Here is a 72089-nt window from a genome sequence, read left to right as displayed (position 1 = left end):
TGTTGATGGAGAAGCCTTCCGTGTCCGAATCCCCCCTCCGGCAGGGCACCAGGACGTGCCCCAGATGGGATCTTGCGGAGACAGAAGCTTGCGGCGGCAGAAAAGTGATTACGACGATCCCCTGATTTTTTGGGAATATTTGGAAATTTATAGGCGCAAGATCTAGTTCAGGGGACCTCCAGGGGGGCCACAAGCCTGCATGGCGCGGCCCCCCTGGCCACGGGGTGGGGGCTTGTCGGGCCCCTGGGGCTCTTCTGGCTTGGCCCCCAAGCTCTCCGATCTTCTTCCGTTCCAGAAAAAATCTTTTCGGGGATTTTCTTCCGTTTGGACTCCGTTTCAAAATCTCCTCTGAAAGGGGTCAAAAACATGAAAAAAAACAGGAACTGGCACTTGGCAATGATTAATAAGTTAGTCCCAAAAAATAAATAAAAGGCATGCAAAACATCCAAAGTTTGACAAGATAATAGCATGAAACCATCAAAAATTATAGATACGTTGGAGACATATCAAGCATCCCCAAGCTTAACTCCTGCTCGTCCTCGAGTAGGGAAGTGATAAATAATGATTTTTTGATGTGGAATGCTACATAGCATAGTTGTCCTTTGTAACTTCTTTCACGTGGCATGAATGTTCAGATCTGTATGATTCAAAACAATAGTTTGCTATTGACATGAAAACATTAATACTTCAAGCAAACTAGCAAAGTAATCATGAACTTTCAAAATAACAAGGCCAAAGAAAGTTATCCCTACAAAATCATATAATGTGGCTATGCTCCATCATCCTCACACAACTAATGTAAATCATGCACAACCCCGGAATTGGCCAAGTAATTGTTTTCGCACTCTTACTTTCTCAAACCTTTTATAACTATCACGCAATACATGAGCGCGAGCCATGGATATAGCACTATCGGTGGAATAGAGTGTGGTGGTGGTTGTGAGACCAAAAAGGAGGAGATGGTCACATTGACTCGGCGTGTCAATAGGCTATGGAGATGCCCATTAATAGATATCAATGTGAATGAGTAGGGATTGTCATACAAGAGATGCACTAGAGCTATAAGTATGTGAAATCTCAAAAGGAAAACTAGTGGGTGTGCATCCAACTTGCTTGCTCACGAAGACCTAGGGCAATTTTGAGGAAGCCCATCATTGGAATATACAAGCCAAGTTATATAAAAGATTCCCACTAGCATATGGTAGTGACAAAAGCAAGGAGCTCTCAATCATGAAGAACATGGTGCTAATAAGAAGCACAAGTGTGGAAAAACATAGTAGCATTGTCCCTTCTCTCTTTTTCTCTCATTTCTCTTTTTTTGGGGCTCTTAGGCCTCTCTTTTTTTCTTTTATCTTTTTTTTTGTTTTGGGGCTCTTTGGCCTCTCTTTTTTTGTTTCCTCACATGGGACAATGCTATAATAATGATGATCATCACACTTTTAGTTACTCAAACCTCAAAGATCACAATGATGATGACTCCATAGGAAATGCCTCCGGTAGTGTACCGGGATGTGCAACGATCTAGTATGATCATGCAATGGCAATATGAGAGTGACGGCACAAGTCATGAGACGGAACGGTGGTAGTTGCATGGCAATATATCTCGGAACGGCTATGAAAATGCCATAGTAGGTAGGTATGGTGGCTGTTTTGAGGAAGGAAATTGGTGGGTTTGTGCACCGGCGATAATTGCGTGACACTAGAGAAGCTAGCAATGGTGGAAGGTGAAAGTGCATCTATACCATGGACTCAACATTAGTCATAAAGAACTCACATACTTGTTGTGAAAGTTTTTATTAGTAATCGAATCAAAGTGCTAAACGCATACTCCGAGGGGAAGAGTTGGTAGGTGTAAACCATCACGTGATCCTGACCTCAACACAAAGGATGACAAGCAATAGATCAATTATGCTCCAACTTCCTAACATAGCGGTTCACCATATGTGCATGCTACGGGAATCACTAACTTCAACACAAGTATTTCTAGATTCACAACACCCTACTAACATAGCTTTTAATATTCCCGAATCCATGTCTCAAAACTAATTGAGAGGAATCGAAACTTTTCTTTATACTCAATGCACATGAAGATGGAGGTTTTTGCATCCTCTTTGGGTACCTAGCACATGGTAATACTTTCATAGCATAAGCCAACTACCAAATCACACACCGCCGTGCTCTAAAGATATAAGTGAAGCACAGAGCAAAAGTATCTAGCTCAAAATATATAAGTGAAGCATAAGAGCAAAAGTATCTAGCTCAAAAGATATAAGTGAAGCACAAGAGCAAAAGTATCTAGCTCAAAAGATATAAGTGAAGCACAAGAGCAAAAGTATCTAGCTCAAAAGATATAAGTGAAGCACTATGAGCATTCTAGCGAAATCATGATGAGTGCATGTCTCTCTCTCTCTCAAAAAGGTGTGCAACAAGGATGATTGTGACACAACAAAAAGAAAAGACTCCTAAAATACAAGACTCTCCAAGCAAAACACATATCATGTGGTGAATAAAAATATAGCTCCAAGTAATGTTACCGATGGATTGAAGACGAAAGAGGGGATGCCTTCCCGGGGCATCCCCAAGCTTAGGCTTTTTGGTGTCCTTGAATTTGGCTTGGGGTGCCTTGGGCATCCCCAAGCTTGAGCTCTTTCCACTCCTTATCTCTTTGTCCATGAGAACATCACCCAAAACTTGAAAACTTCACAACACAAAACTTAAACAGAAACTTGTGATAACATTAGTACAAGAAAACAAACTACCACTTCTTTGGGTACTGTAGAAAACTTGAATTCCATCTATATTGATAATGGGCTACTGTATTCTCACTTTTCCATGGCTAGTACCCCCCGATACTAACCATAGTTTCATCAAAACAAGCAACCAACCCAGCAAAAACAGAATCTGACAAAAACAGGTCAGTCTGTAGCAATCTGTATACTTCGTATACTTATGGTACCTAAAAAAATCTGATAACTTACGACGGTCTGGGGAAAAGGCATATCAATCAGTAGAAAAAAGAATCAACTCAAAATCTCTTTCTGAATAAAAATGAAAAATTATCTCGTGAGCGAAAATTTTCTGTCTTTTTCCAGCAGGATCAAACAACCATTACCAAGACTGATCATAAAGGCTTTGCTTGGCTCAAATACAAAAAGAAACACAAAAAACACAATCACAACAGAATTATGAAAGTGTGGATGCAACAAAACAGAAAGAAAAATATAAATTCATTGGTTTGCCTCCCAACAAGCGCTATTGTTTAACGCCCTTAGCTAGGCATAGAAGCGATAGAATCACGTATCGTCGTCTTTGGTGCTCAAACCATAAATGGCCCTCATCATGGATTCACTAGGCAATCTTATTTTCTTTCTAGGAAAGTGTTCCATGCCCTTCCTTAAAGGAAATTGAAATCTAATATTCCCTTCCTTCATATCGATGATAGCACTGATAGTCCTTAGGAAAGGTCTACCAAGAATAATAGGGCATGTAGGATTGCAATCAATGTCAAGCACAATGAAATCCACGGGTACATAGTTCCTATTTGCAATAATAAGAACATCATTGATCCTTCCCATGGGTTTCTTGATAGTAGAATCAGCAAGATGCAAATTAAGAGAACACTCTTCAATCTCATTAAAACCCAGAACATCACATAAAGACTTTGGAATCGCAGAAACACTAGCACCCAAATCACACAAGGCATTGCACTCATAGTTTTTTATTTTGATTTTGATGGTAGGTTCCCACTCATCATGAAGCTTTCTAGGGATAGAGACTTCCAATTCAAGTTTCTCTTCAAGAGCTTTTATCATAGCTTCGACGATATGATCGGTAAAGGCTTTGTTTTGGCTATAAGCGTGTGGAGAGTTCAACATGGATTGCATCAAAGAAATGCATTAAATCAAGGAGCGACTATCATAATTGAATTCCTTGAAATCCATGGTAGTAATTTCATTACTACTCAAAGTTTTAACGTCTTCTACTCCACTTTTAATGCTTTTAGCATCAAGATAGGTGGACTCCGAATCATTGGGGCACTTTTCAACAAAAGTGGATTCATATCCAGCCCCATAATCATTAGGTTTGACACAAGAAAACAAAGATTCAATAGGAGTCACACCAAGCACTTCAAGATCTTCGTGATTCTCATCACGAGAACACGCCTTTTTAAGCCATTCATGTCTAGCACGAATTTGGGCGGTTCTTTCTTGGCTCTCAATCATGGAAACACACATAGCTTTCAAAGTTTCATCCATGTTGATTTTGGGAGGACCACATCTAACTTTCAAAGCATCAACATCACAAGAAATCCTATCAATGCTCTTAGCCAAATCGTCAATTTTGAGTAGTTTTTCCTCTATGGGCGCATTGAAAATCTTTTGAGAGTTGATGAACTATTTGATATTACTCTCTAGATCAGAGGGTAATCTATTGTAATTTCCATGAGTATTGTTGTAGGAGTTGCCAAAATTATTAGAGGAGTTACTAGGAAAAGGCCTAGGAACATAGTTTCCTCTAAAAGCATTGTTGTTGCCAAAGTTATTCCTACCAACAAAATTAACGTCCAAGCTAGCGTTGCTACTCTCAATCAAATAAGAAAAAGGCATATCATTAGGATCCAAAGGAGCACTTCTAATTGCAACCAAATTCATTAACTCATCCATCTTAGCACTCAACAAGTTAATTTCTTCTACCGCATGTATCTTCTTACTAGTAGGTGACCTTTCAGTGTGCCATTTAGAATAGTTTGTCATGATGTTGTCTAACAGCTTTGTGGCTTCTCCTAACGTGATTTCCATGAACGTTCCACCTGAGGCGGAGTCCAAGATATTTCTAGAAGCGAAATTCAAGCCAGCGTAAAAGATTTGAATAATCATCCAAAGGCTCAAGCCATGAGCGGGACAATTTCTAATCATTAATTTCATTCTCTCCCAAGCTTGTGCAACATGCTCATGATCATGTTGCTTCGAATTCATGATATCATTACGGAGAGAGATGATCTTAGCCCGTGGAAAATACTTGGATATATAAGCATCTTTGCACTTATCCCAAGAATTGATACTATTTTTGGGGAAAGAAGAAAACCAAGTTTTTGCGCGATCTCGCAACGAGAAAGGAAAAGGCTTCAATTTAATCACGTCATTATACACATATTTTTCCTTTTGCATATCGCAAAGCTCAATGAAGGTATTGAGATGGGATGCGGCATCTTCACTAGGAAGGCCAGAGAATTTCTCTTTCATAACAAGATTCAGCAAAGCGGCGTTGATTTCGTATGACTCCGCACTAGTGGCGGGAGCAATCGGAGTACTAATAAAATCATTATTATTAGTATTCGAGAAGTCACAAAGTTTGGTATTTTTGTTCATGGTGACTTCAGCAAGCAAGCAAGCACACAAGCAAACAAAAAGCGGGCGAGTAAAAGGGAGAACGAAAAAGGCAAATTGGTGAAGTGGGGGAGAGGAAAACGAGAGGCAACTGGCAAACAAAGTAAATGCAAGAGATAAGTTTGCGACACTTACTTGGATGAGTTCTTGACTTGATCTTCCTCCCTGGCAACGGCGCCAGAAATCCTTCTGCTACTTCTCAAACAACAGCGCCAGAAATTGACACGTTGACGGAGATTGGGCTTGCGTTGGTTTTTCCCTTGAAGAGGGAAGGGTGATGCAGCACAGGAGCAGTAAGTATTTCCCTCAGTTTGAGAACCAAGGTATCGATCCAGAAGGAGGGTCTCGTCAAGTCCAGAGTACCTGCGCAAACACAAACAAGCTTGCACCCAACGCTTCAAAGGGGTTGTCAATCCCTTCAAGATTGTTTGCAAAGTGAGATCTGAAGGCGGAAAGTGCAACGAAGTGAAAAGTGTAGGACTGAAAATATGGTGTGGAGTAGACCCTGGGGGCCATAGTGTTCACTAGAGGCTTCTCTCAAAATAGCAAGTATTACGGTGGGTGAACAAATTACTGTCGAGCAATTGATAGAACCGCGCAAAGTCATGACGATATCTAAGGCAATGATCTAGCATATAGGCATCACGTTCAAGACAAGTAGACCGATACTTTCTGCATCTACTACTATTACTCCACACATCGACCGCTATCCAGCATGCATCTAGTGTATTGAGTTCATGACGAACAAAGTAACGCTTTAAGCAAGATGACATGATGTAGAGGGATAATCTCAAACCAATGATGAAAACCCCATCTTTTTACCCTTGATGGCAACAACACGATACATGCCTCGCTACCCCTTCTGTCACTGGGTGAGGTCACCGCATGGTATGAACCCAAAACCAAGCACTTCTCGCGTGGCAAGAATCATAGATCTAGTTGGCCAGACAAAACCCACAACTCGAAGAGAATTACAAGGATATGAAATCATGCATAAGAGAGATCATAAGAAACTCAAATAAGATTCGTAGATAATCCGATCATAAATCCACAATTCATCGGATCTCGACAAACACACCGCAAAAGAAGATTACATCAGATAGATCTCCATGAAGATCATGGTGAACTTTGTATTGAAGATCCAAGAGAGAGAAGAAGCCATCTAGTTACTAGCTATGGACCCGTAGGTCTATGGTGAACTACTCACGCATCATCGGAGAGGTCATGGTGTTGATGGAGAAGCCTTCCGTGTCCGAATCCCCCTCGGACGTGCCCCAGATGGGATCTTACGGAGACAGAAGCTTGCGGTGGTGGAAAAGTGATTACGATGCTCCCCTGATTTTTTTGGGAATATTTGGGAATTTATAGGCGCAAGATCTAGGTCACGGGACCTCCAGGGGGCACAAGCCTGCATGGCGCGGCCCCCCTGGCCGCGGAGTGGGGGCTTGTGGGTCCCCTGGGGCTCTTCTGGCTTGGCCCCCAAGCTCTCCGATCTTCTTCCGTTCCAGAAAAAATCTTTTCGGGGATTTTCTTCTGTTTGGACTCTGTTTCAAAATCTCCTCTAAAAGGGGTCAAAAACATGAAAAAAACACGAACTGGCACTTGGCACTGGATTAATAAGTTAGTCCCAAAAAATAAATAAAAGGCATGCAAAACATCCAAAGTTTGACAAGATAATAGCATGAAACCATCAAAAATTATAGATACGTTGGAGACGTATCACATAGCGCCCAGACATCGAAGTCCTCGCCGAAGTAGCGAGGACCATCGTTGAGACGCAGGTTGCTAAAGATAATGCTGAGGTTCTCCATAGCAGCGACGACGACGCTGGGAGGCACCTCGTCATCGGAATCTTCGTCTGAATCCGCATGGCGGACAGGGACATCGATCATCATCGGTGTTGCCTCATCGAAAGCGGGCTCCACGGGCATGCAGAAAGATCCGGACGCGATGCATTTGGTGGTGTAGGTGCGGGGCCCCGCCCAGTGCGTAAAGCCACACAATGCCATGATCGGCCCCATGGTGGGCGCCAAATGTCGGTGAATACTCACAACATATGCCATGGGTAGGCTAAAGTCGGTGATAACCGAAGGGATAACGGAGGGCGCTGGCGGCGAGGTTGGTACAAGCATGGGACGCACGATGTACCCAGGTTCACGGCTCTCCGGAGAGATAATACCCCTAGTCCTGTCGGAGTGTATGATGTATATGGATGGATTACAAGGTTGCTCCTGGAGATGTGTTGAGGAGGAGGAAGAGGGGAGCAGCCGGCTCATCTCTGCCTCGCTCTATGTGGTTGGTGAGTGTGTGCGTGTGATCTGTTGTTCGACCGACCGACCCTCTGCATGGAGGGGAACCGGGGGGTTTTATAGATGAAACCTCCGGCCTACAATATGGATAAAGGGTACAAGAGTGGGGCCCGGCTGGCAGCCTCGCCGGCTGACCAGGGGGCCCACGAGGGTCTTGTCATGTCGCTTGAGGGGCCCGCCGGCTGCGAGGTCCCGTCTGGCTGTGGGACCTTGATAAACCACAGGTGTAGGGGATCGCAACAGTTTTCGAGGGTAGAGTATTCAACCCAAATTTGTTGGTTCGGACGAGGGAAGCGAAAGAATATTCTCAAGTATTAGCACCTGAGTGTGTCAGATTCAACCACACCTGAAAGATTAGTGTCTGCAAGCAAAGTATTAGTAGCAAAGTAGTATGATAACAACGGTGCTAGAAACGATCTCTTGACAAGGTAGACTATTCCTAACTGTTGTATCAATGGCACGAGTAGGTTGCACGTGAGCGAGTAACTATTCTTCCCCGACAACAGTGTCGGAAAAGATCTTGCAACAAGTAACAGCGAAGTAGCAAGGAACAGCAGTAGCAGCAGCAGAGTAACAGCAGTAGCAACAGTAGTAGCAAAGTGACAGCAGCAGCAACAGAGTGGCCCAATCCCTTTTGTATCAAGGTACAAGCCTAAACAAAGTAACGTAGCAAGGACCAGTAGTAAAAGACTCGTGGGCAGTGGATCACTGATGGATGAGTGTGACGGATGTGATTCATCATGTAACAGCTATAACACAGAGAGATATGTAACTAGCTCTCGTTCATCAATCTAATGTAGGCATGTATTCCGTATATAGTCATACGTGCTTAGGGAAAAGAACTTGCATGACATCTATTGTCCATCCCTCCCGTGGCAGCGGGGTCCTAATGGAAACTACGAGATATTAAGGTTCTCCTTTTAATAAAGAACCAGACCAACGCATTAACACGCGGTGAATACATGAACTCCACATACTATAGTCATCTCCGGGAGTGGTTCCGGCTAGTCACTCCGGGGTTGCCGGGTCATAAAACATAGTAGGTGGCTACAACTTGCAAGATAGGATCTAAAACACACATATATTGGCGACAACATAACAGGTTCAGTTCTGAAATCATGGCACTCGGGCCCTAGTGACAAGCATTAAGCATAGCCAAGTAGTAGCAACATCAATCTAGAACATAGTGGATACTAGGGATCAATCCCCGTCAAGAACTAACTCGATTACATGATAGATCTCATCCAACTCATCACCGTCCAGCAAGCCTACGATGAGATTACTCACGAACGATGAAGAGCATCATGGAATTGTCGACGGAGAAAGGTTGATGATGATGATGGCAACGATTTTCGTTCTCCGGAGCCCGAAACGGACTCGAGATCTGCCCTCCAGATGAAGAACAGGATGTGGCGGCGCCTCCCTATCGCAAAATGCGATGAAACCTTCTCTCTGATTTTTTTTCGTGCGAGACAGAAGATATAGAGCTGAGTTTAGGGGCGGTGGAGCCACGTGGGCCCCACAAGCCCTCACGGCGCGGCCAAGAGGGTGGCCGCGGCCTGTGGGCTTGTGGCCCACTGGTCCACCTCCTCCGATGGATCTTTGCGTAGGTATTTTTCTTTTATTCCAGAAAAAATCTCCGTAAATTTTCAGGACATTCCGAGAACTTTTATTTCTGCACAAAAACAACACCATGGCAATTCTGCTGAAAACAACGTCAGTCTGGGTTAGTTCTATTCAAATCATGCAAATTAGAGTCCAAAACAAGGGCAAAAGAGTTCGGAAAAGTAGATACGACGGAGACGTATCAGACCCGCCGGCTAGCCAATGGAGCTCTCGCGTAAGGTTGACGCAGGAAACGCGCGGTACGTCCGGCGTCGTCCAGCGAGATTCGTCATGGGCAGATGGTACAGCCGCCTCCACTGTTCCCACGCCGAGTGTAGTAATGGAGTGGGAGTTTGACGGTCGACACTATGATGACGCGTAGCCACTTTTAATCGTAGGGTCTCGTCATGACCTACGATCTGATGTGAATTGAGGTCCCCGGCCGGCTAGCCCGCTTGGCTAGCCGGCTTGGGCACGGCCGCCTCGTTCCTAGTCGACTGGATTGGCCAAGGCGGTCAGGAAGAGGTAGCCGTCTCGCCTCTAGCCGACAGGGGTTGCCTGGCCGGCTACAGAGTTGGCCGTCTCGTCCTCCAGCCGGTAGGCGCAGCCTAGCCGGCCAAAGGACTTGGGCCTTGGAGAATTATACTTGGTCATTCCTTTTGGGCAGGAGATGAAGGAGCAGGCTCGATGAGCCTACCCCGGGGTTATCCCCCCGACAACCACCTTGGTGATCCTCTTGTTCTTATCCATTTTATTCCAAAAAAAATCTTATTTTTGTATGATTTAGATAGTTTTATTACCTGTATGATTTTTTATACATAATGTCATGGTCTTGATATCCGTCCCCGTCGGCCCTTGTCCGGTTTATTATTCGGATGTGGTATATTCTCTTTTATAATTATTTTTTGCATTTCTTGTTTATATGACAATTATGCCCATAAAGTTGACATAGCTATTTTTATCTAGGAGGTGTGTGAAGCGGAAATTGCAACCGACCCTCTTGTCGAGAAGTTAAATTTAGTTGAAAAAGAAAAAGAGTATTTGAAAGAAAAATTGAAAAGAATTGAAGAAGAGAAGATGAAATTGGAGTTGTATGTTGCCAATGTCGTCGATGATCACAAGATCAAGATGGATGGAATGCGCTTGAAGATTAGAAAGATTAGGAAATATGCCCTTAATAAAGAGGCTTGGTATCACTATGTTGTTGGACCAATTGTTACCTTAGTTGCGATCTTGATCGCATTGTTGTTGCATTTAAATGCTTTAGCTAGAAACTCTTTTATGTTGTTTTATGAGAATAAGTGTGTATGAACCTTATGTGTGAACTTGTATTAATTTCGTCTTTCCGGTCTTGTGTAATGAAGATGAACTGACAATGGATGTACGATGACCGACGCTCTCCTCGGTTCATTAATGGCTTGTAGAGTTTTCTGTGTACGACTGAGGCAAACCAGCGGGATGGTTTTATGTGTTGTCCATGTGTTGTATGTAAGAATGATAAAACTTACTCTAAGTCAAGAGTCATTCACGTCCACCTGTTTACGTCTGGTTTCATGTCCGGCGATAACTGTTGGACCAAGCACGGAGAAAGAGGGGTTCTAATGGAAGAGAATGAAGAAGAAGAGGATGATGGCGGCTATCCTTCGTTCCCTGAATACGATGGTACTACAATGAGGGAAGAAGCTGAAGTAGAGGCACCAGATGAGCCCGATGATGATCTTGGTTGGGCCTTTGCTCATGCAAAGAGAAACTGTGCAAGTGAAAAGGAGAAGATGAAGTTGCAGCACATGTTAGAGGATCACAAGAAATTGTTGTACCCAAATTGCGAAGATGACAAGAAGAAGTTTGGTACCACACTGGAATTGCTGCAATTGAAGACAGAGAATGGTGTATCTGATAAGGGTTTTGAAAAGTTGCTGCAATTGTTAAAGAAGATGCTTCCAAAGTACAACGAATTGCCGACGGTACGTATGAAGTAAAGAAGGCTATATGCCCGCTAGGATTAAAGGTGTAGAAGATACATGCATGCCCTAATGATTGCATCTTGTACCGCGGTGAGGAGTACGATAATTTGAATGCATGCCCGATATGCGGTGTCGAGCGCTATAAGATCGACCGCGATGACCGTGGTGACGAGGTTGAGGTCCAGCGCCCCAGGAAGAGGATTCCTGCCAAGATGATGTGATATGCTCCTATAATACCATGGCTGAAACGTTTGTTCCAAAACAAAGAGTGTGCCAAGTTGATGTGATGGCACAAAGACGACGTAAGAAATACGGGAAGTTGAGAGTACCAGCAGATGGGTCGCGGTGGAGGAAAATCAAGAGAGAGAGGTCGGACTTTGCAGATGACCCAAAGAACTATTGGTTTGGTTTAAGTGCAGATGACATTAATCCTTTTGGGGAGCAGAGTAGCAATCATAGCACCTCGCCGTGACTCTATGTACCTATAACTTTCCTCCTTGGGTGTGCATGAAGTGGAAGTTCATTATGATGTCAGTGCTCATCCAAGGCTCCAAGCAACCCAGCAACAACATTGATGTGTACCTGAGGCCATCAGTTGAAGAACTTTTACAGTTGTGGGATATTAAAGGTGTACGTGTGTGGGATGAGCACAAACAGCAGAAATTTGACCTACGAGTGTTGTTGTTTGTAACCATCAATGATTGGCCTGCTCTTAGTAACCTTGCAGGAAAAAACAAATAAGGGATACCACACATGCACGCACTGTTTATATGTTACGGAAAGTATATACTTGGATAAATGTAAGAAGAATGTGTACCTAGGACATCGTCGATTTCTTCCGATCAAGCATCTCTTAAAAAAAGAAGGCAAGCATTTCAAAGGTGAGCATTTCAAAGAAGAATCCTGACCACCGTACTGGTGATCATATACTTCATATGGTCAAGGATTGAAAAGTAATTTTTGGAAAGGGTCATGGCGGACAATCGGTTCCGAATGACATTGACGTACACGCACCCATGTGGAAGATGAAATCTATATTTTGGGACCTACCTTATTGGAAAGTCCTAGAGGTCCGCTCTGCAATAGACGGGATGCACATGACGAAGAATCTTTGCGTGAACCTGCTAGGCTTCTTGGGCGTGTATGGGAAGACAAAAGATATACCGAAGGCACGGGAGGACCAGCAACGTATGCACGAAAAAGACGGCATGCATCCAAAGCAGTATGAAGGTCTTGCAAGCTACGCTCTTACCAAAGAAGAGAAGGAAATCTTGTTTGAATGCCTACTCAGTATAAAGGTCCCGTCTGGCTACTCGTCGAATATAAAGGGAATAATAAATATGGCAGAGAAAAAAATTCAGAACCTAAAGTCTCATGACAACCACGTGATTATGACGCGATTGCTTCCAGTTGCAGTGAGGGGGATTCTACCGAAAAACGTCCGATCAGCCATTATGAAGCTATGTGCATTCCTCAGTGCAATCTATGAGAAGGTAATCAATCCAGAAATCCTACCAAGGTTACAGAATGATTTGGTGCAATGTCTTGTCAGTTTTGAGTTGGTGTTCCCACCATCCTTCTTAAATATCATGACGCACGTCCTAGTTCACCTAGTCGAAGAGATTGCCATTCTGGGCCCTGTATTTCTACACAATATGTTGCCCTTCGAGAGGTTCATGGGAGTCTTAAAAAATATGTTCACAACTGTGCTAGGCCATAAGGAAGCATCTCCAAGGGCCATGAAACAAAGGAGGTCATTGAGTTTTGTGTTGACTTTATTCCTAATAATAAGTCGGTTGGTCTTCTTGAATCGGGCATGAGGGCATATTGGGTGGAAAAGGCACGTTAGGAAAGGATTCAGTAATGTGTACGGACGGGCATTCTTGGACGCAAGCATACTACACAGTTCTACAAAATTCCACCTTTGTGGCTTCGTATATCGAGGAACATATGGATATTGTACGCTAAGAACCTGGAGCAGTCTGATCCCTGGATCAAACATGCACACATGGCGTCATTCGACGGTTGGTTGCAAACACGTCTCATTCATGACCCTCAAGTTGGAGATGACCTGTACTTGCTGGCCAAGTCACCATCTTCGACTATATAGACTTTCAAAAGGTAGGAGATAAATGGGAATACATTTTACATGATCGCCCAAGATAAAAAGAGCACCAACCAAAACAGTGGTGTCCGCTTTGATGCCACAAGCACCAATAATAGACCAAATGACACATATTATGGTTACATAGAGGAGATATGGGAACTTGACTATGGAAATAATTTGAAGGTCCCTTTGTTTCGGTGCAAATGGATCAATCTGAAAGGAGGCGGGGTAAAGGAAGACCCGTTGTACGGAATGACAACAGTGGATCTCAACAATCTTGGGTACACAGATGAACCATTCGTCCTAGCCAATGATGTGGCGCAGGTTTTCTATGTGAAGGACATGTCTACCAACCCGAGAAAAAAAAGGTAAGGAAGCAAATACATCATACGATGAGCCAAAGCGCCACATAGTTCTATCAGGGAAAAGAAACATCGGGGAAGTGGAGGATAAGACAAACATGTCACAAGATTATGAAAAGTTTCATGAAATTCCTATCTTCATAGTGAAGACTCATCGAAGCATCAAGTTAAATGATGAAGATTGTCCATGGTTACGGCACAAAGGGACACACGTGAAGAAAATGTTTTATACCCCAACATCCCAATCTCGGATGTGACCGGCTTTCACTGTCATCACTTTCTTCTTAGTGAGTTTCAGGGTATATACGTGTGTGTTTTGGCATTTGAAACACGAAGAAACATTATGTAGCTAACTCGACTATCTCTTTCGAAGTATCGGGGTTCCGGACGAATACTCATCTCTTACAAAGGCATTTCATTTTTTAATCTTATTTCAATTCCAGACTTTTTGTGCCCTCAATATGCATCATTCAAAGTCACCTCATAAATTTTCTATCCTTTCTCACCTCATTTGCTATTTTTCATGCACTTAATGATTTTTTTTAGCTAAATGACCCTGAAATTGAAAAGCGCTACAAATGAACTCTGAAAAGTCTTAAACTTGGCATTGTATCATCATTTCACCCACATAGCATGTGCTAAAAGTTGGAAGGGTTACGGCAAAAACAGGATGCACTTTGTATGCAAACTGGACTATCTCTTTTGAAGTATCACGGTTTCGAACGAATACTCATCTCTTACAAAGGCATTTCATTTTTTAAATTTTAGTTCAACTCCAGACTTTTTGTGCCCTCAATATGCGTTATTCAAAGTCACCTCATAAATTTTCAACCATTTCTCACCTCACTTGCTATTTTTCATCCGTTTAATGAATTTTTTGACCTAAATTACCCTAAAATTGAAAAGCGCTACAAATGAACTCTGAAAAGGCTGAAACTTGGCATGGTATCATCATTTCAGTCACATGGAATATGCTAAAAAGTTAAGAAGGTTACGGCAAAAACAGGATGCACTTCGTGTACAAATTGGACTATCTCTTTCGAAGTATGAGGGTTCCGGACGAATACTCATCTCTTACAAAGCCATTTCATTTTTTAATCTTATTTAAATGCTAGACTTTTTGTGACCTCAGTATGCATCATTCAAAGCCACCTCACAAATTTTCAACCCTTTATCACCTCATTTGCTATTTTTCATGCATTTAATAAAAAAAATTGAGCTAAATTACCCTGAAATTGAAAAGCGCTACAAACGAACTCTGAAAAGGCTGAAACTTGACAAGGTATCATCGTTTCACCCACATGGCATGTGCTAAAAAGTGAAGTTATTCACAAACTAGTGATTGACACAAATTTTTAAAAAATCAAATTTAAACTATGTAAATTTGAAAAATTACTAGCACTAACAGAAATTTTGTAGTTCTTTTACCTAAACCAAAAATATTCATTCAACAACTATAAATAGTCTAACAGTTATTTCAAATTTACAAACACAAGTTGTCCTGTTTAAGAAACAAAACAATAAAAAAGAGAAAATTGACCTTTAGTCCCGGTTGGAGCCACCAACCGGGACTAAAGGTCCCTTCCCGCTCGAAATTTGGGCCGCCGAAAAGGAGGCCTTTAGTCCCGGTTGGTGACACCAACCGGGGCTAAAGGTGTGTGCCGGTGGACGAGACGCCTCACCTTTAGTCCCGGCTGGTGGCTAGAGCCGGGACTAAAGACCCTTTAGTCTCGGTCGTGGCTCTAACCGGGACTAAAGGGTGCCCCCTATATATATACTTCTTATTCTCCCGGTGCGAGCCAGCGCCCGGGAGAAGGAGAAATCGACGTTGCTAGGCTGCCCGACGCCTAACCGCTCGTCGTCGTCGTCGTCGTCGCCACCAGGTTGTCCGTCTTCGATCGGCACCGCGCCGCCCTAACCCCACGCCGCCCCGGACCCATACTCTCCCCGCACCGCCCCAACCTCAGCCCGTGCCCGATCTCCTCCGTGCGCCACCCTCATCGACCTCCGTCGTCAGCCACTCTGGCGACCTCCTCCTCCTCACGCCTCCGCCGTCGGCCACTCCGGTGACCTCCTCCTCTTCACGCTTCTGTCGTCGGACACTCCGAGGTGATTTTTCGTGTTCATCCAAAATTTGGAGGATTTTTATTAGCTAGTTCTAGTGCTTGATTAGCTGGTTCTAGTATTAGAAATGTAAATATCCTATGCGTGTTTGATTAGTTCTAGCGCTATTTTTGTACTAGAAATGCTATTTTTGTACTAGAAATGTTATTAGTTCTATTGCTATTTTTGTACTAGAAATGCTATTTATGTACTAGAAATGCTATATTTGTACTAGAAGTGTTATTAGTTCTATTGCTAGTGTGAATTTATGTTTGTATATGCTTGAGTGAATTTATGTTTGTTTATGCTTGAGTGAATTTATGTTATTAGTTCTATTGTTAGTTCATTAAAGTAAATAGTAGTAATTTAAATAGTTGTAAAATTGGTTCTCGGTGACGACGATGCCTCGCCCGCATCCTCATCGTCGACTCGGTGGCGACAACCTGCTTGAGAGGCGTCATGTGAGGGATTGGGCTCCGTCTGACTAGCACTAGGATGAGCTACCTTCCGAGGTGCACAGCTTGGTGAAGAACCAAGTTCCCGTCGTCGACCAGAAGCTTCTTTGGTGGCGGCCGCGTGGGCCATTTTTGGTGCCGAGGCTACCGGCCCCCGAGGATGGGGTACGTCATCGTGTCAGGGAGGAGGACGAGCACGTCCGTCGCTACATGGAGGTGTTGGACGCCAGCTTCTGCAATAGGTGGCAGGTTCTTCTGGGATCTCACCCGAGCTATGATTCGATGATGGTTCCTGCTCTTTAGGTGTCCACCGCACGCGCCTCAGTACAGCGGTAACTCTTTGTTGGTTGAGCAGTTAGATATTATTCGAGAGATGTATTAGTGTATTCGAGAGATGTATTAGTGATGTATTCAAGATTATATATTCGATAATATTAAGTGGATTATTCGATGTTGCATTAATTAAGTGTATTATTCAATATATTAGTGATATTATATATACATGGTGATCTTGCTAGCTAAAGTGAATACTAAATTGTTTTATCTTTTTCTCGGTTAGTTAAGCTATGGGCGGTAGAGACAGAGACCATGATCAAGAGCATGTCTTGTATGACATGATACGCTCTATAAACGAAGAGAATGAAGAAGCAGATGATTGCTCACAATACCTTAACCCATCCGGTGAGGGAATTGAGGAAGAACAACAAAGAGACGAAGGAGAACCAAACGATGATTTTGAAGATTTTTTTCTCGAATTATCAAAGTTCAGCGAGGTATATATTTGGCCTTTGGTGATCATTAGATGTGTATTAATTGATATATATATATATATGTGTGTGTGTGTGTGTGTGTGTGTGTGTGTGTGTGTGTGTGTGTGTGTGTATTAACGAATCTCCTCTTTTAGCCCTCCGGATCGAGCAAATGTTCTACAAGCAGGGCAGTACGAGGCCCGGCCAAAAGATTGCCCGAGGACACAAGGTATAACATTGACGCGATAACATTAAGTGGATAACCAATTGATCCCAAAAGGAATGCAAACAAATTTGTACGTCAATGCGGATTTATTGCCAGGGACCAAATCCCTATCTCCATTCAAGAATGGCATAGGCCAAAGCAAGATCGAGAAGTTAGTTTTGTGGATGAAAGATTAAAAAAATCTGCTTTGGGATACGCTCATGACACATTTCACCCTACTAGAGCATTTCTCAGACGAATAACGTGAGAACGTCAAGAAGTTTGCTCTTAAGAAGATAGCCACCCAATTCTGCAACTCGAAGAAAAGGTTATGGGCCGACTTCGTCAAACAAGGCAAGACTCTAGAATTCACTGGACAATATGACAAGATAAAAGATCATTCGAACTTATTTGTGCAGTTCAAGCAATCAGAAACAGCTAAGGAGCGGGCGAGGATAAACAAGCAAAATGCTCAGAAAAAAGAGCATCACCATTCTCTGGGGCGGGTGGCTAGAAGAGTGGCATTCCTAAGTGGGATGAATTCGAACAGAAGATGATTGATGCAGGGGTCACTCCGCAAACTTCCACTTGGCCTGTAAGGTGCAGGAATTGGTTTTATGGGCATGGGGGAAAGTTGGACCCAAAGACAGGTGCATTTGTGGAGCAGGCAAGTCTTAAAAATGCCTCTCAAGCTATACTTGCTGCAATAGAAGATGCTCGAACGGGGGTGTTCCAGCCCGAGAGAGTGAACGACGAGCTTACACGCACCCTCAAGAATCCTGAACACCCGGGACGAACACGAGGCAAAGGCGTTATTTTGTGGATTGAGGGGTTTAAGGACTGGAGTGACTCTTACAAAAGTCGTTCGAGAAATAAGAATCAGGAGGCAGCCAAGAAGAAGCAGGATGTTGAGTGGCTTGAGGATTTCGAACACAAATTCTTGCGGCAGTAGGAGCAGATCGACACACTTAGCCAGCAAAGGATGCCTCAGCTTCGAGAGCGACCAGCAGATCCAGCATTGGATAGTACCGTACCATCAATGCCGAAAAGCAGCGTGGGTTCCACGAGGGTCCCTGCCGACGATGCACTGTTGGCTCGCTACCCCGTGGATGAAATCAGAGAGACAGAAAGTTGTGAGACACACATGCAACTCAAGAACATATCCATGAAGGCAGCGGGCGTCTATGCTTTAACGAATTCCCCTGATGCAAACTTCCATTGCACTACGATTCCACCTGGCTATGCTCGTGCAGGGGTGGATGAAGTGATGCCGGGATATGAGTCACTAGATCTCGACATTCCTGGAGGTGAAGGGCAGCACACACTTGATAACCCACAAGTGTAGGGAATCGCAATAGTCTTCGCGGGTAATTTAACCCAATTTATTGATTCCGCACAAGGGGAGCCAAAGAATATTTATAAGCTTTAACAATTGAGTTGTCAATTCAACCGCACCTGAAAGTTACTTGCTTGGCAACGAAATATTAGTAGCAACGGTGATATGAAAGTGATTGTGATAACGGAGATAATGGTGACAAAGTAACAAAAGTAAAACAGCTAAAGTAAAGCAACTTGTAACCAGCCGGATTAAAACACTCCAGGCTAAGGGGACTGATGGTTGGTCATGGATGAGAGATATCATGTATTTAACTTGGGGCAAGGCACATAGAAAAGTAATGATCATCTAGGCAAATATAAAACATTAGGCATGTATCCCAAGGTAGTCGTGTGTGCTTGCAATAAGAACTTGCACAACATCTTTTGTCCTACCATCCCGCTACCAACGGGGCCAAGAGGAACTTATGGAGATTAAGGTGCTCCTGTCAAAGAGCACCGGAACAAAGCATTAACAATCAATGTGTTAGATCATATATATCCATATGTGGTTTTGGTAATTAATGACAATTCCTATGGACTAATGGTTGCCTTGAGTTACATTTATAAGATTTGTCCATAGGCACCTCTTGAAGTCCATCTGTTGGGTTCAAGGAGTTTATATGATGACCAAGATGGTATTCAAGGTATTATACAAATAATGGTCATAGAGACACATGGTTGATCAAGATCTCAGACAAAGAGTAAATCAAGATGATCAACACACAAAGCGTACAAGATGTACCGAGAGGGATCAAGTGATCCCATGATATGGTAAGCATTGTCCATTACGTGTTTGTGTACTAACCCATGGTCTTCATGAGATTTCTATGTGGGGGTTAGGTGTGTTTCCATGGGCTTGCGTGAAAGGGAAGATCTCATACAACCCATGAAGTATGACGTCAAGTTGTGATCGTCATCAAGATTGCAATGTGCAAATTCAAGTGGATCAGCACGAAGATATCATGCTTGAAGCTTGCCGTCCATTGTGGTGGCAATGGACTTGTGAAGATATGCTGAAGAGTGGCTCACCCATAGTGAGTATGGGGGAGCAATCAACTAGTCTTCATCAAGCCAACACAATCAAGAAAGGTGGTCCATCTTGAGGAAGCCAAGATCATCATCATCTAGCTCAAGAGGACGAGGTGCAAGGTATAGGTTTGCCCTTGATAGGTTTTCTGTTTAGGATAGATTGTTGTACTATCAAGGGGGGCTCTCAAGTGAGTAGCTTGATCGTATCGTTCGTTGAGAGCTCAAACCATTTGCATCCTTGCATCATACTTCTTGGTTCTTGTTTGGTGTTTATCTTTGTGAGTTTTAGAGCTTATGGTCATCTTCGTGACAAGCTCGAGTTCATCGAAAACGAAGTCCATATGCATCTACTATGATGTTTTCGATGTTGGAGTTTTTGCCGGTTCTTCATTCATAGAGGACTCACATCTCTATATCATTGGCATTTTCATATCTGCATGGTCTTAAGGCTGTTTGGATAGCTCTTGTCGTCATGAATCCAACAAGCTTGGGTTTGCTCGATTCGGAGCTCGTATGCGAAAGTTATGGTTGTTTCAGTGGCGAGCGGTAGTACCGCTAGAGTTGGCGGTAGTACCGCTGGCCCTAGCGGTAGTACCGCTAGAGCTGGAGGTAGTACCGATGTCCCAGCGGTAGTACCGCCCCTGGCCACCGGTAGTACCGCTCCAAGTTTTTAGTACCGTCATCTTTGCGGTTGTACTGCGTCGGACATTTTTGCGAAGACTTTCTTGGCGGTGGTTGGCCCGAAAGTATCTTTGCGCTACCATGGGCTCAGCGGTAGTACCGCTGCAGCCGCGGTAGTACCGCTGGAGGGTCAGGGGTAGTACCGCTGCAGCCAACGGTAGTACCCCTGGAGGGTCAGCGGTAGTACCGCTGCAGCCAGCGGTAGTACCGCCGGAGGGTCAGCGGTAGTACCGCTGGAGCCGGTAGTACCGCTGGGCTCGGGCTGTAAGTGGGGGTAACGGTCTGATTCCTTCCCCCACTATATAAAGGGGGTCTTCTTCCCCCTTGGCCTAATCGTTCCGTTGAGCTCTTGTTCTACCTCCATTGTTGACATTCTTAGAGCTTGCTTACTCTCAATCCCTCCAATGATTCTTGCTTGTTCTTGAGGGAAAAGAGAGAGGAGATCTAGATCCACATCTCCACCAATCACTTTCTCCTCTATGTGAGGGGAACCCCTTGGATCTTGATCTTGGAGTTCTTTGTGAGCTCCTTGTTCTTCCTCTCATATTTCTCCATAGCTTTCGTTGTTGTGGAGGGATTTGAGTGTGAGGGACTTGACCACTTCGTGTGTTCTTGCCATTGCATTAGTTGCATCGGTTTGAGTTCTCCACGGTGATACGTGAAAGTGAAGTTTGAGAAGCTTATTACCTTTGGTACTTAGTACCCTAGATATTGTTCTTCGCGGATGCTTTGGCATCCTAGAAGCATGGTGGTGTCTCGGAGCTCAATCATTGTGGTGTGAAGCTCCGGGCAAGCGTCGGGGTCTCCAATTAGGTTGTGGAGATTGCCCGAGCAATGTTCCCGGGTGCCGGTAACCGCCCCCAAGGGTTGCCACGTGTACGGGTTCGGTGACCGCCCCCAAGGTTTGCCATTTGTACGGGTTCGGTGACCGCCCTCAGGGGTCCCTTAGTGGAATCACGGCATCTTGCATTGTGCAAGGGCGTGAGGAGATTACGGTGGCCTTAGTGGCATCTTGGGGAGCATTGTGTCTCCACACCGCTCTAACGGAGATTAGCATCCGCAAGGGTGTGAACTTCGGGATGCATCATCGCCTCCCCGTGCCTCGGTTATCTCTTACCCGAACCCTTTACTTATGCACTTTCCTTTTGATAGACATATTGTTTATTGTAATATATCTTGCTATCACTTAGTTGTTTATCTTGCTTAGCATAAGTTGTTGGTGCACATAGGTGAGCCTAGTTGTTTGTAGGTTTTGTGCTTGACATATTAAACGTTAGTTTTATTCCGTATTTGTTCAAGCCTAAACCTTAAGTATTTTAAAGCGCCTATTCACCCCCCCCCCCTCTAGGCAACATCCCCGTCCTTTCACAATGGATACATGGAATCCTCAAACTATAGTTTATCCCCTTTGGTGTCCCAAGCTGTCACCATTGGGATCGCTGGTTCCAGACTATAATAGGTGCAAACTACTCATAGATAGGATCAAGAACACAAATATATTCATGAAAACATAAGGCATTCAGATCTAAAATCATGACACTCGGGGCCAAAGTGACAAGCATTAAGAGTAACAAGTAGTAGAAAAGATGATAAACATCATAGTAGATGATAGGCAACATGCCCCCAACAATTTGACGAACTATTACATGATCTAACTCATCCAATCCCTACGATCCCCTTCACCTACAGCAGGGAATTACTCACACATGATGGGAGAAGCCATGCAAGGGTGATGGAGTGGTGATGGTGATAACGATGGTGATGATTTCCCCTCTCCGGAGGCCAAGACAGCCTCCAGATTAGCTCTCCTGAAGAAGAACCGAGGGTGGCGGCGGCTCGGCGGCGAGAATTTGCAAAACGACTTCTCTTTTGGGATTTCCCCGTCACGAGTAAAAATAGGAGCCAAAGTAGGTCACCAGAGGGGGTGGACCCCACCCAGGCGGCCTCCCGGTGCGACCAGAGGGTAGGTCGCGCCCACAGGTCACCTGGAGCCCTGGTAGCCCCCCTATGACCCATCTTATGGCCCATGGTTCCTCCCGGTGCGTGGATTTTCTCTATTTTTTATTGGGATTTTCTGGGACGTCTAAATATCCATTTTCCTACACACAAGAAAACCATACATGCAGCTCTGCTGAAAACAGCGTCAGTCCGGGTTAGTTTCATTCAAATCATGCAAGAACGAGGCCAAAACAATAGCAAAAGTGTTTGGAAAAGTCGATATGTTTGATACGTATCAACACTGCAAGAAGTCTTACATGGTCTCTGCTTATGGAGAAAGCACTGCATCGTCCTGCCAAGGACACCGACTCCTCCTCAAAGTCCGCTCCATCAGCCAACTCCACCTCGCCAGCCCAACACGGAGCGCAGCGCTAGTCCGCCACCGTGTCAGTCGACTCCATCCCACCCCGGCATGGAACCCGGCGCTAGTCCGCCACCACGTCAGCCGACTCCATCCCACCCCAGCATGGAGCCCGGCACGAGTCTGCCATCGTTTCAGCCAACTCCACCCCGCCAACCCGCCACCGGGCGACCATTTCATTTTCTGATGAAGAACCAGACTCCAAAGCGGAATAAGCCAAGGAAGAAACGCACCCCTCCTCCCCCGCCAAAGTTGGCTTACGAGAAGACCACGGAGGAAAGAGATGAGACAATGGTTGCTGAGTTGTGGGCCCATTTAGCTGAGAGAAAGCCCCCGCCAAAGGAGATAATACCTCTGGAAATCATCAAGCGCGTTCTGGCCAATCTTGCGGATCCGCCGCCTCCGAAGAGAATAAAATCAGACTATGACCGCTCTATTATCAAGTCATATCAAAAAGGGCAAATGAAGGGGGCTATCCTTACTAAAAGAAGCAGGAAAACCATTCCCCAGCTGGGAGAATAGTCAATGCAATCGATCCAGCCGCTCAAGGTGGATACCGATGAGTTCATAATCGATCCCGATGTTGCTAAAGAGATGGCTAGAGAGCCTGGTGTCACTGTTGCACAACTCCTAGGCAACGAGAACATTCTCACGGTGGAAGGGGATAACCAACTAATATGTACATTTCAACCCAAGAAACCTCTCGCCCTGCCTGAGCTTGTCAAGCAGCTATCAACGAAAATGTATAGATTCCGTAGCTGGTACATGAAGGAAGCAAAACTCGGGCATACGTGCCTCATGGTGAAAGTCAAGGCAGAACATTTCTTCAATGAAAAAGATTTTTGGATTGAGAATTTAGAATTTTGGCAGTTATACAATCAAGATGCATTCGACAAATCTCTCGTCAGTTGCTATTGTCTGTAAGTGATTTCCTTCTGTAATTCAAGTCCCTAGCTCATCGGATCGTTCATTTGCCTCTAATTATCCTCCCTATATTCTTTTGTGTGTGGTGTTATGAATGAAGATGTTTGAAATGAAAAAAGATGGAGTATATGACATTGGCTTCATTGACCCAAATAGCATTTATGAGAAGGCGGTAATAGAATTCCCAAAAGATACAGAGGAAAACTTGTTCCGGTTTTTTGAGATACTAAGTCACAATGAAAAAATATTATTTCCTTACAACTTCAGGTGAGTGTTACTGTCTTGTACTATAAATTTTATTTTGCTTACCCGATCGATGTTAAGTTTACGTATAATGCTTGATGAGTTGCATGTGTGCCCGCTTATACAACGCATATTCCACTAGATCCTGCTAGTCATTACGGTTGACAAGGAAAACGTTCACGTACTTTACTTGCTAAGAAAAGACCCGGACGAGAACATGTCCGTGAAGTTGATGCTCGACCGGTAATTTCAATCGTTATCGCACTATGTCGACCGCGTTAGTTCCTGTCCTGATATCAGTTAATGAATGACTCATTTTATTCTTTTTATTTCCGGGTCATTGTTTGAAGCCGGTCCATCAAGAATGTTCGCGGTGAATGAAAACCAGAGCTGTGATGGACAACGTCCAGGGTAATTAAGTAGTACTAGCTACATCCGTGTATTTCTGTAGTTCTAGTTTCAATACCATTATAATGCTTGATTATTATCTCATTGAATTCTATACTCGTAAAGTATTGCATGCGGCAGGAATGAGTGAATAAGCTATGTGCATACTATGTTTGCTTGAACATTCGCTTTATGACCGAACGGGTCAAAAATCCATGAACTTTTGAGTTACTTAAACAGTATTCATAATTTTTATATCATGATCTAATATATATACGCACATATAAAATATTCATATTGGTCTCCTTCTTTAAAAGATGTCACAGAAATAGGAGGAACTCCTCCGAACGGAACGTATACAAACACTTCAAGAGGAGATTTTGGGATTTTTGCTGAAGCACGTCATAAATTCCAACGGAGAATACCACTTCACCAATTAATGCATACACATAATTGATTCGTAAGTTGTAGGAGAAATTGTATATACCAAATATTATATATATATATATATATATAGAAACTCTATTCATCACCCAGGGTGCAGATTAAATTATTCCTCACCCGAGGTAATTTTACGACCATTTCATAAATAAATTAAATTTGAAATGCAAATAGATACGTTTATATTGATTCACTACGAAAAAATTGACATAAGAAAACAAAAATATAGGTCATAAGACCAGAAAAATCACATTTCATGTATAATTTACACAATGTTTTTAGGTTTGTAATTTTACGTGAAATAAAATATTTTTTACAGTGACTATGTATTTTTTTACGGTCTCTTTTTACATATAAGATAAGATTAAAATTTCAGAAACGTAAAATTACGGTGTATTGATGTAAAAATAAAGGGGGTGACGCTATTTATCACCCTGGGCGAGGAATAGTTATTCTTCACCCCCCTTTATTTTCACACAATGCACCGTAATTTTACGTTTCATAAATTTTGCCTTATTTTATACTAAAAAGAGACCGTAAAAAAATATAATCAACGTAAAAATATTTTATGTCACGTAAAATTACGAATGTATAAAAATAATGCAAGAAATACAATAAATTCAATTTTTTCTTATCTTATGACCTATACTGTTGTTTTTCTTTTGTCAAATTTTATGAAGTGATTCAATATAAATGTAACTATTTGTATTTTAAATGTATTTTATTTGTAAGTTGATTGTAAAATTATCTTGGGTGAAGAATAAAATATTTTGCACCCTGGGTGATGAATAGGACAAATTTTATCTACCACCGGTGGTAGTTATCACCACTTGTGTTTTGTATGTTGTATGTAGTATCTATCAAATCGGAGAGTATGTATGCATAGTATGTAGTATATAATTATGTTTAGGTAGTATATATGTACTATTTTTTTGGTAGTATGTATCATATTTTGTGTATGCTTTTTTTACATACAAATATATGCGTATTTCACAAATATAATAAAAACTATGGATCACCTTGTAATTTTTTCATGTAACTTACTTTGAAAAATCTTATATATGGTATATGAACATAATAAGAATGATAAAGTAATATATATACTCCCCGTGGTAGTATATGGAACACGTGGGGTAACTACCCCTGGGTGGTAGGATGTATTTTCCCTATATATAAAAATACATAGTTAGCCGAGAGGAGGAAGCTTATCCATGAAAAGACTTTTTCAGAAAACGATTCAAAAAAGAAAAGGATCTGACCAGCGGGCCCCTCTTGCGTTTGAAATTTGCACCAGTGACAAAGGCTCGCGGTGGTCGCCGGCGGCGATCTAGAGAGGATCAACATGAGAGGACGGCACAGGCGCACTCACGGGGTCCTTCCGAGACGGTGGGTGGTGGAAGGGGTCGTCGGCAATCACCACGTCGACGGCAACCTCCACTCCGGTGGACGGCGGCTTTGGGTGCAGGTGGATCTCACCAGAGAGACCTGCATCCGACAAATTGGAGCGCGGGTTAGAGTTATGACTTCACTAGGAGGCTAAGGTCGAGGTTTTGGTTGAAGCTAACTGGGAATGTGCTCTCTTCTTCATGACAGGAAAGGCGCGGCGGTGATTGCCATCTGATACGACAGAAAAGGCATTTCTGTGATTTCTTGGCATTGTTGGATGCTAGTCTTGTATTAACTGTACAGAAAAGAAATTGGGCTCCATGTCCATCACCGAAAATTGGAGCTCTGACACCCATGTCTCGCTTAGATCAATCACACTGTTTTTGCCCGTTGCCTAAGCGAATCGACGACATTGTCTGATTGTGATATGTTGTAATAATAACGAGTTATTATCTGATTGGTGTATGAGAATGGTTTGGCCGGGTGGTGGTGTATGCCAGTGCCATCCCAGTGGTCTTGCTGGAGTTCATAGGGGAACAGAGTGGTTGCTGCTGTGGTTTCTGAACCTGCTGCTTTGTGTTTGGGGACTAGTGGAGAGGCTGCAGATCAGGAAATCCATACATGTTCTTCTAACTGGATGACTGCTTCGATGGTGTACATGTTTATGCCTGTTTGTCGCGTGGAATTCCATAAGGCGCCCCTTGGAATCGGTGTATTTTAATACACCCGTATTTGTTTTACAAGTGTATTTTACTGGCCGTGCATGATTTTCAGCAGAGAATGAAAACGATGGATCATGGTCTGTATATTTTACAGGTGTAAAAGCGTTGGAACGACAATCCAATGAAGACTAAGAGTTTTACGGTATACGGCTTGCTTTTTTATTTCATATAAAGGGTGCTTTTATTGACTCATGGAGTAGCATCAAGCATGAATCAACATATGAAATGAAATTAAAAAATAGACACATTGAAACAGATACAAATAAAAACAAGTCAAATATTGTCTGTGTTTTCAATTTTTGATGTATTAACAGCACAAATACAATGATTTTCTAACTGCTCATAGGGACAGTAGTTTTTGTTTAGTTTTCTAGAGTTTCACCATGTTTTCGGAGTGCACCATCGAATGCGTGACATGCACATTTAACTTTCTATGATATAAGAATAGTAGTTTTCTATTTTCATTGTGTTTCGTTGTGTTTTAGAGTGCATTATAATGTTTCATTTTGTGTCAGTGTGCTACCTCGGGTGTGCACCACAATATCTCGTTGTATTTTGGTGTGACTCAAATCAAGATAGGAAAGGGCCGACCCGATTCTGGCCTTGGGCCTGGCCCCATGGCCCCCAAGGTCAATACGTGAGTGCATTATACTGTTTCATTTTGTGTCAGTGTGTTATCTTGTTTTTACCTTTGTTCTGGTGAGCACCATACTATTTCATTGCGACTCATGTGGTTCATACCATTTCATACAAGTTTCATTGTGCTTCCAAATTTTATTGCTATACTAAAAATTGGGCTTCTTTTGAAGATACCATTGAAAGAAAGACACTTGTTTAAATGGAATATTTATCCGAAATTTATTTAACAGCTATGGTTGTTTCAAGTTTAGATTGAAAATGAAATCCATGTACTTGTGGGTGCAAGAGAGAAATCATTGCGTGTTTGATATAGCAAAATGTAGAGGAAAAGGACAGAGAATTGTCATGCACAATGGGAAAAGATTTCAAGTGAAAGGAACATTACTTTTAAGGACAGAGAGTTGTCATGCACAACGGGAAAAAAAATCACGCTCAAGAGAGTATGTGCAGGAAGGTCTTCCACCGTCATTGACGATGTTAAGCCAGCTTCGGTGAAGGACTGGTGACAAAAATGCGTCGGTGACGGTAGTGGTCGTTCGATGATGTAGAGACCTCAATTTAATACTTCTTCGTTCGAAAATACTTGTCCGAGAAATAGATGTATCTAAATGTATTTTAGTTCTAGATATATTCGTTTATATCATTTTTGTGACAAGTAATTTCGGATGGATAGAGTATTTTTTTTTAATTTCGGATGGATAGAGTATTTTTTTTATGATTAAGGTGTTTTATACTTCTGATGAACTTTTATGACAGATCTGGATCCCTTTTTCTCTCCCTAATAATAATGCGCTATTCGCTTCTGTCGTCCGTCGTGTCACTTTTACAAAAAAGCCCGTGATATTTCCTGAAATCAACCCGTAGTCCGAATTTTAGTCAGAAAATGAATCGGTTTTTGCATTTTTCAGAAAACCCCCTGATATTTCAGGTAATCAACTCGCAGTCCGGATTTAAGTCACAAAACGAATCGTTTTTTTCTATTTTTCAGAAAACCCCCTGATGTTTTAGGTAATCAACCCGCAGTTCGGATTTAAGTCAGCTGAAACGGTTTTTTTGTTTTAACAAAAAAAACTGAATTTTCAGTTAATCAATCTACATTTTATCTAAAACAAAATTATCCATATCTTTTAAACCGTAACTTCGATTTTAACATGTTATATATGAAATTGATTAAAAAATATGTAGAATTTAAATATGATGTTATTTTTAGCTGTTAAATACTTCTTAAATATTATTTTTGATGCAAACTTAATCTGTAGTGCACGGTCTTTTTTTCTCTATTTTTGACGACGATACGAATTGCAATAAACATCCATTAAATTAAAACCAAATTGAGAGGAAAGAAAACATCGTTAACCACACATGCACACCTTTGAAAAACCACGTGGGGAGAAACAACATATTTCTCATCTTATTCCGAGTGACTGTACATTCAAACACATTTTCGTTGTGTGAGCACTGAGGACATCGTCGGCAACACAAATGTGATGTCATGTGAAAATATATTATGTTCAAAGCGTGTGTTATTTTCTCTTCCGTTGCAATCGTACGGGCTCTTTTGCTAGTGCCCAATAAAAAAAGCTGGACTTTAATCTTGACCTACTGCATTTTTCTTACCGCAACCTACTGTATGCTTAGAAATGTGAGAGAATTTTGAGAAGAAGAAACGGTGCTGGTTGGTGTAGAGAGCATCCGAAGCGAAGAGTCCAGCCGTAGAGTAGAGTCAGCGAAGGCGCCAAAGCCCTGACAGTTCACGGGCGCTCGGGTCTCGTCTCAAAGGACAAATCCTCAGTCAGCCTCACTTTCCACTCTCATGCTCCTTCCCTCCGCTGCCGCGCCTCATGCCATGGCGGAATGCCCGCATCGGGCGCATGGGGTACAACTAGAAGCGACGCCTCTGTACGCGTGCAGCGCGCGCCCGTGAACCGTGAGCCCCGCGCCGCCCGTGGCCCCTTGTGCCGCGCGCGCGCCAGCTGGGCTCCCGTCGAACACCTGGCGCGCGGCATGGGGCGCGCGGCTGGCATACCCCCTCTATAAAAGGCGTGCACGGGCGCGTCTCTCGGCACCGCGCTGGCATTGGGATCGCCCACTGACCGGCGCCATGGCCTGCCTTGCCAGAGTCTGCTCCCTCCTGCTTGTTGGCGTCGCCGTCGTCCTGCTCCTGCCGGGCGCGCACGGGTCGTACAGTAACTGCCCGCCGGGCCATGGCGGCGGCGGCGGTGGTGGTGGTGATCCTGGACACCACCACCCGCCCCACCACGGCAAGCCGCCCAAGCACCACCCCGGCCCGCCGTCGGGGCCCAAATGCCCGCCGTGCCACCCGCCTCCCACGCCGCGCCCACCGCCGACTCCGCCGTACGGGCCTCCCACGCCACTGCCACCGCCTTACGTGCCGCCCACGCCGCCCTACACCCCGCCGTCGCCACCGTACATTCCGCCAAGCCCGCCGTACGTGCCACCAACGCCACTGCCTCCGCCGTACGTGCCACCATACGTCCCACCGACACCTCCATACACTCCTCCCTACGTGCCGCCAACCCCGCCATACGTCCCACCGTCGCCGCCCTACGTGCCACCGACACCGCCATACACGCCGCCGTACGTGCCGCCGTACACGCCGCCGTACGTGCCGCCGCCGTCGCCGGGGAGGAAGACGTGCCCGATCGACGCGCTGAAGCTGAACGCGTGCGTGGACGTGCTGAGCGGGCTGGTGCACCTGGTGATCGGGCGGGAGGCGCGGAGCAAGTGCTGCCCGCTGGTGCAGGGGGTGGCGGACCTGGACGCGGCGCTGTGCCTCTGCACCACCATCCGGGCGCGGGTCCTCAACATCAACATCTACCTCCCGGTGGCGCTCCGGCTGCTCATCACCTGCGGCAAGCACCCGCCCAACGGCTTCCAGTGCCCCACCGTCCTCGACGCCTAGCCTAGCCTAGCCTGCATGGCCGCTCTGGCTCGGCTCTCGCCATAGCTTTACTACCATACTAGCGTGTGGCGTGGGGTGCTACAGTGCTTGCTCGCTCCAGTGCTGTGCGTGCCTGCGATTTGTGTGCGTCTCGATCGACCTCGACCGATTTTCTTGTTCCGTGTTAGTAGTGTGTAGGAGTGTGGCAACTCCATGTGGTTTCCGGCCAAGTGATGTTGAATAATTAATTAATTAACATGTGCTATTTAGTACCGTACTAGCAAAAAGGTCCGTCTATTGTAACGGAAGAAAAAAAATATAATTTTCAATTGTGATAATCACATTATGCTCTTAAAATTTTAAGACATTTTTTGAAATGCATGAACATTATTTGAATTATGATGAAATGGTAAAATATGTTTTATTAATTAATGATAGCATATGCATAAGAACATTATTTTTATCTTGCTGATATACTCCGTATGTGTTTGCATTTGTAATCTAAGTGAAATCTTAATTTGGTTGCAAACATATTAGACGGTTTCATCGAAAACAATCAATTTATAAGTACATGCATACCAGATGTTCAAGTTGCGTATCAATATCGATATTCTTAAAAAATAATTAGCAAAACAGTTTATATATATGAAAAATCAAAGCTAAGCCGTTTGTTTACGTAAAGCTTGTATAAACAACATTGTATATTTTTTATACATTAGAAACATTTTTTTACGTGTGACATCAGAAACATTATTGAGTTTTGATGTCTAATTTTTTTAATACACATTTTACATATTTTGTATGAATCATGAATATTTTTTAATTTTTATATACATGTTTTACACTATTCAAATATACGATTAACATTTTTGAAAAGTTATATTTTTTATGTTTAATTTGTTCCATACATATTATATATTTTTGTATATGTTTTCTTATACACCGGAAACATTTTTCTATGCACATTTAAAGTTTTTTAAATACACGATCACTATTTTTCAAAATAAAAGAAAATATATTATTTGTTGTTCATACGCACTGTGTATTTTTTTATATATGAAAACTTATTTGTCTATAGATTTGACATTTCTTTAATCCATAATTAACATTTGTGCAAATTTTATCGAAATAAAGACGAAAGAGAAAAAAAAGTAGAAAAAGTGTGAAATAGAAAAACAAAAAAGGGGTTGTAGGCCGCGATCGGGATCGAACCTGGGTCTCCAGGATGGACAGCACGCACCCAAGCGTTTGGCTAGCCTTGTGCTTGTTATAAAATATGGGAACCACATCCTTTAAAATTAAAAAGAAAGAGCCGAATCGAAGTTCAAAAAACGAATCGTTTTTGTCACTTACGGGTGGCATTGGTGGGTAATTTTGGTGAACTTTAGGGCAAATTTAATGACATACCACAGAACCAATAGGTGCTTTATTAGTAGGTATATATATAGATTTATTGCCCGCTGGGTTTTTTAATACCACTCCCCTACTGCCCGCTGGTTTTTATTCATGCATTTTATCTTCTTACTTTTTTTCTGAGCGACAGCGTAATTTTGTGTGTGAAAGAGGTATATGGGCTTGTTGGGCTTTCTGGAATTGTGTGGCCTGGTACGATGGCGGCAGGTCCGAGTTGTTGGTTTGCCGTCGGGAGCAACGGCAAACCTGTTTAGCCTCACAGGCGTCGGTTTTGGGAGCTCCTATGCGTCGCTGGCTGCGGCGAACAGCCGAGCGAGGATGGACCAAGGGTGTTGCTTTCGCGCAAGCCTAGCCACTGATTCCAAACGCAAGCATTATTTTCAAAAGATTGTTTTTTAAACAAACACTTCTCAAATTTGAGTAGAAACAAATAAAAAGATCCAACATTTTTTGGATATGTGAACAATTGTTTGATAAATTGAACACTTTTTGAAAATCACTAACATTTATCAATATGTGAACGCATTTTTATTAAAGCGATTTCCTTTAAACTCTGAAGAAAAAATTGGAAATGAAATTATGTTTGGAATCCACGGACAATTTTTGAAACATGAACAAATTTCAAATTAGTGAACAAAATTATAAAATTGTGAATTTTTTTTGAAATTATAAAAAAATTGAAACATGCACAAATTTTAAATTCATGATAGTATAAAATTGTGACCATTTTCGGAATTGTGAACAAGTTTTGACACAGTGAAATTTTTCAAATTGTAAACAAATTTTGAAACATGAACGAATTTCGAATTAGTGAACAAAATTATAAAATTGTGAAACATCTTTCAAATTGTGAACAAATTTGGAAACTATGAACATTTTTCGAATTGTAAACTAATTTTGAAACATTATCAAATTCATGAACAAAATAATAAAATTGTGAACATTTTTTGAATTGTGAACAAACTTTGAAACCATGAACATTTTTTAAATTGTGAACAAATTTTGAAACATGAATGAATTTTAAGTTAGTGAACAAAATTATAAAATTATGAACAAAATTGGAAACCATGAACATTTATTGAATTGTGAACAAATTTCAAATTCATAAACAAAATTATAAAATTGTGAACATTTTTTGAGTTGTGATAATTTTTGAAACCGCGAACATCTTTCGAGTTGTGATAAGTTTTCGAGTTGCCATCGACGCCCTCGACTTCCTTTGCTTCGGCTAGATGGAAGCCAGCGGCAGCGGGGCGAGGGGCGGAATACTTCTTCGATGGCATGGCGGCCGGATGGCGGGAGCGGGAGAAGAATGACGGGAATGACGGGGAGAAGGGGAAGCAATGAGGAAACGGGAGAAAACGGTGGGAATAGGCCCGTCTATCACCGACAGCGCGGGTCCGCATGCATTTTCGCTTCGGCACGCGCCCGAGACGCCCTCGGGGGCTTGGTTTGGCTTGGGTTCGCCGGTTATTATTTTGACCCAAATCAACGATAAACAAAGAGTTGGGTAAATTTTTCTGTTTTAACCTTTTGGACAAAGAAAATCCAGTTTTGACCTTCGTTTGAAAAAAAAAACAAATCTGACCTCTTTACGTGACGCCAACGTCCCTCGCGTCTGGGTTGCACGGGAGATGCCACGGACCATGGCGTGTGGTAGGGGCCCGCTCAATCCGCCCCGTCGTTGACGAGATGACGTGGCAAAGGGCGAGACGCCACGGGCCATGGCGTTTGGTCCCCAGACCCAAACGCCATGCAACCTGGCGTCTCGCTTGGGTAACTTACACAACCCACGGGAGAGTGGGTGGGACCCACCCCACTCACTCTTCCCAATCCAGCCCGAGCTTTCTCCTCCTACTATCATTTTCTCCTCTCTCCAAACCTCACCCCCCCCCTCAAATCCTCTCCAAAAGGTTGTTTCCTTTCGTGGATCTTTCCATCACCTTGTTGCTTGTGGTAATCTCCTTTTATTCATCCAATTTGTTTTTTCTTAAATCTTGTTATTTGCACAGATTTTTGAAATCTTGGAGAAACCCTAGTTCATGCCTTTTCCCATAATTTTGGTGTCTTTTAGGGTTAGCTTGTTTTATAGTTGGTAATATGGATGAGCTTGTTGTAGCTATAAATATTAGCTTCATGAGTAGAAAGTTTTTAATTTAGGGTTAATTAGTGTTCAGGGTAATGTCATTAGTGTATCTTAAGTAATTTCATTAGTGTATCTTAAATAATCTTGACAACCCACAATTGTCATTGATGTGTTTAATTCATTCATGGTGTCTTTAGATGGGGAGACTTGTTAATGTTCATTATATGGACAAGGAGGCATTCTTGACTAACAATGCCGACGCCCATGAGGAAGCAATTGTTTTCGATACAGGTCCTAGCTATGATGAGCTTGTTGCAAAAGTGAGACATGTCTTAGAGTGGATGGACCCCAATGATGGTGTTAACTTAATAGGAAGGCATGATGTTTGAGTTGGAGCCAAATATCGCTTCAAAAGTATGCATATCACGTCTAACTGGCATTGGGATGTGTACAAGGAAAAAGTTTCCCAATCAGAAGACAAGTCACTTGAACTGATTGCCACCAAGGTTGAAGCTCCGTGGTTTGCAATTGACTTAAACCGGCATGTGTCTTGCCCAATGACTGAGAGGAGAAATGTGCCTTTTGTTGAGGATAGTATTGTGATTGATGCCTCCAATGCTTATAGCCAACCACCAACTAGCCAAGAAAATGAGGTTGATTTGTATGGCCCTAATGCTTGTAGCCAACCACCAACTAGCCAAGCAAATGAAGTTGATGTCATTGCTACTCAGAAAATGATTCAAGAGGACGGTGATGTTGGTGATGATGATGTTGATATGGATGAAGTAGAGGAAGGGTTTCATGGTATTGATGTTGGTAGCTTGGATGCGTACATAGCACGAAAGGATATGGATCGTGAGTTACCTTTTAGGCGTCTATATGGGTATGACTCAGATGACGAAGGTCCTCAGGAAGAATTGGACGAGGATGGATCCACGAAGGAGGAAAACCAAATTCACTTCGAGTTGACCGGCTTGTAAAAAAGAACACGCATGTTTCGAGATCTCAGCCTCGCTCATAAAGCCGTAGTCGACGGTGGAATGAGAAACACGGCGATTGAGCCAACACCTTGCCCTGATCCAGGCGAATCAAAGGATGAGGATGATGACGAGAATGCTTATTCGAAGAAAGGGGTGAAGTTTCTCACTTTGGATGACGTGAAGGTTTGGTTGTCTGACTATGCCATTCGGAACCACATGCCATTTTATGTTGAGCACCCCGACATAAATTTGCGGTTCACCATTAAGTGTGAGAAAGGAGATGAAGGATGTGTTGGAATTATGCCCTAGAGGCAATAATAAATATAGTTATTATTGTAATTCCTGTATCAAGATAATCATTTATTATCCATGCTATAATTGTATTGAATGAAGACTCATTTACATGTGTGGATACATAGACAAAACACTATCCCTAGCAAGCCTCTAGTTGGCAAGCCAGTTGATCAAAGATAGTCAGTGTCTTCTGATTATGAACAAGGTGTTGTTGCTTGATAACTGGATCACGTCATTAGGAGAATCACGTGATGGACTAGACCCAAACTAATAGACGTAGCATGTTGATCGTGTCATTTTGTTGCTACTGTTTTCTGCGTGTCAAGTATTTGTTCCTATGACCATGAGATCATATAACTCACTGACACCGGAGGAATACTTTGTGTGTATCAAACGTCGCAACGTAACTGGGTGACTATAAAGATGCTCTATAGGTATCTCCGAAGGTGTTAGTTGAGTTGGTATGGATCAAGACTGGGATTTGTCACTCCGTGTGACGGAGAGGTATCTCGGGGCCCACTCGGTAATACAACATCACACACAAGCCTTGCAAGCAATGTGACTTAGTGTAAGTTACGGGATCTTGTATTACGGAACGAGTAAATAGACTTGCCGGTAAACGAGATTGAAATAGGTGTGCGGATACTAACGATCGAATCTCGGGCAAGTAACATACCGAAGGACAAAGGGAATGACATACGAGATTATATGAATCCTTGACACTGAGGTTCAAATGATAAGTTCTTCGTAGAATATGTAGGATCCAATATGGGCATCCAGGTCCCGCTATTGGATATTGACCGAGGAGTCTCTCGGGTCATGTCTACATAGTTCTCGAACCCGCAGGGTGTGCACACTTAAGGTTCGACGTTGTTTTATGCGTATTTGAGTTATATGGTTGGTTACCGAATGTTGTTCGGAGTCGCGGATGAGATCACGGACGTCACGAGGGTTTCCGGAATGGTCCGAAAACGAAGATTGATATATACGATGGCCTCATTTGATTACCGGAAGGTTTTCGGAGTTACCGGGAATGTACCGGGAATGACGAATGGGTTCCGGGAGTTCACTGGGGGGGGCAACCCACCCCGGGGAAGCCCATAGGCCTTGAGGGTGGCGCACCAGCCCTTAGTGGGCTGGTGGGACAGCCCAAAAGGTCCCTATGCGCATTGGAAGAAAAATCGAAGAGAAAAAAAAAGAAGGAGGTGGGAAGGGAAGGAAGGACTCCCACCCACCAAACCAAGTCCAACTCGGTTTGGGGGGGAGACCTTCCCCCTTGGCTCGGCCGACCCCCTTGGGGCTCCTTGAGCCCCAAGGCAAGGTCCCCTCTCTCCCACCTATATATACGGAGGTTTTAGGGCTGATTTGAGACGACTTTTCCACGGCAGCCCGACCACATACCTCCACGGTTTTTCCTCTAGATCGCGTTTCTGCGGAGCTCGGGCGGAGCCCTGCTGAGACAAGGTCATCACCAACCTCCGGAGCGCCGTCACGCTGCCGGAGAACTCTTCTACCTCTCCATCTCTCTTGCTGGATCAAGAAGGCCGAGATCATCATCGAGCTGTACGTGTGCTGAACGCGGAGGTGCCGTCCGTTCGGTACTAGATCGTGGGACTGATCGCGGGATTGTTCGCGGGGCGGATCGAGGGACGTGAGGACGTTCCACTACATCAACCGCGTTCACTAACGCTTCTGTTGTACGGTCTACAAGGGTGCGTAGATCACTCATCCCCTCTCGTAGATGGACATCACCATGATAGGTCTTCGTGCGCGTAGGAAATTTTTTGTTTCCCATGCGACGTTCCCCAACAGGATGCCCATGGAAGGTTCGTGCAAGAAATTTAGTAGAAACCGGATAATGGGTGTCAAGAAGTTGTGTTCCCACTCATTTTTGCAAACCACCAAAGCAACGTGATCGTAGGCACACCGCCAGCTCACGTCTCAGTACCTCGGATACAAAATGATGAAAGACATAGTTGTTGATCCCACTGTCAAAGTGAGGTTTCTCATGAGGACGGCGAAAAAACTATATGGTTATGAAGTCAAGTATGGGAAGACATGGAGGGCCAAGGCAAATGCTATTAGGATGTTGTATGGTGGTTACGAAGAAGCACAACCAGCTCCCCGCATTGTTGGGAGCAATTGCATACAGGAACCCGGGCATGTATCATGTCATAGATGATAACCATGGAGTGTTCCACATTGCCTTCTGGAGTTATGGACAATGTGTGGAAGCATTTTAAGCATTGTCGTCCGGTCTTGTGTGTAGATGGCACCTTCTTGACCCGCAAATACAAGGGCACACTAATGGTAGCGATGGCCCACTCGTCGAACGATAATGTTTTGCCAGTTGCATTTGCTTTGGTGCCTTCCGAGCACCAAGACAACTCAGAGTGGTTCATGCGTCATGTGCGACAGAAGGTTATTGTTGATAGGGAGGTATGCATCATATCAGACCGGCACCATGGCATACTCAAGGCAGTGGACATTGTTATTCTAGGCTGTCCAAAGCTTCACCACAGATGGTGCATGAGCATTTCGTGGTCAACTTTTACCGGGCATGTAGGAGCAAGGAGTTAAGTAAAGACCTTACCCATGTATGTGTGGCCTTCACCACCCAAGCTTTCGATGCTCGGTACAACAAACTATCTGCAGCGGTGAACGACGTGGGAAATAATTCTTAACCAGGAATTTCAGCGAGAAGCACAAGTGGGCACTTGCTCATGATGATGGAGGAAGGCGGTATGGCGACATGACGAGCAACTTGGTTGAATGTTTCAACAATGTGCTCGAGGGAGCTCGTTCCTTACCTGTGATAGCAGTAGTGGAGTATACATCCTTCAAGCTTAATGAACACTTTCAGAGTCATTCGGAAGAGACTGTCGAGTGGATAGGTGAGAAAATGGATTATCCGGCAAAGGTTGATGAATGGCTCCAGTTACAAGCAACTAAGTCTTCGCAGCAAATTATCACATTCGACAAAAATGAAATGAAATATCAAGTTGACGAGCCAGGTGGCACAACACGAGACGACCATTCATATGGTGGTGCCGCATTTGAGGTGCACCTCAAGACACGGTGGTGCCAGTGCGAGAGGCCTAGTAAGTATCATTGGCCATGCTCACATTTGATAACAGCGGTGAAGGCGACACACATAGCAGTTTGCAATGGGAAAACCGTGCGGATGCAAGAGTTCCATGTGGAAGCTACTAGGTTGACATGGGCTCCTCGGTTTCACCCTTTCTTAGACCAATCACAATGGCCTGAGTATCATGGCACCCATATTAAGCCAGACCCTCTTTTGATGGTGGATACCAAGGATAAAAGGAGAACTAAGAGGTTCAAGGGTGATATGGATGACCTTGCTGGATACACTGGCATGAATCAGTTTGGTAGCGGTCATTTCATGGAGGCTCCTCATACTACCAACTGTGGGGTGTGCGATGAAGGGCATCACAACACGCGGACATGCAAGAAAAGGAAAACGTCGAATGGGGGCATTCCTAGCACTAGCAGGTGAGGTAGGACAAGTCGTGGACGAGGATCTTATTATGGTGGCCGAAGAAGAAGCACAAGTTCTAGAGGTCGTGTTGGTGGACGTAGAGGAAGCACAAGTTTTAGAGGTCGTGGTGGTGGTCGTAGAGAAAGCACAATGTAACGCCCCGGACACACCCGCCGGCGGTCGTTACTCCTGACGGGATCTAGACTGGCCCCACATATCAATACTAGTATTTTCTGCGCACTTTGTCCTCACTCATGCGCACCCGGGACCAACTTCACATTGCTATAGTACAAATCTCAAAGACATTTTGGCTCACCCATGCAGATTTGTGATTACACTCTTGGTCTCCTCAGTTGGAATACCTTGTTGTTTCCCAAAATGCCTGGCAACACGGTCTACAAAGTGATAATCGACAGCGTAAAAGCATATCATTGGACATCTAGACCTCCAAATATTACTATCACACGTGCACATCTGGTTGAGGTCATACTCACGATCTTTGTGATAAGGCCGCCAGAAAACCTACAACAATTGGACGAGCTGAGATGTTAGGTACACATTCTCATATGGCCGTCAGAAAACCTACAATAGAAGGAACTGAAATGTTGATACCCGCTCAACAGTTAAGGTGTCCATCTTGTTCACATAACACTTGTATCGCACATGAGAGCTTTCTGTGTAAACAGACACTTGATCCCAATGATAGGCAACTACGGGGCGATGATATGGATCTTCATCATGAAGCCCTTCATGTGGATTGGGGTTTGGCTTATCAGGGTTGTTTAACACGGGCCGTCCAACCGGCAACCGCTCCCACATCCACACACAGAGGCTCCACACAGACCCACACAATGAAGATGACTCTCTTGTCCTCATTGACGCCTGATACAACTGCAATTAAACAAAAATGTTAGCAATGTGTGACGCATGACAAATTAAAAATAAATGTGTGCAGATAGCTGTCACCTGACGATACAAGTATGCTAGTGCTGCTGAACCCCAGCTAAACTGAATATCCCAGTTCCCGAGGTTCTCCAAATACATCCAGATGGCCGAGTTAGCGTTTGCGTCTATGAAGACTACTATGGTTAGTACATACCAAAGATAGCCCCGAGCATATTGCTACACAACAATCTCATCGGCACCCACAGGGCACGGTGCTCATCTCACTACTTTTAATCAGGAATGCTTCACTTTTGAAGCATCAGGCTTGCGTGACAGAGGGGGAGGGGGTTCAACACCAATTAAGACGCCAACCCGCTGTCGCAGTTAGCGGCACTGACATGACCTGTAACGACATCGCCGTTGAGAGGAAAGCCGCTTATCATGGCCATGTCCTCTAAGGTCATCGTCATCTCCCCACACGCAAGGTGGAAAGAGCGTGTCTCGGGCCTCCAACGATCCGTCAGTGCGGTGAGCGCTGCATGGTTCACCGGTGGTGGGTTCCTTTTGAATTGCAAAACAAAGGGCAGAAAGCCCAATCTTGCAATGTAGGACTCGTATCGCACGTCGTATGGAAAGTCATTTGCACCATGACCCCTCATGCACATAGCTAATACATTCTGCAAAAAATGTGAGCTTCATATCAGTACGACAAACGCACATAAAAAACACAAATAATTGACAAGTCTTCGATTAAGTTTTCTTACCTTACGATTCTCAATTGCACAATCACGGTGCACTCTGTCAAACTATTCTATTAATCCATCATACCAAGGGCCATTATCATCCACCATCCTAAGAAAAAAACAACATACATCGAATTTCATCATCTCTTTTGTAAATAAATAACCAAAGGCAAATACATAAACCTACACATATATATCATATATATCATCCTACACTTACATATCATCTACACTTATACAACATATTCAACAACACAAAAAAATACATCTAACAACTATATCATTTAATAAAATTTGCCTACACATATATATCTAACATCTAACATCTAACAACTGCAAAAAAATAACATATACATACATGTAACACCTAATACTAATAATAAGACAACTAACACCTAACATACTAACATATACTAATAATCCCTAATACTAAGACAAAATCACTTAATCTAATACTAATACTAGCACATATACATACATCTAACGTATACTAACACCTAATACTAACACATATACATACATCTAACACATACTAACATCTAACACCTAACATACTTCTAACAATCCCTAATACTAAGACAAAATCACCTAATCTAACATAACCTAATATTCAAAAATATTATCAAATTAAGATGTTGAAACAAAAAAATTTGGAGGAATTGAGAGAGATTACCTCAAGGAAGCTTCCGGGGATCCGATCTATGGATTTTGGTGGAGGAGGGAGTAGATCAAGGGGGGGGGGTGAGGGGAAGAGGGGGCGAGAGAGAGATGTGTTTGGGGTCTGGAGGAAGAAGATGGGTGAGTGGGTGGGTCGGGCCCGAGCAGTTAAGTTACCCGAGCTAGACGCCACGGTTCCTGGCGTTTGGGTCTGGGGGACCAGACGCCATGACCCGTGGCGCGTGGCCCCTTTGCCACGTCATGTGGTCAACGACGGGGCAGATCGAGCGGGCCACTACCAGACGTCATGATGCCCGGCGTCTTTCGTGCAACCCAGACGTCAGGGACGTTGACGTCACGTAAAGATGTTAGATTCATTTTTTTCTTCCAAACAGAGGTCATTTTTTTTCTTCTGAGTTTAGGTCAAAACACTTTTTTTTTCTAGAACACGGCTAGAAAGATATTTCATCGCCGGCGTTAAAAAAGGCATCCAAGGTGGGGGGGGGGGCAATGATGATGCTCTAAGAGGGTGCTTGGATCCAAGGGACTAAAACTAGCCTGACTAAAAATAGTCTTTTTAAGAGGCTAAAGTTCCAATCACCCCTGACTAAAGAGAGACTAAAACTAGTCTTGAGGCTAAAATCTTTTAGTAAGGGGTACCCCTACTAAAATGTGGATTAGTCCTCTCTCTCCCCATTTAACTCCTCTCTTTTAACAAATGCGAGCTTTGAATTGGAGGATTTCGGGAATAATAAATGCTCATTAATACGATTGTAATCTCTTTAGAATTTGGATCCAAGCATGGATGAGACTAGCAAGTTTTAGTCCGGCTACTTTTAGTCATGGGACTAAAACGTATCCAATCACCCTCTAAGGGCTCCTTTGATACAAAGGAATTTCATTGGATTTTGGGAGGATTTGGATCCTTGGGATTTTTTCCTACGATGGTCGTTTGATTCGTGGAATTGAAATCATTTGGAATTTTTCCATAGGATTCGTTTGTACTACATTTTGGAGGAAAATTTCCATCCACTCAAACCTTTTTGTAAAATTCCTTTGTTTTTCCTGTGCTATCAAACACACTCTCAAATTATGTAGTGTAGAAAAAGACATGCCACTTTATTCCTATGTTTTTTCTATTCCTGCATTTTGAAAATCTTACGAATCAAAGAGGCGCTAAATGTGCGAGCAAAGACCGGAGCAGAGGAACGCATTTATATTTTTACAGCAGCATCAGCATCTGCGTACGTCCGCACAGGTTCCTTCCCTAGCACACTTTCAACCGAATTCGATTCGCGCAACTCAGCACCACTCCAGATCTCAACGGTCGCCGCGCCACCTTCTCCGGCAAGGAGCAGCGGCCCGACCGGCGAAAACAAAGCCGAAAAATCAATACCGACGGTTCCCCAAAGTCCACGCCGCCGTGCCCAAAATGAGCGGCCGGCCCTGCCCCAAAAAACAAACCATCCTTTCCCTTCCCCAGCACACACGCTCCTCGGTTTCCCGCCCTCTCCCACGCGCGCCACTGACACCCACGGACCACCCGTCAGACACGCACCACGCGCCTGACGAAACCCCACCGACGTCCGCCGGCCCACACGCCAGCTCCAGCGACGCAGCGCCAAAACCCGCGCGGGAAACGGCTCCCGGCCCGCGCGCCAAACCCAAAACATTTTCGCCTCCGGTAATAATAATTGGCGGCCTGGGCGCGCCGGGAAGGCATTTAAACCGCCCCGCGCGAGGCCCCAAACCCTACGACGGCACCACCAACCGCACCCCCCTCCCCTTGTCCCCTCACCCGATCCACAACACCCCGGCGGCGGCGGCGGAAGGCCACCGAAGATGTACGTCGTGAAGCGGGACGGGCGGACGGAGACGGTGCACTTCGACAAGATCACGGCGCGGCTCAAGAAGCTCAGCTACGGGCTCAGCCAGGAGCACTGCGACCCGGTGCTCGTCGCGCAGAAGGTCTGCGCCGGCGTCTACAAGGGCGTCACCACCAGCCAGCTCGACGAGCTCGCCGCCGAGACCGCCGCCGCGCTCACCGCCTCCCACCCCGACTATGCCTCCGTACGTCACGTCCCCTCCTTCGATCTGTCTCGCCCCTCCCCTTCCCTTCCGTTGCCCCCCTCTCGATGCCCGTGTCTCCTGACCTGACGTCTCTACGTGTGTTCCTTGTTGTGAAAAGCTCGCGGCCAGGATTGCCGTGTCCAACCTGCACAAGAACACCAAGAAGTCCTTCTCCGAGACGTGAGTCACCACGACCCCTGTTTCTGCCATGGTTTCCTTCGGTTGGATTTGGGTCTGTATTGACAGATCGTGGGCTGTGGATGCAGGATTAAGGACATGTACCTGCACTACAACGAGAGATCTGGGCTGCTGTCTCCGCTGATTGCCGAGGACATCTACGAAGTCATCATGAAGGTGAGGCACATTTCTGATAGGAAATCTCTCAAGATACTAACTGTTTTCATACTAGATAAATAGACGTGGGACAGTCGAGTATCCTATTTTCGCTCTGAAATTTACTGTCCCGTTACATTTATTTAATCTCCATAGGAATATGATGATGTGATGTATTCTAGTATGCCCTGCTCTGCTCTGCTCTGTTTGTTCCACGATGTGATGCACGTTGTGTCTTGTGCTGCTTCTGATGCTGTGGCATTTGAATTCAGAACGCTGCTCGCTTGGACAGCGAGATAATTTACGACAGGGACTTTGATTATGATTACTTCGGCTTCAAGACTCTGGAGAGGTCTTACCTCCTGAAGCTTGGTGGAGTTGTTGTCGAGAGGCCGCAGCACATGTTAATGAGGGTTTCAGTAGGGATACACAAGGATGACATTGACTCTGCCATCAGGACTTACCATCTCATGTCCCAGCGCTGGTTTACTCATGCTTCGCCAACCCTTTTTAATGCTGGCACCCCAAGGCCTCAGGTAACTTGTGATCAGCCACCATGAATCCTCAATGTGGACTGTGAATTTGTTTACTGACAAAGTGACAATTTCATTTCCATGACGCAGCTGAGCAGCTGTTTCCTTATCTGCATGAAAGATGATAGCATCGAGGGAATCTATGATACTCTCAAGGAATGTGCTGTCATAAGCAAATCTGCTGGAGGAATTGGTGTCTCTGTTCACAACATTCGTGCTACTGGGAGCTATATTCGAGGAACAAATGGAACATCCAATGGGATAGTTCCTATGTTACGTGTCTTCAATGACACTGCTCGTTATGTAGATCAAGGAGGAGGCAAGAGAAAGGGTGTGTATTACTCTTCTGTTAACAGTTCCTTATGACCAATTCTAATCCCATGGTCTTCTGAAATCCATTCATTGTTTCAAAAATCAGGTGCCTTTGCTGTATACCTGGAGCCCTGGCATGCTGATATTTTTGAGTTCCTTGATCTGAGGAAGAACCATGGCAAGGTAAAATGTTAGCCCAGCATTATCTAATTACTGTTTTTGTTTTGCAACTGAAGTACATAACCATTCAAATCTTCTGTGCTTTCTATGACATTCAGATTTACCTCATACATTTAAAGAGCACCCTGTCCTACAGATGCCTCTGCAAGTCTTAGTTTGCTGCAATTTATGCCCATACAAGAGAATAGTTGATATTAACATACTATTTATGTAGTACATTTTTGCATAATATGGAGGCTTTTAAATAATTATCTGCTTACTGTGACCCAAACCTATGCACTTTGTTTGTGATGTGTTTCTGTCATATACCATCTCTAGAAGGTGTTCTGATGAATGCCAATTTAACAGGAGGAGAACCGTGCGAGGGATCTTTTCTTTGCTCTCTGGGTTCCTGATCTATTCATGCAAAGAGTGCAAAATAATGAGGATTGGTCCCTGTTTTGTCCTAATGAAGCTCCAGGGTTGGCTGATTGCTGGGGTGAGAAGTTTGAGGAATTGTACAAGAAATATGAGAAAGCAGTAAGCTCAAAACTCTACCCATATACAGCGAGTTAGAAAGGAACACGCTTCAGTAATCCACTTTCTGGTTTCAGGGCAAAGCGAAAAAGGTCATTCCAGCACAGACCCTTTGGTTTGACATTTTGAAGGCACAGATAGAAACTGGCACACCTTATATGCTCTATAAGGTACAATTCATGTCAAACCATTAGATTCTATTCCAAGTTTTGATGCTGTCAATGATCAGGATCCAACAATTTATTAACACTCTTATTTATCTGCAGGATTCATGTAATAGGAAAAGTAACCAACAGAATCTGGGCACAATCAAATCTTCAAACTTGTGCACTGAGATAATTGAGTTTACAAGTCCAGAGGAAACTGCTGTCTGCAACTTAGCATCTATTGCTCTGCCACGTTTTGTACGGGAGAAGGTATATATTCTCAGTGACTCTGAATTCCATCATGGCTGTGGAGGTTGCATTCTTGTGCCTTACAATAAACTTCTGCTGCAGGGTGTCCCAATAGAGTCCCATCCATCTAAGCTTGCTGGTAGCAATGGATCAAAAAATAGATACTTTGACTTTGACAAGTTAGGCGAGGTTTGCTCAGATCCCACTGTAGATCCTCATTTCTGGCCTGTCAATGAATGTTCTAACATACTGTTTTTGCCAGGTTACTTCAACTGTTACTTTCAATCTAAACAAAATAATCGAAATGAACTATTATCCTGTTGAAACTGCAAGGAGGTCTAATATGCGACACAGGCCAATTGGCATAGGGGTTCAAGGCTTGGCAGATACGTTCATGTTGCTTGGCATGCCATTTGATTCACCTGAGGTACCTTTTCCCAGCTCGACTTTGGCACCTCTTCCTCTCTGGCTTATCTGATATTAACAAAGGGATTCTCCTTTTCAGGCTCAGCAATTGAATAGGGATATTTTTGAAACTATTTACTATCATGCTCTGAAAGCTTCTGCCGAATTGGCTGCTAAAGAAGGTCCTTATGAAACATATGAAGGGAGCCCTGTCAGCAAGGTTTTCCTCTCCCTCTACAAATCTCTCTTTTTAGTTAGTTACAAGAGTCCAATTTCTAAAACATAATACAATCTAATGTTGCCTTTCTTTGTGTAGTTTTCTGTCCATTTTTTTCATATATTTGTATCCAATCACCTTAGTGACTGAATCACTGGTTGGAAAGTAACAAGTTGCCTTGTTCCTAAATTTTGTCCTCTACCAACTTGTAGGGCATTATCCAACCTGACATGTGGAATGTAGTGCCATCGACCAGATGGAACTGGCCAACTTTAAGGGAAACTATTGCTAAAGTTGGAGTAAGAAACTCTCTTCTGGTGGCTCCAATGCCCACTGCTTCCACCAGTCAGATTCTTGGCAACAATGAGTGCTTTGAACCCTACACATCTAACATCTACAGTCGGCGGGTTCTTAGGTTTGTAAATACAGTCTCCATGCTCACATTCTGAACACTGTGCATATCATTGATTTTCTTTATCGTTTTTCCAGTGGGGAGTTTGTTGTGGTTAACAAGCATCTTCTCCATGACTTGACTGAGATGGGTATCTGGACACCTGCTTTGAAAAACAAGATAATTTATGAAGATGGTTCTATTCAGAAGATGGAAGAAATCCCTGATGATCTTAAAGCAATTTACAAGTATGTGCTTCACCCTCCTCTCATTACATCCTACTTGGTGCGGTTGATATATATATCTGAAAGTTCACTCAATTATTGTATCAGGACTGTTTGGGAGATCAAGCAGAAAACTCTGGTTGACATGGCTGTTGATCGTGGGTGCTACATTGACCAGAGCCAGAGCCTTAATGTCCACATGGATCAACCAAACTTTGCAAAGCTAACTTCGTTGCATTTCCATGCTTGGTCCAAGGTAACCACCCATCCTGGGAATTCTGAAGCATTTTTCTTTTACCTTCAGCATTTCATATCCAGTCCTCCAACAAATCTTTCAACTGACAAGCAATGGTCTGCTTAATCCTTGGTTGGTGTCAGGGCCTGAAAACTGGGATGTACTATTTGAGAACAAGGGCAGCTGCTGATGCAATCAAGTTTACTGTGGATACTGGCTTTCTGAAGGTCAATGGGGTACATGTTCTGGACCTTGGCTCCATCTATTTTGCCCTCTTTCCAACCCAGCTGCTCAAAACTCATAATGAATACCCATGGTTTTTGCAGGATGCTAATGGCACTAATGGCACTGCTAATGGCAAACTAGCAGAGGAGGACGATGAAGCCAAAATGGCGCAAGTTGTCTGCTCCTTGAACAACCGGGAAGAGTGCCTGGCATGCGGAAGTTAGACGCATCTGTTGCATCTATTTTTCTCTTAACCAAGGCAGCATTACACAACCAAACGGTCTGATCATTGGCATTGAATAATGCGAGAAGAGAGTCGTTTATGTAGGTGCGGTTGTGTTTAAGAACTGATGAGTTCCTTTGCTGGGCAGCCCTTGATGGTTGAGTTGCCAATGTTGGCTTGTTATTTGTACTATCTAAAAACATGGGTTGCTGCAGCTGTATATATATGTATCATTGTTTGTGTTATTGATTTGTCCTGTTCTTGCTGTTATACTTATGCATTAATGTGCAAGTATTTTTGGTGGTTTCATTTTTTCCTGTCAGTTTGTCTCTGTTTAAACAGGATCTAGTGCTGCTTGCTAATAAATGAGTAATATCACTGATAATGTGACTTAGTTGTGTTCACTGGTACTTTTGACTTGTAAATAAATTACTCAAATGGATGAATATCATCATAAATCTGTTCTTCATGTTACCATGTTTTCTCTTTACTTTTCCAATAAATCAAAGAGGTCCTTATTAGGTCCTGCGTGGACAGGGGATTTCTGTTCTCAGGAGCAGATGGTACCTTATTTCAGAAAATTTAATAATCGTGAGCTGGTAAGTTTGAAAATGCCAATAAACATTCTGATGTTTAGATGTTAAGAGGGAGCTGTGCCGCTGATTTTTTGTGAAAAAAAATTCTATTGCACTGCAATCTGGGTGAGGAAAATAGAAGTATAGAATTATCACCTCACATCTGAGGGTGTGTTTGGTTGCGTGCACTGATTTTGACGTGTTTGCATAGACTTCTCAGATGGATGCGTTTGGTTGCCCACACCGATTTTGATGTGTTTGCATATAGGTTAGAAGCATGAGGGAACTAATTTTGACCTGTTGTTTGGTTGGTCCCATAGCATTAGACACACATAGAACATGTTGTTTGGTTGCAACCTGCATTAGGTGTTGTCACCACTCCTTACTAGTGATGACCTTGCCACACACGATCTTAACAGTTTTACTCCTACCTACGAAACAAATTACGGTTCATCCTAACTACTATCAAATGGCAGTACACATTATTAAGAGCCAAATGGCTGAATGGGGGAAAGTTCATCATCCATCCTTTTTCTCTTCCTCTTAACTCTTCTTCTTCTGTTGCTTCCTCTTCTTCTGTTGTTGCTGCTTCCTCTTCTCTTGCTGCTGAAAGCACAATTGCTCCCTAAGGTGACACTGAGTTGTGTATATCGGTTTCACCGATATTCAAAAGTAGTTGCCTTTAGTGCAAGTCGGTACCACCGAGTTCATGACTTCGGTGTCACCGAGTTGGTCACTTTAGGTGTAACGGTTGGATTTTGGGGACCGCCTGTATATACCCCTTCACCATCTCTCATTCGAGGAAAAAAAACACTCAGAACACACACTTCATTGCTAGATCCTTTTTCTGAGAAAGAGCCACCTACTCATGTGTTGAGATCAAGATATTCCAATCCAATCATTTGAAACTTGATCTCTAGCCTCCCCAAGCTGCTTTCCACCAAATAAACCTCTCCTACCCATGCCTAGTCTGTGAAGAGTGATTGTGTGCTGAGGAGACTATCTTTAGAAGCACAAGAGCAAGGAGTTCATTGTTCTACCACATCCATTTACTTTTGGAGGGTGGTGCCTCCTAGATTGGTTAGGTGTCGCTTGGGAGCCTCCTACTTCGTGTTGTGGAGTTGAACCAATATGTTTGTAAGGGCAATGAGATCGCCTACTTCGTGAAGATCTACCGTGAGTGAGGCTAGTCCTTCGTGGACGGAAGACGTGGTGGAATAGACAAGGCCGCTTCTTCGTGGAACCTTTGTGGGTGGAGCCCTCCGTGGACTCTCGTAGCCGTTACCCTCCGTGGTTGAAGTCTCCACTAACATGGACGTACGATAGCGCCACCTATCGGAACGATGCCAAAAATCGTCGTGTCAACCTCATGCGTTTGATCTCCCTACCTTACTCTTTTACTTTACACTTGCATATTTTACATTCCGCTGGTATACTCTTAGAACTGCATGTGTAGGGTGTACTTGACTTGCCATAATTGCTAAACTGGCCCACAACTAAAATTGGAAAAAGGCTAAGTTTTTATCTTGTCAAATAGTCTAATCACCCCCTCTAAACATACTTTCGATCCTACAAGTGGTATCAGAGCTTTGGTCTCCATTGCATTGGTTTCACAACCTAGGAGAGTATAACGTCTAGTGAGCGAAGTTATCACCGTAGAGGTCCATACTTCGATGGCACTAATTTTGCTAGTTGGAAGCATAAGATGAAAATGCATATTCTTGGTTTTAATCCTTTCGTATGGGGTGTTATTCGTGTTGGTGTGCAAGGTGATTACTTTGGAGAAGGGCGTGAACTGGATCATGATGCGACAGCGGATGAACTGAAGATGTTGCATCTCAACGCACAAGCCTGTGACATCATCTTCAACTGTCTACGCCCCGAAGAATTCAACAAAAAATGCTGTCTTGAGAATGCAAAAGAAATTTGGGATACTTTGATCGATATGAATGAAGGTACTCATTCTGTCAAAGAATCTAAGTTGGATGTGCTCAAAGTGAGCTTGACAAGTTCAAGAGGAAGGATGGTGAAGGTGTCGCTGAAATGTACTCTAGGATAGCTCTCATCACGAATGAGATTGCGGGCTTAGAAAGCGAAGAGATGACCGACAAATTCATCATCAAGAAGATACTTAGAGCTCTTGATGGAAACTATGACACCGTGTGCACATTGATAAATGATGCCAAACTACAAAGATCTCAAGCCAACTCAAGTCATTGGTAGGATTGTTGTTGGAAATATGTCGTAGAGGCAATAATAAATTGCGTATTATTATATTTCCTTGTTCACGAGAATCGTTTATTATCCATGCTAGAATTGTATTGAATGGAAACTCAGATACATGCGTGGATACATAGACAACACACTGTCCCTCGTAGGCCTCTAGATGACTAGCTCGCTGATCAAAGATGATCAAGGTTTCTCACCCATAGACAAGGGTTGTCACTTTATAATGGGATCACATCATTAGGAGAATGATGTGATGGACATGACCAAAACTATGAACGTAGCATTTGATCATGTGAGTTTATTCCTACCGTTTTGTGCATGTCAATGTATCTGTTCCCATGACCATGAGATCATGCAATTCCCAGACACCAGAGGAATAGCTTGTGTGTATCAAATGTCGCAACGTAACTGGGTGACTATAAATATGCTCTACAGGTATCTCCGAAGGTGTCTATTGGGTTGGCATGAATCAATACTGGGATTTGTCACTCCGTATGACGGAAAGGTATCTCAGGGCCCACTCGGTAATACAACATCACAACAAGCCTTGCAAGCAATGTGACTAAAGAGTTAGTCACGGGGTCTTGTATTACGTAACGAGTAAAGAGACTTGCTAGTAACGAGATTGAACTAGGTATAGAGATACCGACGATCGAATCTCGGGCAAGTAACATACCGATGGACAAAGGAAACATCGTACGAGATTAACTGAATACTTGACATAGAGGTTCAACCGATAAAGATCTTCATAGAATATGTAGGAGCCAATATGGGCATCGAGGTCCCTCTATTTGTTATTGACCGTAGAGTGTCTCAGGTCATGTATACATAGTTCTCGAACCCGCAGGGTCTGCACACTAAAGGTTTAGTGACGTTTCGATATTATTGAGTTATGTGTGTTGGTAACCGAAAGTTGTTCGGAGTCCCGAATGAGATCCCAGATGTCATGAGGAGGTCCGGAATGGTCCGGAGGTAAAGATTGATATATAGGAAAGTGAGTTGTGAACCCCGGAAAAGTTTTGGGCATTTCCGGCAGTGTACCGGGAGTGACGAATGGGTTCCGGGGGTCCACCAGGTGGGCCCACCCACCCCAAAGGGTCTCATGTGATGTGGGAGGACGTGGACCAGCCCCTAGTGGGCTGTCCGAAGCCTCCACTAAAGCCCAATGTGGCTAGGAGGTGGGAAGGAGAGAAACCCAAGTGGGGAAGGGAGGAATCCTACTAGGAGTAGGATTGGAGGTGGACTCTTGCACCTCCTCCACTTCGGCCGAACCCTTTGTGGGTTTTGAGACTCCATCCTCCCCTCCCTCCCTCCTATATATACTAGAGGATTTGAGGGCAGTCCTAACCCTAATAAGCCACGTGCTGCACTCTCTCTCTAGGTCCTTTTCTCCTCTAGATTAGTTCAATAGACCTTGGCGAAGCCCTGCTGAATTAGTTCAACACCACCACCACCACGTCGTCGTGCTGGAGAACTCATCTAACTCTCCGCCCCTCTTGTTGGATCAAGAAGGCGGTGATCGTCATCGAGCTGTACGTGTGCTGAACACGGAGGTGCCGTCCGTTCGACACTAGATCAGGATGGGATAGCGGGACGGATCATGATGAGATCATGGGACGGGCTGCGATTTGGCCCGCGAAGATGTTCCACTACATCAACAACGTTATATACACTTCCGCTTAGCGATCTACAAGGGTATGTGGATCCTATATCTCCTCTCGTAGATGGTCATCACCATGGATAGGCCTTATGTGCGCGTAGGAATTTTTTTGTTCCGTATGCGACATTCCCCAACAGTGGCATCATGAGCTAGGTCTATGCGTAGATGACATCTTGAGTAGAACACAAAGGAGTTTGCGGGCGTTGATATTCGGATTGCTTCCCTCCTTAGTATTTTCTTGATTAGGCGGTATTGTTGGATGAAGCGGCCTAGACCAACATTACTCGTACGCTTACGAGCGACTGGTTTCATCGACTAACATGCAACTTGTTGTGTAAAGATGACTGGCGGGTGTCTGTTTCTCCAACTTTAGTTGAATCGGATTTGACCGAGGCGATCCTTGGAGAAGGTTAAATAGCGACTTGCATATCACCGCTGTGGTTTTGTGTATGTAAGATGCAATCATACTAGATACCCACAGCAGCCACGTAAAACATGCAACAACAAATTAGAGGACGTCTAACTTGTTTTTGCAGGGTATGTTGTGATGATATATGGCCAAAGACATGATATGATATACTTGATGTATGAGATGATCATGTTGTAATAGTTAAATATCGACTTGCACGTTGATGCTACGACAACCGACAGGAGCCACAGGGTTGTCTTTAATTATTTTGCGCCTCGTGATGCTTTGCTTTATCGCTAGTTCAATAGCTTTAGTAGTAACAACATAGATGGCGCGATAACCTCAATGGTAGCACAATGATGGAGAGCATGATGATGGAGATCGTGGTGTGGTGCCGGTGACGATGGAGATCACGCCAGTGCTTTGGTGATGGAGATCAAGAAGCACAAGTTCATGGCCATATCATGTCACTTATGATTTGCATGTGATGTTAATCCTTTTATGCACCTTATTTTGCTTAGGATGACGGTTACATTATAAGGGGACCTCTCACTAAAATTTCAAGATAAAATTGTGTTCTCTGTGAGTGTGCACCGTTGAGACAGTTCGTCGTTTCGAGACACGACATGATGATCGGGTGTGATAGACTCTACGTTCACATACAACGGGTGCAAAATTGTTGCACACGTGGAACACTCGGGGTTAAACTTGACGATCCTAGCATGTACAGACATGGCCTCGGAACACAAGAGACCGAAAGGTCGAGCATGAGTCATATAGTAGATATGATCAACATAGAGATGTTCACCATTGAAGCTAACTCAACTCACGTGATGATCAAACTTGAGTTAGTGAATTTGGATCATGTGTCACTTGAATGACTAGAGGGATGTCAATTTGAGTGGGAGTTCTTCAGTAATATGATTAATTGAACTTATTATCATGAACATGGTCAAAATGTCTTTGCAAATTATATTGTAGCTTGCACTGTAGCTCTACTGTTTCTGATATGTTCCTAGAGAAAACTTAGTTGAAAGATGATAGTAGCAATTATGCGGACTGGGTCCATAAACTAAGGATTGTCCTCATTGCTGCCCAAAAGGCTTATGTCCTTAATGCACCACTCGGTGCGATAAACCCCAAACGTTGTCTGTGGATGTTGCGAACATCTGACATACACGTTTTTGATGACTACGTGATAGTTCAGTGCGTAATGCTTAACGACTTAGATTGAGGAGCCGAAGATGTTTTGAACGTCACGAGACATATGAGATGTTCCAAGAGATGAAATTAGGATTTCAGGCTCGTGCCCATGTTGATCGGTATGAGACCTCCAACAAGATTCTTTGCCTGCAAAGTAAGGGAGAAAAGCTCAATAGTTGAGCATGTGCTCAGACTGTGTGGGTACTACAATCGCTTGAATCGAGTGGGAGTTGATCTTCCAGATAAGATAGTGATTGACATAGTTCTCCAAAGTTACTTCCACCAAGCTATAGAGCTTCTGATGAACTATAGCATATCAAGGATGCACAAGATGATCCATGAGGTATTCGCGATGTTTGACACCGCGAAGATAGAAATCAAGTAGGAGCATCAAGTGTTGATGGTTAGTAAAACCACTTGTTTTGAGAAGGGCAAGGGTTAAAAGGGATACTTAATGAAATGGAAAACCAGTTGCCACTCTAGTAAATAAACCCAAGGTTGAACCCAAACCCGAGACTAAGTGCTTATATTATGAGGGGAATGGTCACTGAAGCGGAACTACCCTAGTTACTTGGTAGATGAGAAGGCTGGCAAAGTCGACAAAAGTATATTGGATATACATGATATTGATGTGTACTTTACTAGTACTCCCAGTAGCACCAGGGTATTAGATACCGGTTCGGTTGCTAAGCATTAGTAACTCGAAATATAAGCTACAGAATAAACGAAGACTAGCTGAAGGCGAGGTGACGATGTGTGTTGGAAGTGTTTCCAAGGTTGATGTGATCACCATCACACGCTCCCTCTACTTTCGAGATTAGTGTTGAACCTAAATGTTGTTTGTGTTGGAAATATGCCCTAGAGGCAATGATAAAAGGTTATTATTATATTTCCTGTTTAAAGATAACCGTTTATTATCCATGCTATAATTGTATTGAATGAAAACATAGATACATGTGTGGATACATAGACAAAACAATGTCCCTAGCAAGCCTCTAGTTGGCTAGCCAGTTGATCAATGATAGTCAAGGTTTTTTGACTATGTGCAAGTGTTGTCACTTGATAACTGGATCACATCATTAGGAGAATCATGTGATAGACTAGACCCAAACTATGAACGTAGCATATTGATCGTGGCATTTTATTGCTATTGTTTTCTGCGTGTCAAGTAGTTGTTCCTATGACCATGATATCATATAGCTCACTCGCACCGGAGGAATACCTTGTGTGCATCAAACGTCACAACGTAACTGGGTGACTATAAAGGTGTTCTACAGGTATCTCCGAAAGTGTCCCTTGAGTTAGTATGGATCAAGACTGGGATTTGTCACTCCGTGTAACGGAGAGGTATCTCAGGGCCCACTCGGTAATACAACATCACACACAAGCCTTGCAAGCAATGTGACTAAGTGTAAGTCACATGATCTTGTATTACGGAACGAGTAAAGAGACTTGCCGGTAACGATATTGAAATAGGTATGCGGATACCGACGATCGAATCTCGGTCAAGTAACATACCGAAGGACAAAGGGAATGACATACGGGATTATATGAATCCTCGACACTGAGGTTCAACCGATAAGATCTTCGGAGAATATGTAGGATCCAATATGGGCATCCAGGTCCCGCTATTAGAAATTTCCGAGGAGTACCTCGGGGCATGTCTACATAGTTCTCTAACCCGCAGGGTCTGCACACTTAAGGTTCGACGATGTTTTAGTATAGTTGAGTTATATGTGTGGTTACCTAATGTTGTTCGGAGTCTCGGATGAGATCACGGACGTCACGAGGGTTTCCGGAATGATTGGGAAATGAAGATTGATATATAGGATGACTTCATTTGGTTACCGGAAGGTTTTCGGGCATTACCGGGATTGTACCGGGAATGACGAATGGGTTTCGGAATGTCACCGGGAGGGGGGGGGGGGGGGAACCCACCCGGGGGAAGCCCAATGGCCCTAGGGGTGGCGTACCAGCCCTTAGTGGGCTGGTGGGACAACCCAAGAGGGCCTATGCGCCAAGTGAAGAAAACCAAAGAAAAAAAAGGTGAGGTGGGAAGGAAGAGAAGGACTCCACTTTCCAATCCTAGTTGGAGTAGGATTACTGCTCTCCTCCCTAGCTGGCGCACCCTTGAGGGCTTGGCCCTCAAGGCAAGCCTCCCCCTCCCTCCTATATATAGTGATGGTCTAGGGCTGATTTGAGACAAATTTTGCCACGTGCAACTCAGATCTAGACACCATAGTTTTACCTCTAGATCGTATTTCTGTGGAGCTCGGGCGGAGCCGTGTAGGAGTAGATCCTCACCACCATCGGAGCACCGTCACGCTGCCGGAGAACACATATACTTCTCCGTCTTGCTTGCTGGATCAAGAAGGCCGAGATCATCGTCGAGCTGTACGTGTGCTGAAGGCGGAGGTGCCGTCCGTTCCGCACTAGATCGGAACGGATCATGGGACGGATCACGGGACGGTTCGTGGGATGGTTCGTGGGGCTGATCAAGGGACGTGAAGATGTTCCACTACATCAACTGCGTTTCTTAATGCTTCCTGCTGTGCGATCTACAAGGGTACGTAGATCCAAATCTCCTCTCGTAGATGGACATCACCATGAGAGGTCTTCGTGTGCGTAGGAATTTTTTTGTTTCCCATGCAACGTTCCCCAACAGTTTGGTGTTTGCGTTGAGCATGAACAGGATTGGATTGTGTTTATTGCAATACGGTTATTCATTTAAAGAGAATAATGGTTACTCTGTTTACTTGAATAATACCTTCAATGGTCATGCACCTAATATGAATGGCTTATTGAATCTTGATTGTAGTGGTACGCATGTTCATAATATTGATGCCAAAAGATACAAAGTAGTAGTACTAGTAACTTATGGCACTGCCGCTTGAATCATATTGACATAAAACGCATGAAGAAGCTCCATACTGATGGATATTTGGGCTCACTCATTCTTGAATCGTTTGAGACATGCGCACCATGCCTATTGGTGTAAACGCATGAAGAAACTGCATGCAGATGGATCGTTTGGATTCACTTGATTTTGAATCACTTGAGACATGCAAATCATACCACATGGGCAAGATGACTGAAGGCCTCGTTTTCCAGTGAGATGGAACGAGAAAGTAACTTACTAGAAGTAATACATTTTGATGTATGCAGTCCAGTGAGTGCTAAGGCACGCAGTGGATATCATTATGTTCTTAATTCACAGATGATTTGAGTAGATACTGGTATATTTACTTGATGAAACACAAGTCTGAAGCATTGAAAAGTTCAAGCAATTTTAGAGTGAAGTTGAAGATCACCGTGACAAGAGGATAATATGTCTACACTCTGATCGTGGAGGTAAATACATATCTGAGTTCTGAGTTTGGTAAACATTTAAGACAATGTGAAAATTGTTTCACAACTAATGCCACCTGGAACACCATAGTGTGATGGTGTGTCTGAACATCGTAGCCGCGTGATATTAAGATATGGTGCATACTATAATGTCTCTTATCGAATTACCACTATCATTTTGGGGTCATGCATTGGAGACAACGACATTCACTTTAATAGGGCACCACGTAGTTATGTTGAGATGACATCGTATGAACTATGGTTTGGAGAAACCTAAGCTGTTGTTTCTTAAAAGTTTGGGGCTGCGATGCTTATGTCAAAAGGCTTCAGCCTCATAAGCTCGAACCCAAAGTGGAGAAATGCATCTTCATATGATATCCAAAATAGTTGGGTATACCTCCTATCTGAGATCCAAAAGCAAAGTGTTTGTTTCAGGAAATGGGTCCTTTATCGAGAAATAGTTTCTCTCAACATAATTGAGTGGGAGGATGGTGGAACTTGATGAGGTTTTGAACCATCACTTCAACCACAGAGTAAAAGGGCACAACAAGCTGTTCCTGTGGCGCCTACACCAATTGAAGTCTAAGCCAATGATAGTGATCATGAAGCTTCATATCAAGTTACTTCCAAACCTCGTAGGTCGACAAGGACATGCACTACTCCAGAGTGGTACGATAATCCTATCTTGGAGGTCATGTTGTTGGACAACAATGAACCTACGAGCTATGTAGAAGCGATGGTGGGCCCGAATTCTGACAAATGGCTGGAGGCCATGAAATCCGAGAGAGGACCCATGTATGAAAACAAAGTGTGGACTTTAAAAGAACTACTTGATGGTCGTAGGACTATTAGGTACATATGGATCTTTAAAAGGAAGACAAACAATGATGGTGAATGCCACCATTTAGAAAGCTCGACTTGTTGCAAAGAAGTTTCCGACGAGTTCAAGGAGTTGACTACATGAGACTTTCTCACTCGTAGCGATGCTAAAAGTCTGTTGGAATTATATTAGCAGTTGCTGCCTTTTTCAATTATTAAATCTTGCAGATGGATGTCAAAACATTGTTTCCTCGACGGTTTCCTTGAGTAAAGGTTGTATGTGATACAACGAGAAGGTTTTGTTGATCCTAAGGATACTAACAAGTATGCAAGCTCGAGTGATCCTTCTAAGGAGTGGAGTAAGCATATCGGAGTTGGAATATGCGCTTTGATGAGATGATCAAAGCTTTTGGGTTTATACAAGGGACAAATAATTTTATGCCCCTAGTTGTGTCCCCCTCGTCTGTTTTACCCCTAGTTTGAGAAAGTCACCGGTTCTGTCCACACCACTTTGAATTTCTTTCATTTTGGCCCTTCCGTCACGGCTTCGCTTGGTCACCGCCGTTTGACCACATACGGCGCTCCGTTTTGGACATTTTTGCCCCTGCGTACACTGACCCCTTACCCCTTCGTCCTGATCGACTCGGCACGACTGCCCGGCCTGGGCCTGACCGCGTCTGCAGCTGCGCCCGACTGACGCCGTCGCGGGAGAGGGCCGACTCGATATGAGTCTGGGGCGCAAGACGAGAGTGGGGTGATGCGGAGGCAGGCGAGGTGCGGCGGCGACACAGATCCCGCTCGGGGTGAGGCGAGGTGCAACGACGATGTGAAGCGGAGTGGCCGGCGGCTCGCATGCTGCGAGCAGGCAAGGCGAATCGGGAGCTGAGCGCATGGTGGAGGCGAGGCCATAGGGGCGGCCGAAGCGACGACCGGCTCAATGAGCAAGGCGAGGCGGGAGCGTATGGGCGACTGCACGATGGAGGCGAGGTATGGATGCGGTCGAGGGACAACTCAGGGCCCGATCCGGATCCGGAGTGCACTGCCCTTTCTTCCTCTTTGTCACAGCCCGATGCCGTCGAATCCGGAGTGCACCGCCCTCTCTCTCTTTGTCATATCCTGGCGTCGCCGGATCCAGAGTGCACCACCCTCTCTCCCTCTTCGTCACAGCCTGGCGCTGCCGGATCCGGAGTGCACCGCCGCAGCGCCCGTGCGCCCGAGGCCGTGCATGTCTCCCACTGCTAGGGAGTGTGCCGGAGCTCCTCGCCGATCTCCTCCCACGCTGGTCGCCACCATCTGCACCTCGCCGTAGTCCCTAGTGGGTTCTATCTTAATGGGTTCTATCCTAGGAGGACATGGGCAAAAATGTCCAAAACGGAGCGCAGTATGTGGTCAAACGGCGCTAACCAAGCGGAGGCACGACGGAAGGGCAAAGACGAAAGAATTCCAAAGTGGTGTGGACATAACTGGTGACTTTCTCAAACTAGGGGTAAAACAGACGAGGGGGACACAACTAGGGGCATAGAATTAATTGTACCTTCATACAAAGTTTTTGTGAGAAACTTGTATTTCCAAGGAAGTGAGTGGGAGCACTATAGAATTTTTGATAAATATATGTAGTTGACATATTGTTGATCGAAAATACTGTCTAATTTCTGGAAAGCATATAGGGTTGTTTGAAAAGTGTTTTTCAAAGGAAAACCTGGATTAAGATGCTTGAACAATGAGCATCAAGATCTATAGAGATAAAACAAGACGCTTGATAAAACTTTCAATGAAATGCATGCCTTGACAAGTTTTTGAAGTAGTTCAAAATAGATCGGCAAAGAAGGAGTTCTTGGCTGTGTTGTAAGGTGTGAATTTGAGTAAGACTCAAAGCTTGACGACGACATAAGAAAGAGAAAGGACGAAGGTCGTCCCCTATGCATTAGTCGTAGGCTCTATAGTATGCTATGCTGTGTACCGCACCTTATGTGTGCATTGCCATGAATCTTTCAAGAGGTACAAAAGTGTTCCAAGAATGGATTACTGTACAGCAATCAAAAGTTATCCTTAGTAACTAGTGGACTAAGGAATTTTTCTCGATTATGATGCAAGCTATGACACAAATCCGAATGACTCTGAGTAGTAAACCGGATTCGTATAGTGGAGCACTCATTTGGAATAGTTCCAAATGGCGCGTGGTAGCAACACGTGCAGGATGACATAGAGATTTGTAAAGCACACACGGATCTGAAAGGTTCAGACTCGTTGACTAAAAACATCTCTCACAAGCAGGACATGATCAAACTCCAAAACTGTATGGGTGTTAGATTCATTACAATCACATAGTGATGTGAACTAGATTATTAACTCTAGTGCAAGTGGGAGAGTGTTGGAAATATGCCCTAGAGGCAATAATAAATTGGTTATTATTATATTTCCTTGTTAGTGATAATCGTTTATTATCCATGCTAGAATTGTATTGAATGGAAACTCAGATACATGTGTGGATACATAGACAACACACTGTCCCTGGTAAGCCTCTTGTTGACTAGCTCGTTGATCAAAGATGGTTCGGGTTTCCTGGCCATAGAAAAGTGTTGTCACTTGATAACGGGATCACATCATTAGGAGAATTATGTGATGGAAAAACGCAAAATATGAATGTAGCATTTGATCGTGTTAGTTTATTGCTACTATTTTCTGCATGTCAATGTATCTGTTCCTATGACCATGAGATCATGCAATTCTCGGACACTAGAGGAATACCTTGTGTGTATCAAACATCGCAACATAACTGGGTGACTATAAAGATGCTCTACAGGTATCTCTAAAGGTGTCTATTGGGTTGGCACGAATCAAGACTGAGATTTGTCACTCATTATGACGGAAAGGTACCTTAGGTCCCACTCGGTAATACAACATCACAACAAGCCTTGCAAGCAATGTGAATAAGGAGTTAGTCACGGGGTCTTGTATTACGAAACGAGTACAGAGACTTGCGAGTCACGAGATTGAACTAGGTATAGAGATGCCGACGATCGATTCTCGGGCAAGTAACATACCGATGGACAAAGGGAACATCGTACGGGATTAACTGAATCCTTGACATAGAGGTTCAACCGATAAAGATCTTCATAGAATATGTAGGAGCCAATATGGGCATCCAGGTCCCGCTATTGGTTATTGATCGGAGAGTGTCTTAGGTCATGTCTACATAGTTCTCGAACCCGCAAGGTCTGCACACTTAAGGTTCGGTGACGTTTCGGTATTATTGAGTTATGTGTGTTGGTAACCAAAAGTTTTTCGGAGTCCGGATGAGATCCCGAACGTCATGAGGAGCTCTAGAATGGTTTGGAGGTAAAGATTGATATATAGGAAAGTGAGTTTTGAACTTCGAAAAAGTTTCATGCATTTCCGGCAGTGTTCTGCGAGTGACGAACGGGTTCCGGGGGTCCACCAGGTGGGCTGTGGGAGGACGTGGACCAGCCCCTAGTGGGATGGTTGAAGCCCCCACTAAAGTCCAATGCCGCTAGGAGGTGGGAAGGAAATAAACCTAAGTGTGTAAGGGAGGAATCCTACTAGGAGTAGGATTAGAGGCGGGCTCTTCCACCTCCTCCACTTCGGCCGAACCGTTTGTGGGTTTTGAGGCTACCTCCTCCCCTCCCTCCCTCCTATATATACTAGAAGATTTTAGGGCAACCCTAACCCTAATAAGCCACGTGCTTCCCTCTCTCTCTAGGTCATTTTCTCCTCTAGATTAGTTCAATAGAGCTTGGCGAAGCCCTGTTGAATTAGTTCACCACCACCACCACCACGCCGTCGTGCTGGAGAACTCATCTACCTCTTCACCCTCTTACTAGATCAAGAAGGTGGTGATCGTCATCGAGCCGTACGTGTGCTGAACATGGAGGTGCCGTCCGTTCGGTAATAGATTGGGATGGATCGTGATTGGATCGCGTGACGGATCGTGATGAGATCGCGAGACGGGCTGCGATTTGGATCGCGAAGATGTTCCCCTACATACCCCACACTATATATGCTGCCGCTTAGTGATCTACAAGGGTATGTGGATCCTATCTCTCCTCTTATAGATGGCCATCACCATGGATAGATCTTATATGCGCGTAGGAATGTTTTTGTTTCCCATGCGACATTCCCCAACAATTATTGCTCATGAGATGTCACTCAAGGACAAAGATGAGCTGGACAACAAGTCAAGCAGTGCTTACAAAGCTTCAAGCGTTGCTCCCACTACTTCAAAGGACAATCTTGTAACTGATATAGAGATAAGCCTCATGGTGAGAAAATTCAACAAGTTCTACAAGAGTAGAGGCAAAGAGAGAAGTTCAAGCTCAAGACATGATGAGAAGCTTTCGTCCAGTCATGACGGAAACTGCTACAACTGTGGGAATCCCGGACACTACTCCAATGAGTGCTCGGCACCCTACAAACGAAGAGAAGAGTCACCTCAAAGACAAAGCTCAAGGGGTGAGTCACCTCGCAGAGAGAGAAGGAGTAGAGAAGATCGTTATGAACGAAAACACTCATGGAAGGGCAATGAATCAGCGAAGAAGGACAAATACACCAAGAGCATCTCTAGAAGAAGACATCAAGCTGATGTTGTTGAATGGGTTTCTCGCTCCGAGTCTGACAACCAATCCGAGAGAAGCTACCACTCCAAATCCGACTATAGTCAAGATGAAGGTGTTGCCGGCATTGCACTCGTTTCCTCCAACTCCTACGACTTATTTGATTCACAAAATGAGGGGTTCGGAAACTACTTCATGGGTAAAGGCCCCAAGGTATCACACCCCGAGTATCTTGATTTTAGTAGTGATGAGGATGACTTGTTAGGAAAAGATGACTTGCTCTTTGATAAAACTAGTGATTGCACTGAAAATGAACTTGCTAATTATCATGCTAGTCAAGAGAAGCCGAGTCATGATGATAAGAAAGAGATTGAATGACTAACTAAAGAATCGAACACTCTTACGTTAGCTCATGAAACTACTCTAGAAGATCATAGAGAGCTTGCAAGAACCCATGAGAAGCTACGCTTCGAGAATTTCAATTTGGAGCTAGAGCATGAGTTCCTAAAATAAAGAGCATGAGTTCAATTTGTAAAGACACCAAATCAGTGCAACTGAAACCGTGTCGGTGCTACCGAGTTTAGGTGACCAACTTTTGTTGCCTCGTTACACAAAATCAGAATTTCTGAGTTTGGGTGTCGATGTCACGGAGTTGTTTCATATGACCGCTAGCCACCTTTTTGGTGTCACCGAGTTGTGTATATCGGTTCCACTAAGATTCAGGAGTTACTACCTTTAGTGCAAGTCAGTACCATCGAGTTGGTCACTTTAGGTCTAACGGTTTGATTCTAGGGACTACCTATATATACGTCTCCACCATCTCTCATTCAAGAAAAAAGCACTCAGAACACACAGTTCATTGCCAGATCCATTTTTCTAAGAGAGAGCCGCCTACTCATGTGTTGAGGTCTAGATATTCCAATCCAATCATTTGAAACTTGATCTCTAGCCTCCCCAAGCTACTTTCTGTTGGAATTATGCCCTAGAGGCAATAATAAATATAGTTATTATTATAATTCCTCTATCAAGATAATCGTTTATTATCCATGCTATAATTGTATTGAATGAAGACTTATATACATGTGTGGATACATAGACAAAACACTGTCCCTAGCAAGCCTCTAGTTGGCTAGGCAGTTGATCAAAGATAGTCAGGGTCTTCTGATTATATACAAGGTGTTGTTGCTTGATAACTGGATCACGTCATTAGGAGAATCACGTGATGGACTAGACCCAAACTAATAGACGTAGCATGTTGGTCGTGTCATTTTGTTGCTAATGTTTTCTGCGTGTCAAGTATTTGTTCCTATGACCATGAGATCATATAGCTCACTGACACCGGAGGAATGCTTTGTGTGTATCAAACGTTGCAACATAACTGGGTGACTATAAAGATGCTCTACAGGTATCTCCGAAGGTGTTCGTTGTGTTAGTATGGATCGAGAATGGGATTTGTCACTCCGTGTGACGGAGAGGTATCTCGGGGCCCACTCGGTAATACAACATCACACACAAGCCTTGCAAGCAATGTGACTTAGTGTAAGTTGCGGGATCTTGTATTACGGAACGAGTAAAGAGACTTGCCGGTAAATGAGATTGAAATAGGTATGCGGATACTGACGATCGAATCTCGGGCAAGTAACATACCGAAGGACAAAGGGAATGACATACGGGATTATATGAATCCTTGGCACTGAGGTTCAAACGATAAGATCTTCGTAGAATATGTGGGATCCAATATGGGCATCCAGGTCCCTCTATTGGATATTGACCAAGGAGTCACTCGGGTCATGTCTACATAGTTCTCGAACCCGCAGGGTCTGCACACTTAAGGTTCGACGTTGTTTTATGCGTATTTGAGTTATATGGTTGGTTACCGAATGTTGTTTGGAGTCCCGGATGAGATCACGGACGTCACGAGAGTTTCCAGAATGGTCTGGAAATGAAGATTGATATATAGGATGACCTCATTTGATTACCGGAAGGTTTTCGGAGTTACCGGGAATGTACCGGGAATGACGAATGGGTTCCGGGTGTTCATCGGGGGGGGGGGGGGGGGGGGCAACCCACCCCGGGGAAGCCCATAGGCCTTGGGGGTGGTGCACCAGCCCTTGGTGGGCTGGTGGGACATCCCAAGAAGGCCCTATGCGCCAAGGATAGAAAATCAAAGAGAAAAGAAAAAAAAGAGGTGGGAAAGGAGAGAAGGACTCCACTTTCCAATCCTAGTTGGACTAGGATTGGAGGAGGACTCCTCCTCCCCTTGGTGCGCAGCCCTTGGGGATCCTTGAGCCTCAAGGCAAGCCTCCCCTCCCTCCTCCTATATATATGGAGCAATTAGGGCTGATTTGAGACAACTTTTAAAGGGCAGTCCGACCACATACCTCCACGGTTTTACCTCTAGATCGCGTTTCTGCGGAGCTTGGGCGGAGCCCTGCCGAGATTAGATCACCACCAACCTCCGGAGCGCCATCACACTGCCGGAGAACTCATCTACCTCTGCGTCTCTCTTGCTGGATCAAGAAGGACGAGATCATCGTCGAGCTGTACGTGTGCTGAACGCGGAGGTGCCGTCCGTTCGGCACTAGATCGTGGGACGGATCGCGGGACGGTTCGCGGGGCGGATCGAGGGACGTGAGGACGTTCCACTACATCAACCGCGTTCACTAACGCTTCTGCTGTGCGATCTACAAGGGTACGTAGATCAGAAATCCCCTCTCGTAGATGGACATCACCATGATAGGTCTTCGTACGCGTAGGAAATTTTTTGTTTCCCATGCGACGTTCCCCAACAGTGGCATCATGAGCTAGGTTCATGCGTAGATGTCTTCTCGAGTAGACCACAAAAGTTTTTGTGGGCGATGATGTGCGTTTTGCTGCCCTCCTTAGTCTTTTCTTGATTCCGCGGTATTGTTGGATTGAAGCGGCTTGGACCGACATTACTCGTACGCTTACGAGAGTCTGGTTTCATCGCCACGAGTAACCCCGTTGCTCAAAGATGACTGGCAAGTGTCGGTTTCTCCAACTTTAGTTGAATCGGATTTGACCGAAGAGGTCCTTGGATAAGGTTAAATAGCAATTCATATATCTCCGTTGTGGTGTTTGCGTAAGTAAGATGCGATCCTACTAGATACCCATGGTCACCTCGTAAAACATGCAACAACAAAATTAGAGGACGTCTAACTTGTTTTTGCAGGGTATGCTTGTGATGTGATATGGCCAACGATGTGATGTGATATATTGGATGTATGAGATGATCATGTTGTAATAGATAATATCAACTTGCACGTCGATGGTACGGCAACCGGCAGGAGCCATAGGGTTGTCTTTAAACTAACGTTTGTGCTTGCACATGCGTTTACTATTTTGCTAGGATGTAGCTTTAGTAGTAATAGCATGAGTAGCACGACAACCCCGATGGCGACACGTTGATGGAGATCATGGTGTGGCGCCGGTGACAAGAAGATCGTGCCGGTGCTTTGGTGATGGAGATCAAGGAGCACGTGATGATGGCCATATCATGTCACTTATGAATTGCATGTGATGTTAATCATTTTATGCACCTTATTTTTCTTAGAACGACTGTAGCATTATGAGGGGATCTCTCACTAAAATTTCAAGACAAAATTGTGTTCTCCCCGACTGTGCACCATTGCTACAGTTCGTCGTTTCGAGACACCACGTGATGATCGGGTGTGATAGACTCAACGTTCACATACAACGGGTGCAAAACAGTTGCACATGCGGAACACTCGGGTTAAGCTTGACGAGCCTAGCATGTGCAGACATGGCCTGTGAACACATGAGACCGAAAGGTCGATCATGAATCATATAGTTGATATGATTAGCATAGGGATGCTTACCACTGAAACTATACTCAACTCACGTGATGATCGGACTTGAGCTAGTGTAAGTGGGTCATGAACCACTCAAATGACTAGAGAGATGTACTTTTTGAGTGGGAGTTTAGCAAGTAATTTGATTAACTTAAACTCTAATTATATTGAACATAGTCTAAGTCCACTTTGAATATATTTGTGTTGTAGATCATGGCTCACGCGACAGTCACCCTGAATTTTAATACGTTCCTAGAGAAAGCTAAGTTGAAAGATGATGGAAGAAACTTTGTAGACTGGGATCGTAATCTTAAGTTGATCCTACAAGCTGGGAAGAAGGATTATGTCCTTAATGCTGCGCTAGGAGATGAACCACCCGCTACGGCTGACCAGGATGTTAAGAACACTTGGTTAACACGTAAGGAGGACTACTCAGTAGTTCAATGTACATTCTTGTATGGCTTAGAACCGGGACTTCAACGTCGCTTTGAGCATCATGGAGCATATGAGATGTTCTAGGAGTTGAAATTTATCTTTCAGAAGAATGCCCGGATCGAGAGTTATGAGACCTCCGATAAATTCTATGCTTGCAAGATGGAGGAGAACTCGTCTGTCAGTGAACATGTGCTCAAAATGTCTGGGTACTCAAACCGTCTAGCTGAGCTGGGGATTGAACTCCCGCAAGAGGCTATCACTGACATAATTCTTCAATCACTGCCGCCAAGCTATAAAGGCTTTGTGTTGAACTACAACAAGCAAGGGATGAACAAGTCACCCGACGAGTTGTTTGCGATGGTGAAAGTCGCAGAGTCTGAACTCCGTAAAGAGCATCAAGTGTTGATGGTGAATAAGACCACTAGTTTCAAGAGAAACGACAAAGGCAAGAAGGGTAATTCAAAGAAGAGCGGCAAGCCTGTTGCCAATCCGACGAAGAAACCCAAAGCTGGACCTAAGCCTGAAACAGAGTGCTACTATTGCAAGGGTATGGGTCACTGGAAGCGCAACTGCCCCAAGTATCTGGCTGATAAGAAGGCGGCCAAAGAAAAATAAGGTATATTTGATATACATGTTATTGATGTGTACTTAACCAGCTCTCATAGTAGTGCCTCGGTATTCGACACCGGTTCTGTTGCTCATATTTGCAACTCGAAACAGGAACTGCGGAATAGGCGAAGGCTGGCGAAAGATGAAGTGACGATGCACGTAGGAAATGGTTCCAAGGTTGATGCAATCGCCGTCGGCACAGTTTCACTTCAGTTACCATCGGGATTAGTTATGAACTTGAATAATTGTTATTTAGTGCCTGCGTTGAGCATGAACATTATATCTGGATCTTGTTTATTGCGAGACGGTTACTCTTTTAAGTCAGAGAATAATTGTTGTTCTATTTCTATGAGTAACATCTTTTATGGTCATGCACCCAATGTGAGAGGATTGTTCATATTGAATCTTGATAGTGATGATACACATATACATAACATTGAGACCAAAAGAGTTAGAGTTAACAATGATAGCGCCATGTTTTTGTGGCACTGCCGCTTAGGTCATATTGGTGTAAAGCGCATGAAGAAACTCCATACCGATGGACTTTTGGAGTCACTTGACTTTGATTCACTTGACACGTGCGAACCATGCCTCATGGGTGTGACAGCCCGATGCCGACGTTCCAGAAGATTCCCTTTTCTTTCCGTTTTTGTCGTGTGTCTATTTTTATTTGTCACATCATCATCGCATCATGCGCATCACCTGCATTGCATCGACGTCTCCGTTGCCGCCCGTTTTCAAAACTTGCATCCGTTGTTAGTTGCCGGTTCTCGTCGTTGTCCGTTCTGAGCTCAACCGCACACGCACGCGCCCGCGGCATTGTCGAAACCCTGTTTTAAAAGGTGCGTTAAACTTTCTCCGATTGAGCTGGAATTTTTCGTGCGGTTTTATTTATATATAGGTAGGCCGCCTGTCAAATTTCGTCGCGATCGGAGTCCGTCTGGTACCCGAACGGTCGACCGTAGCGGCACCGTATTCGGTCTACCGTCGGACGTGTGTCGGTGTTTTAAAATTCGTGCCACGCCGCCCGTTCTTCCTCTCGTCTCCGGATATCCCCTCTACACGGCCACATAACCATTCCCGCGTTCGGAATCGTCCGAATCCGACCGCACGGTTGGATCCGGAACGAAATTCCGCTAAACCTAGCCCCCCTTTGTCTATAAATAGACCTCCCCATGCATTTTAGACACCGAACCCTGGCCATCTACCTCGTTTAACGCGCCATCCAACCCGGCCGCCGCCACCTGGTCTCTCTCCTCCCGTGCAGGGCCCTCCCAGGCCCATCTGGAGCCCGCCCGGGCCCGAGCCGCCGCCGCCGCTAGCCCGAGCTCCTCCTGTGTGCCCTCAGCCACTCCTCCCGCGCGCCTCCTGACCCGAGCTCCCCTACGCGCGCTGCCGCACCTCCCCGTCGGCCCCACCTCCGGTCGCCGCTCGCCGGAGAGCCGAGTCGGCCTCCTCCCTGAGCCACCCTGCGCAGCGAGCCTTCCCCTGCCCGCGCCCCGCCGCCGATCTCCTTGACCGACCGCCGCCTCGAGCCGCCACCACCGGGAACGGAGCCCCGGTGGCCGGATCCATCAGCCGCCGCCCGTCCCTCGCGGATCCCCCTCGCCTGCTGAGCCCCTTCGCCGGCGACCCTCCGGGCCGCCGCCAGCAGCTCCCGGTTGGGAGGAGCACGACGAGCAGGGGGCTCGCTCGCCAACCGCCCCCGCGTTGACCGCTGCGGCCCAGGGCGCCGAGCAGCCGGCCTAGGCTGCTCCTCCCACGCGGCCCACCTCTCCGGCCTGCCTCGCCTCTCCCACGTGGGCCACTCCACAACAACCTCCAACCGGCCCAAGTGGCTTCCCCCCCCCCCCCGAGGTGAGTTAATAGTCGCCCCCAGCGTGACTTAGGTATTTTGCGCCCCCTGTTGGCCAGATAGTTTGTTAGGTTTCTTTTTCCGAAATTACATAAATTCCACAGAAAAAAACGACGATAATAAAACCCCCGTAACGTATATTCCGTAAGTCAGATCGAGGTGATCTTTATATGGATTTGGTGTGGAATTTCGCTTTGTATCCGTTTTTACAACTTGCATATTTGTTTGACGTCGTTTAGCGTGCTGTTTGTCTAGATAAGCGTGCTGTCCTAATAGGTTTCGACCCGTATTTATTTTTCGTGCAAGACACGGTTGCCCGTATGCCTTAGATAAATGCCCATGTTTTAGGGACCCTTTTTTCCATGTATTTTAGAGCGGTCATTTGTATTTTCGCGTGTAGGGAATTGTCGGTAGTTTATTTTCCCGCATATAGGTGATTATCTCGCATTAATGTGTGGCATTATTTTGTGTTGCAACCCCACATATTTTATATGTTTCCGGGGTAGAAAAATCCCATGGATTTTTCTGTGCAATTAGTTTTAGCTTTTGAGGAAGTTAGTTCGCGAGATATTTTGCCATGTTGCCCTCTTGTTTATTTCGTAGGTTTTATTCCATGCCCCGTTTGCTTAAGTTGTCAACTAGAGAGTTGATCTTGGGTGTTTTGTTTAGCCCCTGGTATTTTTTGGTTGCAATAGAAATGCATGTTAGGTGTGGTTTGCTTGCTCTCAAGTTGCTAGAAATAGTGCTGATTTGGAGGAGCTGAAATATTTCTAAGTCTGGAATCTGTTATATTTTGTTGCTGTCTTGTCTTGCTTGCATTTTGTGATCTGTAGCTCTTTTGAGGTTGGTCCAATGGAGTTAGTTGTACCCCTTGTGTTTCTCCAGCATGCTGTAAATTTTCATGCCATTTGGAGTCCTGTAGCTATAGGTTTTGCTGCTGTCAATATGGCTTCAGATCGAAAACTGCACTTTCATGAGGTGTAATTTTCACTAAGTCTGAAATAGTGTGTGAGATGCCATTTTGTGTCTTCTTGTCCTAGTGCTCCTTGCTGCCACGCTAGTTGTTGTTAGTTGTTTGTAGTAGTGCGTCTTGCCCTCTTCCGTGTCATGCCTTGCTTGAGTTTATCGGAGTAGTGTAGCTCGTAGTTGTGGGGTGTAGAAAATGCTATGTGGCTGATTTTGGCAGATTGTAGTCATTTCTTGTTTTGCTTGTAGTTTGTGAACCGTAGCTCCGATTTGATCGTGTTCTACATGAAACTTGCTTAGAATCTCGAGTAGTTTCATTTTATCTTGCTGTTTGTATGTTTTGAAGTGCTCGTGACCGTCGTTGCACACATATTGCATTCATGCCATCATATCTTGCGGTGCTTGTAACTTTTGATCCGTAGCTCCGTTGGAGAGGTTCTCTATGTGTAAATTGCTTGCATTTACGCGTAGAATCACGTGAACCTATTTGTTTTGCTGTTTAACAACTAATTAAATGCATTAGTTCAGATCTGGACATAATTGTAAATTAACATGTGAGGTCGTTTCGGAGGTGCTATATGTCATTTCCGACCTCACTTAAAATGCCTAGATAGGTAGTTTAATTTCCGCTTCACCTCTTGCATGTTTGACAACATTAATATTGCTCTGTAGATAACCGGGAGTGAACTAAATAATTCCTATGTGGAGTTTCGTCAATATGCAACTCGTTGCATATTGAGCTTCACTTAATGTGTAGTGTTTGATTGTTATGATTGTCATGCCTTGCATTAGACCGTTCATGCATCATGTGTGTCTTGCATCGTGTGGTGAATTCCGTGTGTTGATTTGTGTTTCCGGTTTGCTTCGTCTCGATAGAGTTCCGTAAGCGTGTCGGATGTGAGGACCCGTTCGAGTACGTCGGTTCGTCTGCTTCACGGAGGCATTCTTCTTCCAAGTGAGATCTCACGCAAGATGATCATTTCCCCAGATACCATTACTATCATTGCCATGCTAGTTTACCGCTTCTATCGTTTATGTCTCGTTGCCTACCACATGTTAAATTTCAGCCTCTCAACAATGCCATGAAAACCTTCAACCTGTTCGACCTAGCAAACCACTGATTGGCTATGTTACCGCTTGCTTAACCCTGTGTTAGCGTTGCTAGTTGCAGGTGCAGTTGCTTCCATGTGAAAGCATGGGTTCCTTGATATAACACCATATTAAATGCTATTTAAGTTAACACACCTATATACTTGCTAAAAGGTGGAAGGCCCGGCCTTTCTAGCGTGGTGTTTTGTTCCACCTTTGCCCCCTTAGTTTCCGGCTACCGGTGTTATGTTCCATAAATGAGCGCTCCTAACACGATCGGGGTTGTTATGGGGACCCCCTTGATAATTCGTTTTAGATTAAAGCTGGTCTGGCAAGGCCCAACTTTGGTACTACATTTGCCTAAACACCTAATAAAATTGCATAGGGACTTTCCGGACCCCGAGGATAATTTAATCAACCCCCGGGCCGGTGCTCCTCATGAGTGTTGGTCCCTCCTGAGCGATGTCCGGCGCCCTTCTGGTCACCCGGAGGTTTAGCGATCCCGACGTCTAGCTCATCCGCCGTGTCCTGAGAACGAGGTACGCGACTCCTATCGGGATCGTCGACACGTCAGGCGGCCTTGCTGGATTAGTTTTACCTTTGACGAGATATCTTGTGCATTGGGATTCCGGTGATGCTTTGGGTAATCTCAGAGTTGAGGTTTTCCACTAGGGAATCCGACGAGATCGCGAGCTTCGTGATTGAGGATTTCTATGCGGCTTGTGGTAATTTGTGATGGACTAGTTGGAGCACCTGTGCAGGGTTAAATCTTTCGGAAAGCCGTGCCCGCGGTTATGTGGCAACGTGGAAACTTTGTTTAACACTGGTTCTAGATAACTTGAAGTTAACTTAATTAAAACTTGCCAACTGTGTGCGTAACCGTGATTGTCTCTTTCGTGAGTTCCTTCTCCGATCGAGGACACGGTGGGGTTATGTCTGACGTAGGTAGGTGTTCAGGATCATTCATTTGATCATCAGTAGCTCACGTCCGTTATGCGTAGATCTTCCCTCTCTTATTTCTTGTACTCGTAAGTTTAGCCACCAAATATATGCTTAGCCGCTGCTGCAACCTCACCACTTAACCATACCTCACCCATTAAGCTTTGCTAGTCTTGATACCTTTGGAAATGAGATTGCTGAGTCCCCTGTGGCTCACAGATTACTACAACACCAGTTGCAGGTACAGGTACAGATTACTTGAGGCGAGCGCGTTGATTGTTCATTTGGAGTTGCTTCTTCTTCTTCTTCTTCTTCTTCATCGATCTAGGATGGGTTCCACGCCGGCAGCCTGGGATAGCAAGGATGGACGTCGTTCTTCTTTTGTCGTTTGTTT

At 44.3% G+C, this 72089-nt stretch overlaps 2 protein-coding genes across 3 annotated transcripts; both read left to right on the top strand.

The window, feature by feature from the left end:
• The first annotated feature begins 29488 nt into the window (after nt 1–29488).
• On the top strand, nt 29489–30623 carry LOC123411914 (36.4 kDa proline-rich protein-like). Its single transcript, XM_045104869.1, has one exon. It carries the CDS (start codon nt 29536–29538, stop codon nt 30355–30357), a length of 822 nt encoding a protein of 273 aa, XP_044960804.1. The 5' UTR covers nt 29489–29535; the 3' UTR covers nt 30358–30623.
• An 11999-nt stretch (nt 30624–42622) lies between these two features.
• LOC123407082 (ribonucleoside-diphosphate reductase large subunit-like) lies at nt 42623–47400 on the top strand. Of its 2 annotated transcripts, XM_045100123.1 has the most exons (17): nt 42623–42966; nt 43085–43146; nt 43233–43320; nt 43572–43835; nt 43923–44163; nt 44251–44327; nt 44673–44843; nt 44918–45010; nt 45107–45256; nt 45338–45424; nt 45498–45662; nt 45741–45860; nt 46070–46272; nt 46347–46496; nt 46581–46728; nt 46851–46943; nt 47034–47400. In XM_045100123.1, the coding sequence occupies exons 1-17, from the start codon at nt 42739–42741 to the stop codon at nt 47154–47156; spliced, it is 2463 nt and encodes an 820-aa protein (XP_044956058.1). In that variant the 5' UTR covers nt 42623–42738; the 3' UTR covers nt 47157–47400. The 2 variants fall into 2 exon arrangements, with proteins under 2 accessions (XP_044956058.1, XP_044956057.1); XM_045100122.1 differs by having other exon boundaries at nt 46347–46728.
• The last annotated feature ends 24689 nt before the right edge of the window (nt 47401–72089 follow it).

The sequence above is a fragment of the Hordeum vulgare genome, chromosome 7H (assembly GCF_904849725.1).
Source record: "Hordeum vulgare subsp. vulgare chromosome 7H, MorexV3_pseudomolecules_assembly, whole genome shotgun sequence".
In the NCBI taxonomy this organism is placed as follows: domain Eukaryota; kingdom Viridiplantae; phylum Streptophyta; class Magnoliopsida; order Poales; family Poaceae; genus Hordeum; species Hordeum vulgare.
The sequence above is the reverse complement of the archived record's forward strand: the minus strand, read 5'-3'. Positions and strand labels throughout refer to the sequence as shown.

What these genes read in the sequence shown, in the direction of transcription:
- LOC123407082 (XM_045100122.1), top strand. Translation starts at nt 42,739, where the DNA reads ATGTACGTCGTGAAGCGGGACGGGCGGACGGAGACGGTGCACTTCGAC. An exon ending in ACAAGAAATATGAGAAAGCA is followed by an intron (nt 44,844 to 44,917) that starts GTAAGCTCAAAA and finishes TTCTGGTTTCAG; the next exon opens with GGCAAAGCGAAAAAGGTCAT. An exon ending in AAGGGAGCCCTGTCAGCAAG is followed by an intron (nt 45,861 to 46,069) that starts GTTTTCCTCTCC and finishes ACCAACTTGTAG; the next exon opens with GGCATTATCCAACCTGACAT.
- LOC123411914 (XM_045104869.1), top strand. Translation starts at nt 29,536, where the DNA reads ATGGCCTGCCTTGCCAGAGTCTGCTCCCTCCTGCTTGTTGGCGTCGCC.